Source organism: Porites lutea, chromosome 1 (assembly GCF_958299795.1).
Source record: "Porites lutea chromosome 1, jaPorLute2.1, whole genome shotgun sequence".
In the NCBI taxonomy this organism is placed as follows: Eukaryota; Metazoa; Cnidaria; class Anthozoa; order Scleractinia; family Poritidae; genus Porites; species Porites lutea.
In genome coordinates this window covers 46232728-46304816 of record NC_133201.1, presented here as the reverse complement: position 1 = coordinate 46304816, position 72089 = coordinate 46232728, and the positions used below count along the sequence as shown (strand labels likewise).

Below are 72089 nucleotides of genomic sequence, written 5' to 3'. Positions count from 1 at the left end.
AAGGATGGGAAACACTGCAGGGGCGATTAAGTGTAAAAACGTTGCTTTGACAAGCACTTTATATTAGCTACTTATCGCGTGCTAAGAAGCTCTTATTTTTCATTCCTTGACTCGGCGTTAAGTAAATAGAGCAGTGGCACGTGCTAAAAGACTTCTTTTGTAACACCAATGATTTTTCACTTTTTAAGCAAAAAGAAAAGTCAAAACGAAAGCGAAACAAAAACGTTCCTGGAAGGAACAATACATCCGTTTGATTTCCGACATCGAATGTGAGTGATTGTTCTCTAATTTCAAGTATTCATTCACGGCTTGCTTGCCGTCTGCTTAAGTGATAATTAGACCACGCGCGAAATTATTTACCATCCCTAATTGCTCTGAACTGGACAATGGAAAAACTATAAACGATTTAATTCAGGATAAAAAGTTTTCAACAAGGAAGGAAAACAGTTATGTTTATATAAACTGGTCTAGCCGCCCTGAGGGAATCGGATGTTTCTGGAAGATGGATTTAGTTTGACTTACTTTCGTTCTTAGCACGGAGAAGGTTTAAAGGGCGAGAATTACAAACGCAAATTAGAAAATATATTTTTTCCAGCGATTATTACAGTGCTCGTGCCAGGTGCAAACAAGAGACAAAGGCAGGTGCCATAAAACGAAATTGTTGGATTGACAGGTGGGTGGAATGTGGGAGAAAAGGAAGAATAGAAAACGCGTCAATCTATAGGCATCAACCACCCATTTTTTTTGTTCGATTCTTCACGTGTCATTCAAAACCGGGCTGCGAATCCGATTGGCTTGGTGAAGTGTCACAACTCTTTGAAATGGAGTTATTCCTGTCAGTTTTAGAAAGCTGACTAGTTCCTTTTCTTTCTGGTTTGCTTCTTAGCACCGTTCCTTGAAGGAGTCAATAATTTGCCATCGCAATCTTCTAAAAAAGTTTTTCAACCCGCTGACAAAATTGTTTTAATCGCTCTCCGTCTGTAGGTTATCTCTGATTAAATTCTTAATGATTGAAAGATTGATATTTTTGGGTGATATTTTTAAATAATTTAGTTAGTATTCACCCGTTAAATATTTTATCAACACATCAAACAATATTTTGAAAGTCATCCGAAAGTTAAGTATGCGTAGAAGAATAGGATTTGGAAGCGCTTATAAAAACAAATTTTGCGAGAGATAGCGAATGGAAACATTGAGAAAAATTGGTTCACGCAAGAATGTTTTCCTGCTGTATATAAAATAAACGGTTCGGCGTTTATGAGCTTGATTTACTTGGCATATATCAGTAACCGCCGTCTAACAATGCTTTTAAGTGTGTGAGCGAATCAAACGCCTTAATCAAATTGTTTGTTGTTTCGCGAGAAATAGAAAGTGAGACAGTAATGGCCCTGGTTCGTCCAATCACGACAGCCGTGTTCTTAAGCCTTCCTGACATTTGCTATTAATCTGGCCTCTCGTAGCACGGCGCACAATACCCGTAAAACGTTGTTAACTCGCGCAAGTCGGTAAAATTGGATGTGGACCTTGACTACAGCAATACTTCCATCCAGAATGAATTCTGATCATCGAGAAGACGAAATGGATTTCGATAAGAGTGATAAATCCAAGCCTAACGGTAAATATAGTTAAACGAACTTTATACTACATAGATAGTAAACCAGGAAGTTTTTTACAGGCCTTTTACTGACTCACCTAACTTCTGCTAAACCGAAGTGAGTTACTCTATCTTTCTTTTTCGAATTTGTCAAGGTCGTCTGTTGGATATTCCCTGCAAAGTCTGCGGAGACAGATCGTCCGGTAAGCATTATGGAATATATGCCTGTGATGGCTGTAGTGGCTTTTTCAAAAGAAGCATACGTAGGAACCGTTCATACACTTGCAGAGCTACGAATGGTAAGGGAAACTGCCCCGTGGATAAAATCCATAGAAACCAGTGCCGCTCCTGCCGACTGAAAAAATGCTTCGAAGTGACCATGAACAAGGATGGTAAGAGGATAGAAGTAATGTAGTACTTTTCTTTAATTGCTTTAAGGCTGTGACTCGTGTAGCGAGAGGAACTCTACTCGCCCGTTAAGCCCTTTCACCGCGCAAAAAAAATTGCCATTCTAGACGTTTTGTAGATATTTCGCTTACTATTAACGGTCGTATTTATTGATAGCGCAAACGTGATTATGACATAGAATTTTTAAAATCAACAGAGTTTTTAATGTGAATATTTACATTTCTCCTATTAACACCCTATAAAACAACCACTGGGTTTTTCCGACCGTTTAAATGATAATCGGATTCTTCGAAGGAAGCGTTAAAACTGTTTGACTTTCGTCCGCTTAAAGAAAGAACATCTGAACGATCTCACTATTCTTCAAATTCCCACCAACCTTACATTACTAAGGTATTCAACGATTAGATAATATACCTCACTCAATGTGTCGAACTAAATTTGATGTTTTCAGACTAGATTTTATACAGCAGTCGTAGTTTTAATGGTTAAAAATTAAGAGAATTTCCACGATAATTCCCAGCGAGGAATAGCAAGAAACTTTTTCGCATGTGATCGTTTTGTCTCCATTTTCCCTTCCCTATAAAATCAATTTCGCCAAAGCATTATTTTTGGTAATGGAAGCGCGCGCCTTTGTCTCCGAGCAAACGGTGAAACGAACCATTATAATGAAATTACATTAAAAGACTTTTCCGATATTAAACATAAAGAAAAAGTGATTGATTTTCGAACCAAACTTTTAACTCTTTCGTGCAGTTGCCTGTGTATAGAGAAAAAGTCATTTAAAAGTCATTTTCTTGTCGGGTCTCTTTAACGTTTTATTTTTAACTACCGAAAAGCTTTTGGTGTTAAGATTCTCTGGAATCATTATTTAACAATCGTGTACAAAGTGAGTGTGATAAGCTTCGTTCAAAACGCAGGAAAGGTCTTCCAAGCTAGACATAAAAATTTAAAATTAAGTGAACTGACAGATGAATTAAATTCGCGAGAAAATGACTCGAATTTCAATAGTCCTCCAGGTTGATTTGTTTGGCCATGCGAGCCCTTTTCATGGTAGCCTCACTAAATTGGAAGGGAAATTAACAGAACTACAGACAAATACCTGAAAATTAATACGAATTTATCATCACAAACCATTAAAAGAGCTTTCTAGTGTGTTGTTCAGAGATTTGTTTTAATCCTAGGCCACGTCCCGGTTTTGTATGGAATATTATTATTTTTAATTCTACATTATTTTTATCCCTCATCTGTCCCCTGTTAACAGTGAATAATGAATTTAATATTTCTTTCTCTCTATGAAAAGGTTTCACAGAATTTCCTGCTTGCAGGAAAAAACGAATTAATCGGCTTCAATATGTTCATTAGCTGGCAAAATCTAAAAAGGACATGTAATTAAGGGTAAAAAGGCCCAGGAAATTACTCGCTTTTCAGCTTCTGAACTTTTTTTCTTCGGAACAAAAAAGGTGTGAAGATAAAATGAGGCTTCGGGCGTATTTAATAAATTTGCTTTTAAGCACAAAATTCATCTGGCTTAAAACGTCTCCACTTATGGCTATAGAATTGATTTATTAATCCTCAGGCAAGTAAATTCGAGGCATTTTGAAGCATCTGAATTTTGAAGCCAGAATGATGAAAGGTTTTCTTTGAAGTCATGCTAATTCAGTTTAAAGCGTTTAAGACGTCGGACTGGAAGAGCAAAGTTTTGCTCTTCCGCTGACGGTTTCGCTGCATTTAGCTTTGTTTATTGGTTGTTTCTAATAGAACAGATGGGTTCTACTTAAAGAAAATCTTGTACAGCAAATTAACAACGCAGCGCTACCCGTACAGTATATAGTAACCCTGCCGGAGGTTCATATCTGGCTCGCGTCACTATTCAGAAGTGAGAACTGAAAAACGATCGCCAAATATTTTTCAGCATTTACTACAGTATGTTTGCCTCTTTAAAATAAATAAGATTGGTTGGAGGGACTGGTTATTTTCCTGATTTCAGTTGAAATCGGTTTTAATCATTTCAGGGAAGGTAAACAAACTCATCAGCAACTTGACCAAGTTTCATCAAAATCGATTCTTTTAAATATCATTTGAAACATTTGTTCGTGCTACTTTCCTAGTTTACTTTATCCACGCACAAACAACAACAACAACAACAGCAACATCAACAAAAAACATTAAGAATAATAAAATAAATATGGACACTCCCCATGGCTTCTAAAATAAGCTGAGATAGCAAATATCTATTTCATACATTTGGCAATATGGCTATTTGTCAAGCATTACCAAAAAATTGCTGTATTTTTCAAAAATATTATGTTATGGGGAAATAAGTACAAGTAGCGAAACTGCCAAATTTTCTTCTTTACTCAGGAATCAAATTCTGTAAAATACTAAAATGCTAAATTTTTCTTTTTGGGGCATTTTTAAGGTGGGAAAACGCGACAAAGAGATTGGTTGAAGTGAATTTTCTTCTCTCCAAATCTAAAAGATTAGTGCACAAGTACTAAACGACTCTATTAGAATTCAATTTTAATAGGTGTATTTTTGTTTTATTTTATTGTTTTCACCGAACGATGCCCCACGGTGAGTATCTCAAGAATTCCTTTCCAGCACGAAAGATAATTCACACCAAGGTAGCTGGCCGGGGGATCAAATAGACCGAATAATTAGTTGAGGGAGGTCGCTCGCAGCAAGCGTATAAATGTGTTCAGAATGAGAGTGTTGAAGCTTCCAGGATTTTGGCTTACAAAGAAGATCAAAAAGTTAATGTATAGTAGTCATGCTGAAGAGCTAGTAAAGAGTCGAGATCTCCGTAATGTTGTCGAAAATTGTCAGTTATGGCTGTTGAGAGATACTGTAAAATGGAAAGGCAGCGGCTATTGGAGTATAATAGGCCCCCAAATTTTCGGATGGTGGTACTTGGTTTCGGTTTTAAGAAATAAGAGAAAAATTATTCCTCCATTTCTGTTTACAGAGAAGAACGTTACTGTCGAATTTTGTGTACTTAAGATTAAAACTTACTGATGTAGAAGTAGTTTCGTAATTAAATGGTGATTTGTTACATAAAGGGAGAACAAATGTTTATGGGCGGAACAAAGCGATAACGAAATTTGTCATCACACAAAATATTTTCATTATCACTTCGTATAATGAGCTTTAAATCTAATTGACACTTCGACTAAGTAAAAGTCGAAGACCACCGATTTTCAAGTCTCTAAGTATTTGCCAATAATTATAAAATCTGATTGTATACTGAATGAACTTCGAAATAACAGAAAAACCACTTGCAAATGAATTTCAATTGCCAGGATTACTTGAAAATCCGACATTCAACCTGCAAATAGCTAATTTCTTTGGGGAGCATCAACAAGATTTTACCTTAAAAAATTGCTTTAAAACTTATAGATTTCTACGTGAACGTTAGCTGTTTTTAAGCAAGCTGACACTAATTAAGTGTATCGGCCTGTACCGACTGAAATACTCACTGAGATTCGCGTAGCTTCCCTGTAAGTTTTCGGCTTGTTAACTCTCATTTTATTTGCTCTCTACTAATTGAACTTTGGTCTCAGAGAAGTATTACATTTTATTAACACATCTTGTACACTATATTAAGTTTGGATACAGTCTGATTACGTTATCCTCAAATATATACAGAAGGTTTTTGTGTTCGTAAGAGGTCTGTATTTTTTTCATTTCCAAACTGAATATTGCTGCATCAGCAAACCGTTTTCTCTATCAAAATAAAACAAGACTTTTTGCCATAAACACTACAAACACACTGGAACGTACAAAGGCCTAGTTTAACAGAGCAAAACTCATTCTAGTTTCTGGCTGTAGCACTTCATCCTGATGTATTTTTTAAATCCACTATCAGAAATATCAGCTTCCAACGTTATCAAATGCTCGAATAGGTGATAATTTAAGTAACACTTTTCAGAGATTTTACAGTAGGGAGTCAAAACCATGTAAATTTTTAATGTTGTTTCAACTTTTTTCACAGCAGTGGGCTTCGCCGCAAGCTGAAGATCAAATATTCACCACAAATTAAAACATGTTTCGAAACACCTGTGTCACTTGGAAAGAATGCGTACATTATGTTCTTAAGTGAAATATCATTTTGTCAAAAATTCTTTGAGCTAAAAAGCCACCCAGTTACAGTTTGAATCGCTTTGCTACGTCTGCTTTTAGTATTCCGTGTCTTCAAACAGATTTGAACCAATGATATATACATACCCAGAATTTGTCTTTTAAACACTTTGCTTTTTCATTTTCAAGCCCGAAACTAAATCGCCATTAACGAACTTTTGTTTTACTGATGTAGCCAGATCCTATAGATTATATAATCAGCGCAAAATTTTACAAAGATGAAATCATTTAAATTTGTTTGCAAGTTTTAAAGCCCTTTATTGCGTTTTGCAGATAAACTATAATTGCTAATTGAATGTTACCGCGATTAAAAAGAGATCCTTTTCTATTTATAAAAGTTTTGCCATATTTTTCTCTACCGAAGCTCCTTTGAAGTTAAACGATCTGTTATAATTGGATTTAACAAGACACGCATTGTGTTCAGTGTTCAAACATTTCCCCAATTTTTTTAGATTATCGGCTTAAATTTGATTTATCGCGTCGATATGACATTCCTAATTGACAAAAATTAATATTTCACGATAATTTCAAGGGCACGTGTATAGATCAAAAGATTTGACAACGCTACCCGCTGATTTTGGCTCGTGTGATACTTATTTGTGTATGAATGGCCCTTTGTCTATCGCTCTGTTTTTGGTGTAAGCGGTTGATTATAAATCACTTTCACGACACAGAACGCCAACGACAAGCATTTTTTAATGCTAAAAATACGCATACAACGAACCCACGAATTTTCGTCAGTTGCATTGAATTCATTTTATCAAGAATTTTGGGCGTTTTGTTATTGTCTAAATTTTTTTTATTACTTTACAAGTTTACAAAACATTCCTTTATCTTGGCACAAAGAAAACAACACTAAAGAATGTTCGCCGCAGTAGTTGAATAGTATGGCCAATGATTTCAAAATAGCAGAACTTTCACAGTTCGACAAACTGCAGCCAACTATCAAATTCTTATTTGTATTTACGAAACTTTTCTTTTTAAATTTATCAAAGTTGTTGGCGAATAACAGAATAAATTTTCTCTGAAACTATGCGAAATCTAGGAATGATAACTGAGAATATTTCGACGTCATTGATATGATTGCGCAATTGCAAAACAAACTGCAAATTGCAAGTTGAAAAACCGCCTTTAATTTATTACCCTCTAACCTAGGAACGTCAGTTCTTAAATTTCTTTTTTTCTTCGAATAAGTTCTTTCGACATCTTTTAATTACGTCTGTTTTTCAATAAAATTTGATGTAGTCTAATTTTGCAACTGTAATTTCTTTAGTTTCTGTATTGACCTCAGGTAACCTGCAAAAGATAAAAAAAATCCCCTTTTAGGCGCCCTCTATATAAGAACCTGCTTGGCCTAAAATTTGAAACAGTTTCTTCTTTTCTAAAATCTCTAAAAGAATTCTGTACACTTGGGCAAGTAAGATAAGTCAACATTCAGGATCCTCTTAGGAGACATATAGGTGCCTTCAGTCACTCCAATTGCAACGTAAATTGGAATACAGATTTATATACGGAATAAGTTGAATAGCACTAAATACTCTTAGCTACAATGCATTTTTTTCTTCAGTAAATAAAAACCTGTTTAAGAACCCAAACAGACTAAATTTGTGCTGATTACCATTCATTATAAGTAATGACCTTTTTGGGCTAACTTAGGAGAATAGAGCCTCGAGGTTCTTGCTCGCTGGTTTTTACAGTTTCCCATGAACAAACGTTGCCGTCCCGTTTCCCAGGTCCAGTCTGGAAAGGTCATTGGTTGCCTACTTTTTTTCTTACTTATGTTTCCCAATAGAGTGGTTTTCGTTTGAGTGTCGTAAAACCAAAACCAAAGTAATTACTCTGGCCAATCACATAGGACACAGACAATACATTGAACCAATCAAAACTCGAAGTAATTACATGTGGCTGACGCAAAGCGCGGGAAAATGCATGCGAGCGCGTCACAATTGGCTTTGGTTTTACTTCTGATTGGATGAAAAGGTGGCGCGAATCTTTTAAGCCAATCGCATCGTGTAGAAAGTGCAAAACCAATTACTTTTCGACACTCAAATGAAAACCGCTCTAATCTCGTGAAACGGATGTTACTGAGTATAAAACGGGGAACGGGGTCCAGCGGAGAAAAAGTACGGGGAACGGGGAAATGAAAAGTGGGAACAAAAGAGATAATTGGAAATGAAGTTACTGACAGGGCTAGGGTTCAAGCTCTCATTTTTCATTTCCCGTTCCCCGTTCCCCTTTAAACTAACGTCCAGCTCGTGAAAGAGACCATAGAGTGATAATGCCTTAACAGTGTAGTATCGGCAATCTGAATGTTTTTGGTGTAGACGGGGTGGAAGGAAATGGACAAGCAATGGAATTGAAGAAAGTCGCGTCGGCGTTTTTTAAAATGTATTTTTAAAGCAAAAAAAGTAAAAGAAATTACATTATTTTTAATCTTTCTTCATTCGCAGATGAGACCTACACATGAGATTAGAATTACAACAAAATTTATTCATGGAGTTTTGGATTGTCTGCATATTCCCAAGAGCATTTGAAACAGTGATTTGTGCAAAATTCGGGGGTCAGACAGAGTGTATTCAATTAGGTCCTCTTTCTTATGTTAATACATCATGTTAAATGCATTCTTGATACACTTTAATAACCCTACTTAAAGTACCTACCTTGATTATTTTTCAGCTGTTCAACATGAACGCGGGCCCCGAAGCTCTACTCTTCGAAAGCAGAAGATGCTCAAGGAAGCTCAAGATAGAATGGAGATTGGTAGCACTGCGCATGTACCGCACAATACAAGTGGTTTCATCAATACTTTGCTGGCAGCTGAAACATGTATGGATGGATGCCAGTTACCGCCAAACGACTTTGACCTTGGGCTGGAGTATAAGCCAATCAGATTTCAATCTGACATATCAGTTTCTATGTATTATTCGAATCCAGAGGCTGTGTGTGAAGCGGCCGCGAAGCTGTTGTTTATGTCAGTAAAATGGGCCAGGAATATTCCCTCATTTATGAGTTTGCCTTTCAGAGATCAGGTTAGACTAGACACCATCAACAGGTCTGATATTATAGTTTATATGACAAATTTCATCTTTGTCAAGTTCTTGCCCTTTAGAGATCAGGGGCGGGTTGTTCAAAGCTGGGTTAACCCAGGGTTGATGGGAAATCTGAATTCAGATAATCATGAAAGCTTAACAGCAAACTTAGTTCAAGACGGAATCCATCAGCCGGAAGTTGAGTAATTTTAATTTTCAGTGGACAAAAGCCTTGTACCAGAATAATAAATAATAAAGAATATTGCATTCTTTGTTACATTTTTCAAGAGCTATAGATGTAATTAGTTATCTGTAATAACACCAAAGAATAACAAAGAATATTTCTTATGAGAGCCCGAGAAAACAAATGTCAAATTTCACAAAGTGATATCCCAGCTTACACATGAAATTTTCAGAATTTTACCTGTGTTTTCACAATCCTTGTGAAATTTGACATTTATTTTCTCGGGCTACCATGAAAAATAGTCTTTGGTGTTATTACAGATAACTAATTATATCTAGAGCCCTTGAAAAATGTAAAAAAGAATGTAGTATTGTTAAAATTATTCTGATACAAGGGTTTCGGCTACTGAAAATTGAAATTACTTAATTTCCTGATGGATTCTGTCTTAATTACTATTGTTATTTACACTTTGCTGATTGGATGCTCTTAAAAAAGTAGAGAAAATTATCCGAGAAAATGCTTTTAAACAAAAGAAAAAGAAACCTGGGCCCAGTTGTTCGAAGGCCGATTAGCGCTTAACCCGGGTCTCTTTCTCTTGTTTTCAAAAGCTTTTCCTCGGATAATTTCCTCTGTTGTTTTTAGAGCTTTCAATCATCAACTTGTAGACAAAAAGAATTAAAACTAAAATGATTTTTAAGCTTTCAAATCTGAATTCAAATCTTGCACTAACCCTGGGTTATCTTAACCCAGCTTCGAACAACTCGGCCCTGGATTAAAAATTCAACCCCTAGTTAGCCCTAATAGACCTTCGAACAACTGGGCCTATATAAAAAAAGTCGAGACACTCTACGAGTATCGTTAGCTGATGCTGATGTTAATTTTACGACCAAAACTTGCCTCCTGAGACCATTTATAACCTTAGCCAACCTAATCTGTCAAATAACGAAGAAGAAAAACACCTTTTAACGAAAGAAGGCCAATAAGGTTCAGCGTTTAGCCCCGGAGAGTGGGGTAGTCCCTTTAAAGGCTTATTGGGAATGGCTCCCGCCAAAAGTGGTACCTTTTTACTGGCCATACCGTGGAGTTGGTACGTGTGCATAAGTGCTGAAACTGGTACTGATTACCTTTTTCAGACTTCAGGTATATGAAAGTGTAGGGATGTCACTAGTTGAATTATATGAAAGGGAAGGGAAATCTGTCATTTGGGTCTGTAAAAAGGCCCAGAAGGGCCAAATGATTCATTTTATGCTTGTGAAAGAGTCGAGAAAACGTCAGTGGTGCTGCTTTAAAAGACAGGTAAAGGGTTGGATCTCGGGGCGGAGCCTCCCCGTATAAAATTTTCTTGAGTACGCCCCTGGCGTTTAACTAGCATGATATGATGGCTTTGATAGTACAGCACAGTTATCGTCTTTCCTTCCGTCCGTAATTCTTTTTTCTACTAGAACGAGATTTATCATCTTGTTCTCATGTAGGTGACTACATTGTGAATACAAGGGCCGTTCACCTTTCTTGAGGTGAAAGCAAAAGGAGCAAATGAAAAAGAAACTCATTTTAAATGACTTTATCTATGTGCCAATAGGTAATTCTGCTAGAGGAAGGTTGGAGGGAACTATTTTTGCTTGGTGCCAGCCAGTGGTCCATGCCACTTGAAATCGCACCAATTTTGTCAGCTGCCGGTTTACACGTGGACAGCACGCCACCAGAGAAAATTGTCGACGTCATGGCAACGGTGCGCTTGATTCAAGAAACAGTCAACAAGTTCAAGGCTGCTAATGTTGATTCTACCGAATACGCTTGTCTCAAGGCGATAGTGCTCTTCAAGCCAAGTAAGTGTAGCGTCATGTCATTTCATCGTTCATTATGTAGTGGTTTACACCCACAGGAAGGGGTTTACTCGACCGATATTTGGGTATAGGTGAGCCGCTGAGAGTTTGAAACCCTGAATTTTGTTTAAAACAAAAAAAGTCTAAAATACCTACCCTGTTTAGGACACCACACTCAATTTTATCACCCTCTTTAGGACAACAGAAAAAATGCACGTCGTCTTGGTTTAAAGCCATTATTGGCAATTACAATAGAGCAAATTCGCGTTATAGTTGGAGTACAAACAAATTCCCTCAAGCAAATCAAATCAATCGTTCAGCTGATACCCTGTTTATAATTTAGACAGTCTCCTAAAAACAGGCTCGCGCGTAATTAAACACCCTGTCTAGGACAGAGAGGACAAAAACCTTACCCTGTATAGCGGCACATCCCCGTATAGGCCATATAAGGAGGTACACTCCTCGGGGTACATACATGTTTGTTGCTGTCAGTTTTGTTCTGTACCTCTTACGAATCTTTACGCAGGCGACGCAATTAGGTAGACAAAAAATAATACGGAAAAACGAACTTATATTATACGGTATTAGTTTAGGTTCTCTTTGCTCACCCATGCAAGCATTCTGTTACGTCGTAACTCTAAAAGCAACAACGACATAACTAATGATAAAACAATAAAGCTGAGGATGCTTTTTTTGCAGTGGTGTATTGTGCGTTACAATCAATATTTTCATTTGTACAATTTTTTTTAGCTGCGTGCGGGCTCAAGGATCCAGAGCAAGTGGAATCCACCCAGGACCAGGCCCAACTCATGCTAGGGGAGTATGTTCGCGCCCAGTGCCCCACTCAGCTCGCGCGGTTTGGACGCCTGCTTCTTTTGTTACCAGCCTTACGACGAATCAGCGCCAAGGAGATCGAGGATCTTTTCTTCAAGAAGACAATCGGAACTGTTCCTATAGAGAGACTTCTGAGTGACATGTTTAAGAATGAGTAATGCTTGTTACTTAGGCAGGTTTGCTTTGGTATTTGCGTGTGATTTGTTGTCTTTTAACATGCAAAGAAAGCTTCTTTTCAAAGCTATTATCGAATTCAGGATTGTGGTGTGTAATTTCTTGTAATCTAGACCTACCCAGATTTTGGTTGAAACTAACATGGAACTCGCTTGATAAGGTGGCTTAGTTTTCTGGTTGAGGGTTTATTTATTTTATTTTATTTGCCACACAATAATTACAAAAATATAGGAAAAGAAGAAAAAAAGAAGTGGCGAGGAGACCTAACAGAAACTATAGGAGCTTATGAGAGGTTCGGCCTCCTCGAAAGTTTCATTTGCAACGTGGCGTTTTTATCGCCAGTTCCAAACCTTAAAAGCTGTTAAAAAAAACCACCTCAGTACAATGGGTAGGAAAATGGAAATGTATTTCCTGAAAATTACCAACCTAAGTCTCAGGAATTCTTTTATAATTGGTGCAACAACCCATAAGTTTTAGGGTAAAATTTAATGACGTTTTTTAGTATTTTAGCAGACCCTCTCTTTCCATGTATTTTGAATGTGGAGGACTGCCTCTCCACTGGTCATGAAACTCATGATAATTCGTTTTTTTAGCTTTGCATGTTCTAGTGAAAAAATTTTCACGAATCAATGCAAATATTCAACTACAAAATTCAATGTTTGACTGCAGGAAGGATTTCGTCGAATATGGGTCGGATCGGACATCGTCCGATGACTGACTATTATTTACGGTTCTACAAATGCGATATTGAGGCGTATAAAGCGAGGCATGACAACCGGAAGTGAGGCCTTTTCCCTTTTAACATGCGTTGCTGCAACCAAATTTGGGCGACACCACTGCACATGAATGTAAATAGTTTACTTCCGGTTGACGTACATCCCTTAAAACGCCGGACAAATTAAGGTTTGGGGAAAACTGGCCACCTACCCCTCCCCTAAGCCATAATTTTGCCCTAAATGAGAAGTAAGTGTTAATGTTAACTTAGGAGAGGGGTAGGTTAGCAGTTTTTCGAGAAACCTAAATTGATCCGAAACGCCTTCCCAAACTGTCGTATTTTCAGAATTCCCCAGCCTGACGGTAGTTAAGTCTTTACAGAGAGTTTAGATCCTGCGACAGAATTTGAAGGAACCCTTATCCCTTATATAACTTTTGGAAAAAAACAACAATACAAAAAAACCCTATTTAAGAATTGAGCACTTGAAACTCCCTCAATTCCGTGTAACACACTTAGGGTATACGTGACAGTCAACCTCCCCCCCTTCGCCCCCTCCCCCCCCCCAAAAAAAGGTGTAGCTCAACAACGGCTCTTGTGGTTCGTCATTTTCGTCAGTATCCTTCTGTTCCTGTGGAATGGGTTAACCTTTGAGAATCTCAAGTAACATGTCATTTTATATTCGTGAATTATAAGTGGCATGAAAAGCCACTTAAGTTGCAATAAATATATATATATGTATATACTGTATTTATCTCATTTTATTATCATTCATAATTCATCCTATACTAGCTCACATCTTATGTAATAATCTTATTCTTACCTTATCCTATATTATCCCTCTTTTTTATCTCTTCTATCTTACCGTTATCATTGTTCTTCATAACGCCGTATCTTTGTCTCTTCCTTTATTATCGTATTCTACTTCCACTTATTTATTAATCATAACATACTTTTTTCACTCTTATCATATCCCCGGATCACAGTTTTGCCGTCTTATCCAACCTTATAAGATACCACAATCCCTCCAATACACCCCCCTCAAGAAAATGACTGGAAAAATAATAATAATCTCCTAAGTTCTCCGAGAGATTACTGTATCTTATCTCTTTTTTAAACAAAGCTGATGATATCTTTTCATTATACGATATAAATCACATAAAATCCTTTCTTGTTTTATCCTAACATATCTTAAATTCTTCTAATTTATCCATATCTTATCTTATCTTATCTAATCCCTTACCATGTTTTAACTCATCATATCCTATCCCATTACCTTTTCCGTGATATCTTAAGCTATCTATGGGATAGGCATAGGCATAGTAAATATGGCGTAACAGGACACATGTCCACCTGAGCGATGCCAATAGCAGATACATTCATAATAAGCTTTTCGTCAAAATCTTTTTAAACACCAGCAGTTTATAGCTGACAAGAACCCACTCTCCATCTCTCAACATTTACGACTATTCCCCAGTCCTTCTATACGCAGTGCACAATGAGGAGACAGATAAGGCTGACAAGTGAAATGTCGATAAATGACTCACTTCTCTGAGAGTTCCTTCTCAGACCTCTATGAAAATCTTTTGGCTGCTCGCTATCGTTTTCTATTGAGGTCTTTTATACTCTAAATTACAGCTTCTGATTAGAAAATAACTAAGGGTGCATTTGCTGTTTTCAGAAAGAAGCTGAACATTAACAAAACGCTACTTGATATAAAAAGAGAGACAGTGTTACTTTCTGAGAGCGTTTTTACAAAATGTTATGGGTTAAAGGTACACTTAGACCATCTTTTGTACCCTAACTCCTCATTCCACCCTTTATCCAGATACACCTTCTTCCCTTCAGGTGCAAATGCTGTACCATTACGACAACGAAAACGTTTTAAAAAGTGAATTTAGGCATTCCCATTCTTCAAAAGGTTATCACTATTGTTTTCCAAGTCGCTAAGTTTGTCAAAGGTTTGGATATTTTTCTGAAGTTTTATCTTCGTCTGCTCACGTACTCAAGAAAAACTCGAATTAGGGGATTTCACGCCGTAGTCGTGACCGCAAAGACTGTGCTAAGTTCTAATGTTTTCGTTGACGTTGACGTTGTCCTAATTGCATACGCCCCGTTATACTACTGCATGAAAAATTTCTGCAATCTGATTGGCTTAGGGCAGTGGTATTTTAGCTTAATTTGAAATACCTACATGTGAAAATTACAAACCTTTTGCGAGTAGTAGTATAAACAAATAATAGCATGATATGTATGTGATATTTGGCATAAATACCACTCGTGATATTTCAAAATTGTCCCAAATTTCACTCGCCTAACGGCTCGTGAAATTACGTATAAAAATTTCGAAATATTACTCCTGGTATTTATGCCAAATATCAATACAAATCATGCAATTTCCTATACTAATATAACTTGAGAACCTTTTGCAAAATCTCAGCTTCGAATTTCCTATAAGGATTAACTTTGTTGTAGTTCACAAAAGAGTGTACATGTAATTCATGGAGCCGCGCAATACCGAATCTTAGTTATTTTGCTACGCGAATGGTATTTAAAAATAATAAGCCTTAGTTAATATAAATCATAAATCAAAGCAAAAATTAAGCTAAATTAATAAAGCATTCAAAAGCAAAGAGAGCTATAGTTTTATTGCTAATGCTAATTTTGTTACCTCTGTAAAGCTTAAGAGAAAAGAGAAAAGTCTAATGCTAGTGGTTATGCAATATGAGGTTCTAGCTGAGCATGTGTACATTCTGTGAAATCAAATGAAACCTTTTGTAAGCAAGATCCAAACCATTTGGAATACTTTCAGCAATTCTTTCTACAGCTGTAGTTATCGTATTTAAAGCAAAATAAACTCTGCGCTATTGTAATCACCTTTGGCATTTACTTTGTTGTTATGTTAAATTAGTCAGAGCAGAGAATAACGGAAGGCTCTGACTTCACTGCTGTCGTTTCAAGTAGATGATAAATCCTGGACAAAGTTACCACGAGATGAGTTTCATGGCCACGTGCACACGAATCTGGATAGGCTTAGATCGTATACTTAATAGTTAATTCAACACGAAATCGCTGTGTTTTATCAAGGGCACCCAACGACTGTTTTCCGTAAAATATCTGTTCTGAGAAGCAAATATTGGCTAGAGTTTTCTATTACTTTAGGACTGCTAAAATTTCTTGATGACCGTTCCATTCTTGAACAATTTTCGAAGCTTATCAAATAAATTCCCTACGATTTTCTGAAGATTAATTTTTCACATTTCATCCCGCAGGTTAGGCTGTTTTCTTAGAAAAAAGGAAACCTAAAATTTTCGGAATTTAAAAATGCGATCGACAGAGAAAACAGAAAAATTCTCACTTTCGTAATACGTTCTGTATGTTTGAATTCAACTAAAACGAAAATATATTTCAAACCTTAAATTTTCAATAGCCGTGATAGATTATTAAGTAAAGACGTTATAAACAACTCAAATTATTCTTAAGTAGCGTCAGAATGCTGCTTAATATCTTATTTCCATGCCAGGAAATTTAAGTGTATTTTCGTTCTTGTGATCTTAAAAAGTAACCCGTTTTCTCACCACCTGTCTAAGTGCAACTTCTTTCAAAATTTGGACTTTTAGCGCTTTTTTGTATATATCTGAAACGACTCGAACGAATTTCTCATCTTAACAATGTCTCAATCAGAAATGTCAAAGAGAAATAAGAAGGCAAACTGGCCGATACATTCGTCTGACACGACGATGAAGCCGAACTTTCTTTTCTTAAAACTTATAAATAGCCAGCGACTACAAGATATCAAAGCCAATCGAAAACTTCGACTGGCAATCGCTTCAATCCAAATATTCTGATATACTGGAACTTTTCACAGTACAATATCCAAGCAAACAGTAGTTTGTTGTCCGCCATTTTGAATTTGCAAGTTTTCGTTTAAGCCTGGACCCGAAATTCGCCAAATCCGTCGGATCCAAAGAAATCCACTTTAGTCGCGGGTGGGGTTTTAAGAAGGAGGCAGTTTCACTGTTCGGATTCACTAGTTTCGTGAGGACGGAAGGCCGATTCATATAAAAAAATATGTATTTAAACTGAATGTCCAGATTCGTGTAGACAGCGTCTAAAAGCCTTGGCCATGTCACTCAATTCGTTTCAAATATCACGTAAGGGCAAACAGATATGTACCTAAGAACACCCATTAACTTTCTACATGTGTGATGTAAAAGGGAAATAAGGGCTAACATTTTTCACATCAGTCTTCCCCTGCAGACTGATCACGTGGGTAGTATCGCACGGGATCGATGTAGCCGATCATCGATTATTCTCCGGCCTTGATATTTTCTATTGCCATAATCTACCAATGACTACACGATACAAAAAAATGCAAATTATTGCTAAAATTGGTGCTCTCAGCTGCCGCTAAATAATTGGTTATTCATTAGCGTTATTTGTGCTGGCATAAAGTGATTTCTCCTTCAAATGCTGTAAAAGGGAAAAATCCCTTCATCAGTGCATTGAAACGAATTTCCAGTCAGCCAGTTTCTTTTCGATTCGTTAAGTGGATTTGTTAGTTACGCTAAAAAGCATGTCTTGGTTTTCCGTTTGTGGAGCTGACCAAACAATGCTTTAGATCTCCGAGACAATATTTGTACAGTAGGTATGTATTTTCTCCAAAGAAAATGAATTTCACTTCCAAACTACAAATTTTAAGGGGCCCTAGATTAGCGATAAATTTTTAAACGATCTCATGAATAGTCCTAACCACGACACTTCCTTGGCGGTCACTGGGTACTTCCGATTACCGCTGCCACCGAGCCCATCCAATTTTTGTATTTTATGGCGACACGATCTATGAAATTAAAATTAACCGAATGCACGGATTTTGACAACTTGGTTGACTGTGTGCTAGCCTACGAATACAGCCGCATTGCCTACTGCCCTGCAACAAGACTGTTTTTTTTTGCTTCACTTGTAATAGGTTTTCGGAATTGTTCTGTAGCGTAAACAAGGGGAATCGAAGTTTTACGCAGACCATGGTAAAATGCCACCTGGCCCTGATAATAAGAAACGAACCAATTTTGTAGTGAAAACATTTATTTGCATGGAAAACAATTGGACAGTGCGCAATTACCTGTATCCCAAATAAAACCTCTATTCAAAATCGAATTTAGCACTTTCTAACTAATGACACTGGAAATTATCCTTAATAATATTTTTAGCCGTAAATCGAAGCGAAAGAAATTATTGAAATCTGCTGCAACAAATTGTGAAACCAATTCATCATCTACCTTTGACAATTTTAATTCGGGCTTTTGAGATCTGAGTCATGCGACAGAAAATCGAGTGCGCGGTGTTATTCAATTTCGTCTCAGTTTCATTCACAGGGTTTATTTCACTTTTCACTCCAGAAAAATTAAATATTAATACCTATTCGTTGTTAACATACTGACGTTTGACACTCACCTGGCCGGTGAGATCGTCAGGGACGTCAGAATTGGTTATTTTCCTTCGCACTGCTCTCAATATAACTTTACTTATCAAAGGTTTTACATAGACATTGTGAAGTTCTAGTGTTTGTCGATAGAAAGACGACATTTTGTGAAGATTGAATCGCTAAATGAAACTTCTTGATCCGAGCAACAAAAGAACATCATAAACAATGACAACAGAAAGTGATCCACGTTCATTGGCGACGATTTGCTTCCAAGGAACGATTTTGGGCTTTATTATCTTGGCGGCCATAATGGGGAATACTCTTATTTTAACATCGCTGTACCGTTTCACCTGCCTTCAGACTAAAACGAACGCCTTTGTTCTGAATCTGGCGATCGCCGATTTATTTCTTGCAGTTTCCGCAATGCCTTTTACCCTGGCCACGTCCATTAAATACGACTGGATCTTTGGGAATGTCATGTGCCAGGTTACCGCCGTATTGAACTCCATTTTCTGTGAAGCTTCTATAATGACCCTTGCATTTGTAAGTCTGGAGCGGTTTCTCGCGATAGTTTATCCTCTGGAATATGAAAGGATGGTCACATCGAAACGCGTAAAATTTGTCATTGGTTTCATCTGGTCCGAGGCGATTTTCTGCGCGAGTTCCACCTTTGTCTTTTCCAGATTTACCTTCTTAAAGTTTGAGTCAATATGCACCGTTGACTGGGGTTATAATATGGCGTACACTCTTTTATTCGCGATTCTATTTTTTTATGTGCCTTTTCTTGTCACAGCTGTTTTGTATTGTGTTATTTTACACACAGCGATTAAACAACATAAGCGAGTCGCCGCCATAAAAGTTGGGGAGATAGTTCTTGATCGCCAATCGCAAAAGCGCGATAAAGCGGAACAAGACAGAGGGGGAGCAAAATGGACTAAGAAGGAACACAAGGCGACTATCATGATAGCGATAGTGGTGGGGACGTTCTGCGTATGTTGGATCCCTCACTCAGTCAGCGTTTTTTGCCTTCTAGATTCAAATTGTCAATGGGATGACTCCTTTTTTATAGTCACAACTTGGTTGGCCATGCTCAACAGTGCCATGAACTCGATAATTTACGGTTTGATGAACCGAAGCTTTCGCCGCGCGTTTAAGAGTATCTTGTTTTGTGAACGGTACGTAGGTAACGCGGATCTGGTGACAAATATTCTGCAAGAAAGAAAAGAGAAAAAGAGCTACCGGAATGTGTCAAGTCTTTGTTATAATACTGAGAGGTAAAACAGAACGTTTTCGAAGACCTTCGAAGACCTTGTATCAGCAAGTTTAATAATTTTAAAGGAAAACAATTTAATTTAAGATTATGGCCAGCTAAACAGCTTCCAAATGATGTTTATTACTCTAAGAGACTTTTTAAATGCAACAGGCAAAACATTTCAAGAATCAGGCAATAAAAGGTTGTTTTACACCTAGCTTTAAAGCGTTATAGATTAGTACGCCCGATATTCAGGATTGGTCAGTGGACTCTTAGTATTTCTCCATACGTTGGTGCACTTATAACACCACTAGCCATTGGCAAAATAATTTGCATTACACCGGATCAGAAGAATACTGAAAACACCCAAGAAAGTGTTTATTAACCCCTGAAGGTATCTTTTACTTAACTTTCATTTGGTCATTTAGCTAACGGTTGGAAGTGGGACCCTCGGCCGGCATAGGGCTGCCATCCTACTTTTTGCACCAAGTTCGCTTATCTTAAAGGCAACAAGTTTTTGCCGAGAATTTCCCGCGTTTTCCATAGGTACCTATTCTCTAAGTTAAAAAAAAGCCACCGAAAGACCTTGCTTGATTAGTGTGCTTAAGCAAACTTAACACTTTTAACTCTTTCAATTATCTTCCCCTATCTGTTTACATCTTCATTTCCGAATTAGTATGATGACAGTAGTTTGTCCTTTCTTGGGTCGATTCTCAGTACGTTACGCACGCAAACACGCAATTATAAAATATTTGTTTTGTGCAGCTGCTGGCTCAGTAAGCTTTGCCTACATCATCGACGTCTCAGCTCTATTTTCATTATTTAGATTCTAGCCTTGATCTTTTTTGAGCCTCGAGGTAATTTCCTTACCTCTAATGGGGTGCAAATTATGACCATGCCAGCAGCAGGATCCCATCAAATTGAAAGACTGTCTTAGAAGGGAAACGAAAACCTTAAGTACACAAAACTTTCTGTATTTTACAACTGCTAATGAAAACGGATGCCACCTTAGAGGAACTTGAACCTTACTGTTTGTCACGTACGCGATGACTCAGAGATACGGCACAAGCACAGGGCTTTTTTCCCTTTAATGTATCTTTAATTTTTTTCATCTAATCCCCTTGTTATACTTACCCTGCGAGCAGAAGTTTCTCTCTTGCATGGCTTTTAGCGTTAACGAAGTCGTTCGCGTGGCTTGTCTGTCTCGTAGTTGGTTTGTTTTATACGTACCAGACTACGCCAAACCAAACCAACAAACCAGCGCGACAGACAATCCACGGGAACGACTTTGTAAACGTTAAAAGCCATGCAAGAGAGAAACCTCTGCTCGAAGGGTAGAGTATACTTTGATGTCCACGTGATTTTATAATCCTGCTTAAGTCGTTAAATATTCTTATCATTATTAGATATAAGATCTACTAGTGAAATTGCGAGTGATTTTCTCTCTCAACATCCCAGTCCAAACCGTGGACTTTGGGAGGCAAAGAGGGTTTCTACTTGATGGAGAGGACCCGCCTGAGAAGGTGGGCTGTAGAAAGGAGAGTTATTTTCTCGAGTTCATGTATGTTGATGTTACCAGGGAATTTGTCGGTGTAGTTTTCCATGTCCTTCTTGATGGTGCCAAGGGGACCCATAACCACAGGGACTGTTGTTGTTTTGAGCCTCCACATTTGCTAAAACCTCGATTTCCAATTCTTAGTATTTCTTAAGCTTTTCCGTGGTTTTGACTGAGGTGTTGGTGTCGACGGGTATAGTCATGTCAATGGGAAGGCAGGTTGTGTCCTTCTCGTTCTTTAGCACAATGTCCGACCTATTACCTGCGATGGTGCTGTCAGTGTGGATGGGTAAGTCCCAAAGAATGGTGACGCTGTCCTTCTCGGTGACAGTCTTGATGTTTGCCTCATAATAATAATAATAATAATAATAATAATAATAATAATAATAATAACAACAATAACAATAATAACAATAACAACGATTTATTGACAGTATTTCTACATGGTGTTTCTACATCCGTCATACTACCTAAAAACTAACAACTTACATGATGTTATTCAAAAATCATTCATTATTTACATAATGCCCTTAAAAACTGTTAAAACTATATAATCTAAAATACTATAAATACTATGAGTGACCATAACTAAGAAACCTTATCAAGACAACTTATGAGGTTAAACTTAGGCGCGTGTTGGCCTCATCCTCTGCGGGTGGTATTGCAGGCACTCCCAGTTCCCGACCGAACTTCACTGACTGTCTGCCGATGGAGTACAAGGATTTCCTGTCGTTATGGTTTTTGACAAAGTGGAGGAGGGTGTCCTGCGTCTTCTGGATATTTATTTTTCAAGACCGATAGTGCTCGTTTTGTAGGAAAGCTCCATGTGTATGAGCCCTCTACATCCTTCGGTTCGGGGCAGGTACAGTCTGTCCACGTCAGATTTGGGGTTGTGCATCTTGTACATAGTCAGGAACTTCCTAGTCTTTGTATCAAGTTTGGTCAGCTCTTGTAACGTCCAGTTTATGATGTTAAAACTGTAAGTTACCAAATAGCACTGCCAAGGTGTTGATTGCTTCCAGCTCATACTTGAGTACCATCCGGATCCTGCGGTAGTACTCTATAAATCCTGATCTTGTCTTTCATCTGAGAGTGCTGGATTCCGTCTCCCTCGCTGAATCCGAGGTACTTTTAGGTACCTTCCTGTTCTAGGTCCTGGATGACAGTGTTGACGTCGAGCTCGATGTTACTGGAGTCAGCTAGTCGTCCTCTCTTGAAGGTGGCCTTGGCGCAATTGTCCAATCCGAACTACATGCCTATATCGCCACTGAAAGATTCGATGGTTCTCAGCAAGCCCGTTTGCTTCTCGTCATCTTTCGCGTAGGTCTTCAGGTCATCCATGTAGAAGACGTGGCCAATCTTTCCACGCGGGGTGTTGTACCCGTAGCCCCTCTTATTCAGAAGGGAGCTTAGAGGAGCAAGAGCAAGACAAAAGACTGGAGGTGATAGAGAGTCTCCCTGATAGATGCCACTTTAGATTTCGATAGGTCTGGATGTCATCATGCCCTTATTGTGGTTTAGGTGGAAGATTGTCCTCCAAGGCTTCATCTTTTCCCACATGAATAGGGTCACAGTGGGGCAGATCTTGTAGAGTTCGTGGCTCTCGACGATCCAGATGTGTGTGGCCTTCTTGTAGTCGATTCACGTCGTGGAGAGGTTACTGCGCATGGATCTCACCTCCTCAAGGATGGCTTTGTTGATGAGGAGCTGGTCTTTGCAGCCATAGCTCCTCCGGCGGCATCCTTTTTGCACTTTGGGGAGCAGGTTTTTGCTTTCGACAAAGATGTAGGCCCTTTCTGTAATGATGGAGGTCAGGACCTTGTAAATAGTTGGCAGTCATGTGATAGACCTTTAATTTTTAGGGTTCTCTGTGTCTTCGGACTTTGGTATCAGGAAAGTCACACCCTCAGTCTGCAACTCTGGGGACTTTTCTGGGTTCTTGAGGATTTTGTTGAAGGCGTTGGCTAATTCGGGGTGTAAGCTGGTCAGTTGTTTGAGCCAGAAGTTAGCCACGCCGTCACATTCTGCGGCTTCCCAGTTGCTGGTCTTGTGGTTGGTTTTGATGGTCTCCTCTGTGGCGACGTCTGACCAATCATGAGTTGGTGCACGCTGGTTTTTCTTGGCTTGGTCTTGGATCCACTGGAGACCATCGTTATGGGTCTTGTTGTTGTCCCATATTTTGCTCAGAATGCCTCGACCTCTTCGAGTGAGGGAGGGTTCTGGATATTGATGGCTTTCTTTCCCAGCTCTCTGAAGAGCTTTTTGGCATTGTTCCTATAGGTGTTGTCTTGCCGAAAGACGTTCGCCCTTTTGGTGTATCGCCTGAGTCTCTGTGCTTTGGCCTGGAGTTGTTTTTTAAGAGAATCTTTTGTTTTGGCCATGTCGTCTTGGTTTTTTAATGCCAAATTTCTTCCTGATTTTGTCAGCTTCGGTATATCTTACATTAGATTCCTTTTGTAGTTCTGCGATGATGGAGATGTTTGTAGTGAGCTTTGTTATTTCCAGTTCAATTTTGTCCCTCCATGTTTTCTTGGGTTGGAGACCTGAGCGCTTTTTAGGCGCTCAGTCTACCATGTCAGTGATGGCCCATGCTGTTGCATATAGTAGGTTGTTGATCTCGGTGATGTTGAGATCTTGCCCTTGTTTGATGTTGTTTAGAGCTAAGTTTGCCCGTTTCAGCCGGATTTCTCCCACATTGCTGTTGATTTTTACTTTTGGGACTGGTTTTCTTTTCTTCATGGCCATCTCTTTAATAATAGCTCTTTTTTTCTGACAAGGTTTACCACTTCTGCAATTTTCTCGTCCTCTGGGGGGCTGCCCCATTTTCCTACTAGTTTCGTCTTTCGGTATATTTTCCAGGTTTGGCGGAGGTTGTATTGGTTCTAATAGGGGATCTAGCGAGGCGTGGACGTTGTTTGTCCACCTAATCCTGTCTAGGATTTCCTGGAGCTCTGTTGAAGTGAGCTTTTGCTGTCTTTCTATACCGCCGTTGGCTGGCCAAGTTTTTAGCGTCCATGTCGGGTTTGGAATCTCGGTTCTTATTGCGGCAAATTTTGTAAGTTTGGGTGGTTTTGTCTTTACCTGGTAATAGCTTTGCGGTGTAGTAAGCTTTCATGACTCCAATATACTCTTCCCGAGCTCATTTGTATTTTTCCCTTCTGGTTCTTGTTGACAAAATGGTGGTAGCTCGTCGAGGGCCACTGCGACGAGTATCTTCAGCGCGAAGTTCCTCTAGTACTTACTGGGGAGAGTTTGTTCTTGTAGCATACTTTTCGATCTCAGCATGGTTCCAAACTGAGGATCGCGGCCCTTGTTTATCCGCGCGACGACCGTAGCGGCATGAAAATCTATTATCTCTACTTGTCATGTCATGATACTTTGTCATAACCCTGACGGGGTTGGCTTCGGGATTACAAACACTTGCCAAAGGTGTCACCCTAAACTCTGGTGGGCGGGGTCGTCGTCCATGTCCCCGTAGTGGGCTGAGGTCCAACCTGTCCTACTCCAGTGCCCATTTATTAATTATTATTATCATAGTTCCTGCTTAGCCAGTTAAAAGAACAGCTGCAAGTAGCCATTTGTTGATAACTCTTCAAACTTTAACTTTATTACATATCACACACTCGTAAAAAATTACATAAGAACAACCAAAGCCGGGGACTTAAATGGCCTAAGGTCACCTAAAAAATGTGAAGAATTTGCATGAATAAAAGAAAGCTTTAACTAAAATAATTACAATACTATTAAATAAAAAGAAAGAAAACGACAGTGGAAACTTACAACATAAATAAAATACAATACTTAACAACTAATTTACAACACTTAAACAACTAATCATTATGACTACTAAATTTACAAGCACTGGATAAACATTGCAAGTTGTGACTGGTCTCATAATCATGAAGCTAAATTTGGCAATTGGCCGAATTCGTGCTGAAAAATGGCCATCGTGTACTTGCATGAGTCTTGGGAGGCCTGTGGTGACTCGCTAAAGAAAGAAATCAAGATGAGTGACAATTTGCTGTTTGTATGTTTAATTTTTTTAAAAATTTTTCTCTCGACCTCAACGGCAAACAATGGCGACGGAAGAACTGTGAGATGATAAATAGGAAAAAAAGAAAAGCCCGTGATAAAATCCGTAAAACAACGCAAAACTCAATAAAGCATTCAAAGTAAAAAGAGCTAGTTTTATCGCTAGTTTTGTTGCCTTTGTATAGCTTAATAGAAAAGAGAAAAGTCTATGTTAATGATCTTGCGATTTGAGGTTCTAACTGAGCATGACAAATTGTGTGTGAGATCAATTATTAAAGCCTTTTAAGATGTTTCGATACAGTTTCTCGGAGACCATACCGATCTTTTGCAATTGCGTTAAAAGTCGATCGCGCGATATTCGGATTTAGTCGATTTTAAAGGTTTTTGTTTATTGTTGTCATAGTGATACCGTTTTCTTCGAAAAACTGCATTTTGACAAACTTCAACTCATAGTCAATCACTGGTGAAAATTTTGTGGCGATCGGACAAGGATAACATCTCTTTTAAGGCGATTGAAAAACATCAGTATGGTCTGCGAAAAACTGTATCGAAACACCTTGAAAGTGAGAACTAAACAGGTCGAATACTTTCAAAACCACTGTATAAACAACCGTAGCTGTTGCATATAAGGCAAAATATACGTGCTACTGTAATAACTTTCGATATTTACTTTAATTTGTTGTCATGTCAAATTAGTCATAGAATGAGGGAAGTGTCTTTGTTGCTGTCGATTATTATAGATGACAAGTTGTATTTTTAAGCTGTGACCATGCCACTCGACTAGTTTGGAGTATCACGTTAGAAAACCTGTTAACATTGTAAATGTGCGATGTTGAGGGACAATAAGGAGTAATATTTTTCTGAGCAGTCTACTCGTGCAGAATGGTCTTGTGAGCAGTATCGAACGGTATCGCTACCACAGGTTTGAAAACGCAGAAGTCTACGACTAATATATAAGTGCAGTTTTGTAAAGATAGGCGTTTTGAGGCTTACTACCCATCAGATATAGGATCGAAACGGACCAATAATAAATTTCGATTTTTAAATTGATTTTAAATTTTCAAAAAGACCTTTTTATTTAGTCGTTCGTTTTAGATCTTTCTTACCTCAGATTTGTTTCTAAATTTTAGTAATTTTGTTAAGCGCCATTGGTAGAAATAGTGCTATAGAAATTAATTATTTACAGTTTTTTACTTGTGTAGACTTGTTATCCGTGGGTAGTTATGGTAACGCACGCACTAGCAGAATATGTTTAGAGCTATTGTAAGACTTGTAACGTCGTTTCCTATGTTAAGTAAAACAAACTTTTAAAAAGAAGCAGTTAACCACCAATCAGACCAGATAAAGGGCTCGAAGGGGGAGGGGGAGAAACTCAAGTCTGTGTAGAGCTTTGCCGCCCCGAATCCTTCAGACCCCGACCCTGCTGTTTAAGACAAAAATCGTTCATTTCGCTACCCTGTTTAAGACAGGAGACAATTTTGACCATGATTTGTTTTGTTTTGCATACCGAATTGAGGAGTTCTTTACACTCTCATCACGGTAATGGATATTTTGGAAAAAATTAACTGGTATTGCAAGGGTAGACCGTTTATCGCAAGCTTTTTTCCAAAAAGGCACCCAGTTCAAGACGCTTAATAGTAAAATTGTATACCCTGTTTAAGACAAGAGAGAGTGCCCCCCCCACCCCCCCAGAACGCGCTCCAGAGCTTGCTCGCCAACTAACACTCGCGTTTGGAAAATATGACATAAACATATATTTACAGGTACTGCATTTGCTGCCGAAATATCATAAGCTGAAAAACGGTTCCTACGCACGAGTTGCAGAAGGGGTTTTACAACACGTTTTCCCGTCAAGAGATATCTAAACGCTCTATCGAACCCGAAGAAAGACACAACAAAACAGGTAACAAAAGTTATAACTATCTACTGCTCTCCACCTGTAGACGTACTTATTTGTTTCAATTCTCCACATTCTCAGAGTCGCAGATTCATTATAGTTTATGATTTCTTGTACATAAAGGATAGTACTTTCAGGAGTCAGGACCCCTTCTGGAACCGGCCAAGGTACAAGCTGCACAAAAGGCACGACGTTATTTTTAGTATTTTTATCAGCTGATGAATCGTAAAATGTGCGCGTAGGATACATCTAGAAATCCGCTTTAATCTTGCCCAGTGTTTCATTAGACCTTCGATCTTTTACTAAACACCTGTTTTGGAGTTTTCTGAGTAGTATGACTTTAGGGTCTATAAGCACTATTTTGAGTCCAAAAGGTTTGCTTACATAATCCAAAGGATGGGCTTCTCAATTTCTGTTTCACGTGCGTATCTCGTGATATGCGAACCAGCTAAGAAATGGTATCTTATGCGCACGTGCATCAGCTGACTTGTCTTGGAATGTGGATTCCAAAGCCCAGGATTACAAATCTCCTGAATATTTACTTCCGTCTTTGTGGGTTCCAGTCCTTGCTCATTCACATATATTTCCTCTACAGCGACAAAGCTCGATGGTTCGAAATGGATGTTTGTTCTCCCTCTTAGTTCATAGAGACAAGGACAATTATCCAAATGTTATGAAATTTGGCATTAATAGTTTTTGTTTCACAGTTGTGATTGACATTGTGACGTCATAAATGGCTTTCAAATTGGGCGCCAAAATTGAAAATTGAGTAATGTTTTCAAAAATTACACAGAAGTGTTCTGTGATCAAAACACCCTGGTAAAATACATTAAAAAGGACAAAGTTACAAGTGATTAAGATAGTGATAGTGAAAGAAGGAATCTGAAGAATTTAATTGTTCTATTACCTCATAAAGTCAAACTTAAGGGGGTCTTAATAGATGAATACGATGAAAAAAATTAAGTGGATAACAAACTAGAGTAAATTTGTAGACCAACACTCAGAGTCTTAATATAAATGAGGAGAATGTGCTGCCTTTGTTTGACATCTACAAATGGTTAGACATTCTAGCCTTTTCGGATAAGGACAAAAAATCGTAGGCCCCGTCTCCCAGCTCCTTCACTGTTCTGATTCTTGTGGAACGGAAAAGAACCCACACTGCTGTTCGTAAAGAGTAGGGGGCGTAGGCCCTGGTGGTGTGGTACAACATTTCATGGGCTGAGTGGGTAATGAAGGGGTTGATATCAATTGGGACTTAAGTCCTGTTTCATCCCCTATCTCAGGGGCAAACTCAACAAAAAGAAAAAAAAGAGAGCTGAGATCATTGCAAGTGGATTTTCCCAAACTATAGCCCTGTCCACACTTATGCGTTTTCATTGTCATCATAAACGCATCGATCAATTCGCGTCCACACTACCGTTTTGGTGCGGTTCGACTGTCCACACTAAAAGGTTCGAAAATGATAGAATTGCACTTCGTTACGTAAGCTGAACTCTATGCGAGGCTACAAACACACGAGCCTGTGATATTTCCGGTCATCGTTTTAATTTTAATGCGATTTGGACCGTCTTCGACCGTCCACGCTAGAACGATATGTATGCGTTTTCGTTTTGATCCACCATCAGGCCCCGTCCGACCGAATAGGAAATTTCATTTGAAAACGCATACATTTCGTTACGTTTTATAGGCATCCCGTCCACACTAATACGCTGAGCGTTTTCATCCAAAACGCATTGACTTCAAAACAATGTTGAAAGTGGATCAACACGAAAACGCAAAGACATCATATTGGTGTGGACGGTCGAAAACGCATCAAAATGAAATCGATGACGTCATATGTGCCACGTTGGTTGTAAAATATCGCGGGCGCGTGTTTTGTAGAATGCGCATAGAGTTCAACTAACGTCCCAACGTGCCATTCTATCGTTTTCGAACGTTTTTGTGTGGACAGTCGAAAACACATCAAAACGGTAGTGTAGACGCGAATCGATCGATGCGTTTTCGATGACAACGGCAAAGCATACTTTTGAAAACGCATTAGTGTGGACAGGGCCTCCGCGTATTAGTGAGGTCGGAAGGTCTAAACTCATCGAAATGTATTCGTTTTCAAACGAAAACGCATTGGTGTGGAAGGGGCCTACGTTTCTGCCAAGTTTCGTTTTATTCGGCATATTCTATCGAATTCTATATGTTCCTAATGAACCACGTGGGAGAAAAACCACCGACTCTGACAATCGTGAGTGGCCGTATTCACACTAGAGACGGATTATCCGTTGGATAATTCGCGTAAGACAGATAATACGTCTCAATCTGAAAATGGAACAGTCTTTATTTTGGATAGACGATCCGCCTGACTTTATCCATCTGTTTTTTTCCGTCAATTTTGACGGCATTTGAAGATGGATTATCCGTCTCATACGGATAAGTGTGAAAACGGTCAGTGGCCGAAACCTATCCGTTTAAGACCGGCGCGGCGCACCTTACAGAAATCGCGCCGAAATCTCCGTTCTTAGATGTGTAAACAGAAGCCCAATCCCGTATGGTTTTCGTGCCAGCGCAAAAGCGGTATAGCGTGTAAGTATAGCCTCTGATAGGATTTGATGTTCTGTAGGGAATTTGTGCCTTTTGTCTTTTTATTGGTTATGCACCCATATGGACGTAAAAAGAGTTACAACTGAAAGAAACAGTTCTCTGGGCATCACGTGGTCTACAGTGTGAAAGCAAAACATATAAGCCAAAACGCTCTTAGCTTGTCAGTAATGAATGTCAATTATGTAAATATTTTAAAGCTGGAAGACACGCATTCGCGCATTATGCAAATTCAATTTAGGCCCCGTTTCAGGCGCGAATCCGAATATTTTCTATGTTTTTTCACACAAATAGGCCGCGGATGAATCAGCAGATTCACTGCCGTTTCGTGTAGACGAAAGGACGATTAGTTTGAAAATATGCGAATTCAAAAAAAAAAACCAGCTTCGTATTGACATGGGCTTATACACCCACGCCGGACGTTTCAGCTTTATTGTGGATGAATGTAAATATACACGTGGCACGGGAAATCTTTCATACTCCGCAAAATTTCCTAGTAGAGCTGCAATGTCACACATTCCAAGCCCATAAGTGGTATTATTGACTAAGTTGTGCGTACTCAATGTTTTTGCTCTTTCAAAACGTGCTATGTTTAGGGACGGACCATTGAAGGTATTGTGTCCGTCCCTAATCGATTTTGCTTATCACTCGCTTTCAGGTATTTGATTCCAAAGGCAAAAAAACGAGAGCTTCCCATAAAAATTATTATTAAGTATTATAATATAATCACTACTAATATTATTATCATTTTTAGATCATAATCTTGAACTTGGTGTGAGATGTCGAAAAATGGCAAAAAACTGTAGTAGTACAGATTGGTGGGTCTGCAAGCGGGTTTTAAACCCTACAGTCGACTCTTGGATAACTCGAATCCTCGTTTGCATTCCTTCCTCATCCCATTTGCTTATTTTCGATTATTTGCTTCGAACTTGGCGAAATTAGCGATTTTGGCGTAAATCTCCAGGGGGCTGGCGATATCCAGAATGTGGCAAATATTCAAATAAGACGCCAAAAGTGGCCCCTTCAAATTAGATAACTAAAGAGGTCCCTATTACTGTGAGGAAACAGTACTAAAAAAAAAAGTTCAAATTACATACCTAATAAGTGAGGCCCCAATAACTGTGAGGCAACAGTTATCAAATACAACTGGATCAAATATATCAAAAAACGGCTTTACTTAACTGTGAAGCAACATTTATCAAATACAACTGAATCGAACATATCTGAGCCAACCTCGTGAGCCTGGGAACGAGGTTGACAGATGAGGAAGTCTAGAAATGGTGTCACACGCCCGTCACACGGCTGTACGTGACGTTTCGCAATTTATTGCTCGCCCAGGTTTCAAAGACCAGTGGATTTACATCTGTAGACCTCTATTATACATGTGACTCAAGATGTCTAAACGCCTAATTCAACGGCGCTGGTGCAACCTACTGCTTCCTAGAAAATATGTTCGTTTTCAGAATTTAGTGGTTGTTCTTATAGGCGTTATTACCATGTTATCGTTCGTCCTTTTGTATGAGGCAACACGGCCACACTCGAATCTTCGCACGATGTTAACCGCGAGAGCCCGCAGACATAAGTTATTTAAGAAAAATTTTGGAAATAATAGTGCTGCATGCAGGCTTCCAAACTTAGATCCATTTCACTCCAGTGTAGCACAGTTTATGAAAGATCTTGGCAGGCTAAACTGCGATGGCGTGAGTTATTCAAGCTTTGAGAACAACGTGCTTGTGGTCGAAGGCGAAGGTATCGCTTCCGCTCAGTACAGAAAGATCGCGAGAACACCTGGCGATGACTTTGCTGTTGTCTTGTCGGATCCATTAGAGGTTCGAAATGACAGTTGGAGTCCAAGGGACGAGGATGGCAGTCAGAAAGGTAAAAAATTTGCATTCACGCCTATCCCCTATTTTCTGGGCTACTTAATGAAAGGATACTGTTGTTGCCGGTAAATAAACTAACGTTGTAAGTAAGTAAGTAAGTAATTTTATTTAACCACATATCGCAAATGAGCGATAGCTCGTTTAAACGTAAATGTGCCAAATGTTGACTAATTGAACTAAACCTATTTGTAGATACCAGAGGTCTTCTCGCTTACCAGCGTCAAGAAGCGTGAAGAAGCTTAAGAGCTGGTCGGCGAGATACGTCTGGCTCAGGCCGTGAAGTGTTTTATAGCACGCCGCTTCGCTCCTCAGCTGGCTGGCTTGGCCGCTCCGAGAGCAAAAAACCTCTGGCACCGAGGGTAAATTGAATGGAACGGTTATCATGAAAGTTTTAGCTTTTCTCAAGCTTTAAAAATTTCTACGCAATATTTGACTCCTTTGAACAGTTATTTTACAGAAAAAAGTCGTGAGGTACCCCTCTGCAGCTGCATTAGCCTAATTCCAGACATGTCGACTATACGAAAGCAGGGGGTCATGTTTGCGATAACAATTTCGAAATATTGGTTTTAAGAATGACTTATAAATGTTTTTTCTTCGGGTCTGCAAAGCAGATCATACGATTTGTCCCCCAACACTCCGATTCTTGATTTCGATTCTAAAACTCGTAATTTTCGTTTTAATTTTAAGAAATTACCGCAAGATCCGGCGGCTCAGAAGCCCCACGTTCTCGACGCCTTGAATAAATTACTAATTAATTTATAATTTATCAGAGACATCTTGATTAAAAAGGTTGTCAAGACTGCCAATGGTTTTCATGAGCGGTATTATGCTATTGTATTAACTCAGCGTGTCAGAGGTCAGGCTTTTCAATTTCGCTTTAACTTCTTAAATCGAAACTTTGTCGGTAACGCAGTAAATGAGTCGCTCTTCTTCAATGGTGAGTATCTGGGGATCACCCTACATCGAACCCGCGGGGTTATTTCTTATCTGAATTGCCTAAACGGGGAAAGTCCGCCGGGAGGTCCGCCTGAAAGGGGTACCTTTTTTTCAGGCTACAGGTATATAAAAGGGAGGAGATTACATTAGTTGAAATATGTCATAAGGTAGGGAAATCTGTCATTTCAGCCTCTAAAATGGCTTGAAATGGCTAACAGATACATTTTATGGTTGAAAAGAAGTCGAGAAAATGTTCTGGTTTTGTGATTTATTTATATCTGAAAGAACGTGCGTTTACACAATAGTTAAAAGGGACTAGGTAAACATGCGAAAAGGGTACCACGTAAGGGATGCCTTACAAAATGGTATATAAATGTTAATGACCTTAACGCCTTCCCGAATTAAACTTTGTTGAAGACCCCTGGGTTAACGAACATATTATCATAGGGGTTTGTCGACGACCAGCTACCTTAACGGTTACAGCAATGTTTTTTGCTAGTGGAAGGAAAATTACCATGCAAGCACAGCCTTTTTTAAGAATTGTGGTAGGAGGTTAGAATGACGGGACGGATGAAATCTAAATTTCGTGAGGGCAGTAAATGCATCTTTTCACAGAACATTAGGCTTGCTATGTTTTTTAGTGATGCTCTTGGTGTTAGATTGCGAAATATTTTGGTTGCTTAATTTAAAACTGCTGTGTAACTCGTGAGGTCGACTTGTGTCACGTCTAATGTTGGTGTCACCTGGAACAATGTAGAGCTCGATCAAAACCAAGTTTTAAACGACTGATCGGTACAGAACTGAAAAATCGTGTCACACAAAGCATACATCATGTTCATTGCAACTAGCATCTAAGATTAGGGGCACCCAACAAACGTTTTCTGTAAACTATCTGTTTGGAGAAGCAAAAATTGCCTAGAATTTTCTAAAAATTTCTAGTGATGACGGTTCCATTCGTGTACAGTCGAACCTCTCCTTACGGACACCTCTCTAATACGGACAGTTCACTTGGTCCCGGGAAAATGCCCATACATTCTTTGTAAAAATAACCTCTATAATACGGACAACGGACACGAAATCTCGGCCCCAGAGAGAAAATTCATACAAACTGAACCTCTTTATTACGGACACTCCAATGATGACGGTTCTTATTCAACACGATTTCCTGTTTGTCGTTACATATCAGAGTGTAATCAATTGTCTCATTGTTCATACGATAACAGTGGCTGTGGTCACACTTGGGCTTTTTTTACTATAGTAAAGTCGAGTTTACTACTGTAAACACGTTTTCTAATGTGACCGGCTTTTCTCATTTTACTATGGTAAACACAGATCTAGTCAGTTGCGGTGGCAACGGCGGTAGAATGAAAGCAAAGTTTACTATAGTAAACTTTCCTAAAACGATATGGTTTATCGCTGGTATATCTAAACTTTGTTTATTCAGTTGACATCTAGTCGCATTATTTTAGATGCGTTCCCTGAGTGTCACGTTGCTGAATACTTAAACATGTATTTTCAGCGCCGCCAGCCTATTCTTTTCCTTTTTTCGTGCCAAACAGTACAGTAGAGATGTCACAGTGACTCAGACAATTTTCGCTTTCATTCGAGGCAAGTCCGCAGTAAATTCTGGATTTCAAGGAATCATACGCCTACATCTAATGTTCGTGTTTCATTTCTGAGTCGAGCATAAATTTAGAAGTAAATCATTCAATTCAAGTGTTTTTTTATTCCGTGTAGCCACACTTTTTCTATCTATTGTCTGAATATGGATTTTGGTTGGCACGCTTTTTTTTAACAAACCTTCACGTTCTTTTCACTTTAGAGTTCCACCGTTCCTCAATAGTTTCGTAATTCCACCAGGCGGTTTTTCAGACGAACACGGCCGCGAAGTAATTCAGCATGGACCGCTTATATTTGGCCGAGAAAATAATAGGATAGAAACAGTATAAGCAGCGGCACAATTTTCAGTGAATGTATGATGTACAGACAACTGGATAAAAAATAAAACATTCATGGAATGTCGTAGAAATTATCACCTGTCCTCAGGCTCATCATTTGAGTGACATATTTCTGTTGGGAAACCATCTGGAACGTGTTAAGTCAACTAATGAGTTTTACTATAGTAAAGTTTTTTTACATTCTTTTTACCACGGTTAAAGCCTTTTACCAACGTCAAATCCCAAGTGTGACCACAGCCAATTATCATGTTAATCGGTAAAAATTATACTATCGACATGTAAGAAATAAGCGTTGACAGGCCAAACACGACTCACAAGCTCGTGATAATGTGAAACGTGACCTTGAGAGTCTGCTTGAACAGTGGTTCCCTTTCTTTTTCTCTCTCAAAGGAGGTTACTAGCACTACACATTGCATGACTTGTAGCATTCTAAACTTTGACTGAGTAAATCTTGTTTTTGCCGCACTAAGTCTTATGTCCATTAAACAATTCAAATGCACCTCAAAGCCCTTTTTGGGCCAATTTCGACTTAAAGAACACTTAATACCATCAATGGAGCCTTTAAAGTGACGTAATATTCATGACCTCTATACAACGGACACCTCTCTAATACGGACACTTTGCTCTGTCCCTTCGGTGTCCGTATTAGAGAGGTTCGACTGTACAAGTTTCGAAGCTTATAACAAATTCCCTACGATTTTCTAAAGTTTAATTTTCCGCATTTCACTTTTACTTTCGTAGAAAAATGAACCCTAAAATTTTCGGATTCGAAAATGCGATGAAGAGAGGAATGAAAAAATTCTTACTTTCTTTATACTTTAAAATGCGTCTAAAATATTCGGGAAAATAATTCTGAAGCCCTTGTAATTTCGAAAAGACTCAAGTTGCCCTAGGATGACCGAACAGATAGACATTTTTAGTGCCACTTAAAATGCTTTTAGAACTCTGGATATCCTAAAAAGTGTTTTTAATGTATTTAGGAAGAAACCGATAATGTAACTTCAAGTGTTTCTGTTTCGAAATAAACTATAGGGGGCGGGTTGTATATGGGCAACGTTATCATAGAAACATACAGTAAATAAGCAATTCGGTTTCGAGTACGTGTTTTGTTTTGCAAACATGCTAGCCGCGAGCCACATGTCTCGTTCAATGCTGTCGTCAGTTGTGGGTTGATAGCATGCACCAGCATATTAACATAATGGAAAATTTCTGGCCAACGGCAGCTGTTTCAAGTCTACCAGGTCTACGTTTTACTCCGTCGTGGGTCTTTGCATTTCAATAACAAAAGCATGGTAAACAGTGAGCACTGCTATCTTGTTTCAAACAAAGCATCTTTTGTGTACATGTCGTGACTTGCTTCATACGTCTGACCTTCTATCAACACTATTGTGCAACTCCGTTGTCACTCAACTTTGTATTAAAGCTTTGAACAAGTCCTTCCTCCGGAAATGAATAAATTAGTACAGTACAATCAAACCCCGTTAACACGGTGTCCATATTAACGGGGTGTCCGCTGAATTGAATTTACGGAAAATCTAAGGGCTTTCTTTTCACAGGCACAAAGCAAACTGTCCGTAATAATGACGTGTCGGTATTAAGCGGGTGTCCGTAGGGTTGGGTTTGACTCAGTATTTTGAAAATCGTGTCTGGTGCTTAATGCACTACCATATGTAGCGAATTTCTTGAGTTACGGTACTTCATTATTAAGTTTTCAATTTCCTAATGCACAACGTGACCTAGTAGACTTGTCATTCAAACATTTGAGTACAGGCGGACCATCCGAACTGTTCGAGACATTGTGATATCTCGCGCCCTGATCTTAGGACATTCTCGTTTTCTATAAATATATTTGTGGTGGGTGTAAGCTTCAAGGGACTGAAAAAAGGCCACGTAAACGTAGAAATAAAATTACTATTATTATTAGAAGACGGCTCTGAAAAACATACGTTGAGTTATCTTTATTCATCTTTCTTACATTTGGGCAAAAAACCCAGCCAAAAGGTGCAAAATTCTGTGTTTTATGAAGTCATGTTGAATCAAGCCGAGAGCGGCCGTTACGAAATACAACTAAAGTATGGGTCAGATCACACGTCGCGCGTGACATCACTACAGTATGTGGTCCTTGGTCCGCGTGTAAAAGTCATTAACTTGAATATCTTACCCGAATCTACATGTAACGAGCTGAAATACTCCCTGAAGATAGCTTTTATGTTCCTGTCGATAATCCTGAAGTTTCAAGTTCCAGACATAAATATTTTGCTTGGAATTCGCAAAAAGGCGACCGTTTTCGATGGTCCTTGGTCCGCGTCTCAGGTAAGCAGCACGATAAAAACGTAAAAATGTTATAGTTTCCACACGAAAACGTGATTTTCACAGTATTTCTTGTTTTTTTTTCTTTTCTTGATGCAATTAAGCTAAAGTTTTTTTCGGAAGATGTTGTGAGCATAAAATAATCTGCTTTTCTTTTAAAGACTTCAGACAACAGTCTCCTTGAGTCTCCCACGCGAGCGTCGACGAGCGGTTTTCAGCGCGGTCGAAAATAATTACCAAAAACTCTGTATGTACTCGAGGTTTTAAAAAAGAGAACTGGTAGACATGTATAGGGACGAATTTCAAAACATTCTTCGAAAACAAAGGCCGTCGCTTTTTACTTTGGAAAGTTTTATTCAACCAAGGTCATAGGACGCGGACCAAGGACCGCTAAGCGAAATTTGGTGATATTTTTCAAGAGTCGCTAAAACAAAAAATTCAGCGTCTACAGCAATATGCTTCCAACAGCAGAAATAAGTTGATCTGAAAACCTGTTCTGCAAAAAGGCAAGTCTTCCCGTTGCGTTTTAGTTATTCGCAAGCTAAGTAAACATGACCACGTAATTTACGGTGCCGCAAAAATCCAAACTTCAAGAAAGACAAATTAACCTACCTGTCAACAAACTTTAATTTCACGTCTTCACCAGCAGCAAGAAGGCTGAAACTTCGTCATATGAAAGAATACTAATCAGTAAATCACGATATCTTTCATTATTCAACGTATTTTTTTTCTTGACGAAATATTTTATCATTTTCGGAAAAGACGCGGACCAAGGGCATCGGGGACTTCCGCGGACCAAGGACCACATACTGTATACCTTGAACAGTTCGCTTGTGATTTCGCGTTCCCAGCATTGTAAATACCAGATAAATGACTCAAAGACTTATTTTAAAAATCTCTTCGCAAAGAAAACTTAAAATTAAAAGGAGAGACAGCAACAGTAAAAAGTGACCTTGGAAAAGGTGAAATCCATCGTCAACAGCACTGACACCGACACCGAAAACTGAGCGACAGAGATATGGTAGTTTGCCATAGAGTTATTAATGTACTGACTAAGGGACAGACCGTTCAATTTTAAGCGGGGGCTAGGGTTCGGCAATTTCCGCTGAAAAAGAATTTTTATCACTAGTATTTGCAGAATTTTTTTCGCAGCCCTTTCCATAATTTTTTTAAACATCCATGGTCGTAAGTGAAAATATCCCAGATTGTTTAGTTACAACAATAAATATTTTGTTTAGTGGTTGAGTTTATTAAAGAAATTATTGTAGCACCCAATTGTTTTGTTTTGAAATGATTGGGTGAAGGCCCAGTTCAAACGTCGAATTCACATGTGCCGAAAATAATTCCTATTTTAGTGGACTAGAATAGTTGAATCAAACGTCGGATTTAACTCTCTGAACTCTGTCAAATTTAACTCTGCTCGCTGTCAATATTCCCAGTATTATAATAATAATTTACTAAACTTGATGCATTACGTTCGGCACATGTGAAATGCGACGTTTGAGTCAAAAGTCAAACCTAAGTCGAACCTTTGACTGTTTCAGTCGCAGACACGGCAAACGTCGCATTTAATTTAAAAAGTCGAATTTAATTGATTTAAACGTCGCACTTCACATGTATTTAACTCTGGCGTTAAGTTCGGCACATGTGAAATTCGACGTTTGAACCAGGCCTAACTTGAAAAAAATAATTCTTATGTTAAAAAAGTTGTTCGTTAAATTCCGACATATCTGACCATATGAGTTTCTCTTATAAAACACATAAATTCTTCTCTTGAGGACATAAATAATGGCGACAATGACTGCAAAAAGACGAGGCAGTGGAGATTGCCCTACCCCTAAATTTTTTAAACGTTATTATTATCATTATTATTATCATGAAATTATTAATGATGATGATGATGATGATGTTTCTCTCCCCCTTATTATTATTATTATTATTATTATTATTATTATTATTATTATTATTATTATTATTATTATTATTATTTAAGGTAAAAATAAATGGTAAAAGTTTACAACGACGTTTGCGTGCTTCGGCCATTCTCAAGTTCAGTGTGAGAATGAAAATTTAGCATATATCTCTGACTGGATTGGCAAAAGCATGGTTATAGCAATCTCCCTCACATACCTTCTGACTGAGTCTTATAGTGGAGCATGTTTTTTTTGTTTTTGTTTTTCATAGTTACGTTTTATTCATTTAATTTGTACCGAATATTTACTGAATAGGCTGCAGTAAGACTTTGATGAGTTTCTCACTGGTATCAATCTACCACCCCCCCCCCAAAGTTTTTCATATCTTCCCATAATTCTCTCTTTATGTCAGTTTGAAATCAGCGCGCGGATTAGACCGAACTCGGCTTTCATAGTGGGTTGTCTTAGAGTTTTTTTTGGCTGCCTTGAGCAAAGTCTTCCGGAAGGCATCATTAAGCCTTATGAAGGAACAATTATCACGTCTGGCAAAGTTTGCTGCGTCCAATATCTTCTCGTATTTCGCCTTATTTCGGGCTACACGGGTGAAAGACTGATCCGGGGCTTGAGACCGAAAGATTGGATATTGCGAGCTTTGTTGTTGGCAGTAACAAGTCTTCGGCCTCACAAAGTAGGTTCTAGGGTTGAAATCTGTTCGGCGAGATGGAAATTCATGCTGATTTGTGACCAGGCCAAAGACTTAGTAAAAAATTGTTTTGAAGGAGGGGGCTATATGTCTCCTTTTCAACCGCTGGTTTACAACCGGGATCTTGAATAAATCGACTGTCAGTGAGTCGAGAAAAGTTCCATGCGACGATTTATGTGGAGAAAGCGAGAGTTTTACGGAGTAATTTGACGATGTTTCGCCCGTGTTAAGTGTGGAAGTATTATATTAAAGTGGTTTTCGGAAGTGTTGTGATCAGGGAGGGGGGGGGGGGGGGAAGCTATCTCCCATACATTCTCTTAAATGAAATCTCACAACTTGCAAAGCGATGAGCAAGGGTCTCACCAGCGGATTTGTGTACTGATCATGCGCATTACGTCACAATCCATAGATCAACGGTCTTTGAGAAGAAACAAAAACATGGCAGTCGAAGGCGGGACTGTTTCTCACTCTTATATTTTGGTAATTCGCAAATTTATTGATTTTATGTCGCTTTTCAGACACAGTGTGTGGTTTTCTTTTCCTGTTAAACAATTTCCCTCCGCAGAGTTTGGAATATGCAACATATAGCTCCGTACAGCCGATAAGAACCGCCGAAGAGTTGAGCTATCGAGTAGTGTTTTGCTGCAAACCTTAGGAAAGTTAAAGTCGCTTCAAGGTACAGAGCTTTCAGTAGTAGTTGTGATTTGTTTATTAGGCTCGTTTTGAATGTTAACTTTAGATTCAAGGTGTTGACTGATCGTAATAAATGACGTGAAATGTTATGAAGTGTGACTGTTTATTCAGTTATGATTGTAGACCTGTAAGCTCATATTTATAAAGCTCTCTGAATATATTTGCTTCCGATAAATTTGACACTTTCTCCAGTAATTTTTATCAGCATCAAATTATCCTTACCCGGTGAAAAACGACGTGACCTATAAATCGATCGAGCGCATTGTTGTTGGTTAAGGTCTAGCACGGTTTTCCCCGCAATTTCAGTACCGAAAAACAAATACGATATGCAAGAAAAACAAAGATAAACGATAGTATTTTTTTCAATTCTTTTAGCATTCTGATTTCCTCTGCCGGTTCGCTTCTTGCTTCTAAAAAGTCTAAAAATATTTACTGTGAGAAAAATACTGCAATTATCCGCTGACCACCACGCAGGGTGACCGCTTTGCAAGTTGTGAAAACATCGTTTCTTGGTCCCACACCTCGTCTCTTCCCCCCCCTCCCCGACCCTGGTTGTGATTTCCCTCGAACTCATTTAATGTTGACTTTTGGTTTTGCAACGACGATTTCTGTCAAAATCCTGAAGGCAACAAACGCGATTTTTGTCGTTCTTCTGTGACCTTAAAAACGATCATTTTTGTTCTTTTCCAAATTCAAAAGGTAATATTTTGCAAAAGGCGCTGACTTTTTTGCATGTATTGGACATCTCAACTTGAAGTACATTCTACTCAATGCTCACTACTGACAGTTCAGGCCATTTTTAGGTGATTGAGGAAGTTGCAATATTTTAAAGCAGTGTAATCTTGTACGGCCGATTTTGGCCTGCACGGCCGTCAATGGTTTAATCACTAAGAAACCATTAGGCGAGCAAAGCATATTCATGAATATATTCATTGATCATATTCTTCATGTTGTGAATAGAATGTGAGAACACATCCTCTTAGCTTTCTTCGAGTACTCCTGTTATGAAGCAAGAGTGTAGCGTGATTGTGAGATGGCGTGATTTTATTCCTTTTAAATTTTGTTATTAATAGTTTCACTCGTCTGTCAGAGCGACAGAAAACTTGCCGACAGATCGGATTAAAAACTAAAGTTCATAGATTAAAGAAAGTCACGATTTTGTGTAGTGTGTGAGCGAGCCATTGTATTGTGAGGATTGAAGCTGTGAAATAAACCCCGTTTTGCTTAAAACTGTGATATCGTGAAGAACAGCCGTACTTCATTCACGACAACTCCATTCATGTCCTGTCAGAGGACCAGCTCTAACACAGTCTTGACACTTGAAAAACTTGTCTCCAAGCGTGGAAAACCGATGGAGTGTACCAAGAAATTTACTATAATGTGACGAGAAAGTAGCTCACAAATTCAGTTATCGTGCTGCCCACCCCACGTCCTCAATCATCGAGTTTCCATAGCGCACGCCAGTTTGCCCAGAAAACGAAAGCTTTCAAAACACTGATTTTCCCACCAAAAACACATAACAAGGGGAAGAGATGAGAGACTCATCTGGTCTTTGAGGTTTTGGTGCTTTTGTGACGAATGGGTGCGCTGTTCTTTGATGCAGGAGAGATTTGTCAGTTGAGACTGCACACAGTGACCTGCCTTGCTTAGTGTTATGTAGGAAAACAACACGAAACAACGAGCCGCAAAAAGGGTAGTTTCGAAAACGAAGCCCTCGAAAACGAAGACCGAAGTACGAAGCACCCAAATCTCGAAAACGAAGCACCCAAAACTCGAAAACGAAGCACCCTAAATCGAAAACGAAGCACCCTAGATCGAAAACGAAGACCCCAAAATCTCGAAAACGAAGCACCCAAAATTCGAAAACGAAGCAGTCAAAACTCGAAAACGAAGACCCCTAAATCTCGAAAACGAAGCACCCAAAACTCGAAAACACTGTAGGTTTAATAAGTGCAACTTTACGTCTTACATGACGCAATCCGAATCAGGTGGAGGCAGCGGATGCGTCCGCACCTCTAAAGGTCCACAAAATCCATCCCAAGGTTTTGTAACCAACTGTTTCACTGAACGTTTCTAGACAGGATATCCTGTATTAATTTTATTATTAGTCTCGCTATACTTGATACATCTTACCTTAATATGCATGTTTATGTAGACTTCAAAACTGTCCGTCTGCAGATTTTGGCGTATTCAAGTATGCGTGAGCAGTAACACAAAAGGTCTGAAACGAGGCTGAAAACAGAGTGTGAGGCTCGCGCGTATTACTCGTACGCCATGCTTTACCGACTTCTTTACTGATTTTGAGAAAAAAAACCCGATTAATTTGCAGTCTAACATATTGGGTATTTATGAAACTGCGTGATCAGATCAGATCAGATCCAGGCAGAATTTGTTCTAGGGTCATAGCCTGGGACCAGGCTCTATGGTGGGGAACAGGAGAATTCGATTCGTTATCGTGCTTGATTCCTGCTGTATTAGCATTGGTCTCGTGTTTATAAAGGACAGACCGGTTTCGAATTTTTGGGTGCTTCGTTTTCGATCTAGGGTGCTTCGTTTTCGAGTTTTGGGGTCTTCGTTTTCGAGATAGGGTGCTTCGTTTTCGATTTAGGGTGCTTCGTTTTCGAGTTTTGGGTGCTTCGTTTTCGAGTTTTGGGGTCTTCGTTTTCGAGATAGGGTGCTTCGTTTTCGATTTAGGGTGCTTCGTTTTCGAGTTTTGGGTGCTTCGTTTTCGAGATTTGGGTGCTTCGTGCTTCGGTCTTCGTTTTCGAGTGCTTCGTTTTCGAAACTACCCGCAAAAAGTGTGAAATGGCCATGAATAAGGCGTTGGTTTCTATCGTTGCCTACAATTTTACGTGTTAACAACTATACTCACGTTATACGTTTTTACAACCATATTCATAAAAAGTCTGTAAATCGTTCGTAATATGCAAAACAGTGTCAAAAAACACGGTAATGTGTTCGGTTATGCACCGATCTTGGCCTGCCTGTGGTGCCATCAACTGAGAGAAAGGCCTTGAACAAGAAGGCCTCAAACTGGTATAAACAGAGATGGCCTTGAAGAAATGGAACAAGAATTTCTTTTTGGAACATTTTGTCCAGACAAACAGGACTACCTTTTCAGATGGAATCAATCGGACCAAGAGAGAATCGGACCCAATTTGCTTTCAAACCGGATTTTCGGGAAACATAAAAACAGTAACCTTGGCAAACTTCATCATGAAGCAACGTGTATGCACGTGATTTGTAAAACTGACCTTCGTCCTCGCTTGATCATACGATGTGCATTGTGTAAGTTGTCACGTGGTCACGAGTACATAAACGATGTCTAGCGCCATTGACCTTTCTTTCACTTCTACACGGCATGGGAACATCATAACCGTTTCTGAGTTTGGAATAACTTGTGCAATTTTTTCGTTTTTTAGTCACCTCGTGCCGCTACGACCAAAAGCAGTTGACTTTTCCGTTGATTGGACCTCATTGTCTTTGGAGCATAAGAAGTTCCGACTTCCTGCAGAAAAACAAGAGCCTGTACTCGCCAAAGAAAGATGCATATTAACCACCGAAGTCGTTCCGGCTTCAGAGATCCGTTTTCTCTTCTCTTAGGTTTTTTGGTTTGATTATTTTATGTGCGAGACGGATATATCGCAGCGGTACTTTCGCATTGTCCTTAACTAAAGCCATCCCGTTTTAAATAAGGTATTAAAAGCATGGCGCTCAGGATCTGGTATGCAATAATTTCTGTCGGCTTCTGCCCTACCTTGGCGCTTTCGTTTCTAATTTCTCGAAGCTGGCCAAAAAGTTTGTAACTAGACAGTGACTGGATATTTCTGGCACCATTTCAGGGCTTTGTGAAGAGACTAAGGCAGATACAGCATGACGAAGCCCTGCTTGCTTTTGCCTTTGTTTGGGGCCTTGAGCTTGAATCAAAAGCGTTTAAGAAATACACTACAGAATTGCTTCGATAAAACCTGACCGAAGTATTGAATACTAATATAAGACGACAATAAAATTAAATAAAAGAATCGTAGTCTGTGGACTAAAAGCCCGAAACCCAGGCGTAAACTCTGCGCTTTTTACGCTGGCTGTTCGTTCTCTAGAATTCATATTGACTAACCTGATAATAGCTGCTTCTAATATAACAACTTCTGATGATATTTTGCTTTTGCAGTGGCGAGGGATGAATGTCACGCGGCAATTATTTTGACCATGGACCGGGAACGGACCGGTTTACCCTTGAGTACATCCACAATGTATGAAAAGAGTGAGCATTTGGCCTCATAACAAGTCGCGTTGCATTTGCGTGACGTTGTAAAGCGAATCGCGAAGTGAATGGCTGTCAAAACGCCGGTGTAACACGTGACAGTTGTGTAAAAATGTCAGATTATGTTCAACGTCAAGGTCAAGAGAAACAAGATAGAACACAAAAATCCACACACAAAATTGAGCAGCAAAAACACTTTGTAGCGGTATCCTTAGTTTCTTTCTGTCTTTTCTTGTCACTCGCTGTCGTTCACCATCACTCTGATCACTGGCCGCTTGGCAAAAGATACCGATAGAGGTGTTTGAGATTAGGTCGAGGTCAGAGGTCACAGCCTCGTTGTGTTTGTAACGGAAATCGGTCATGGTTTGCGTGCGTGTATGTGCCAGAACAGCGAGGTACGAAAACAGGGGCACCCAGCGACTGTTTTCTGTAAAATATCTGTTCGGAGAAGCAAATATTGCCTAGAATTTTCCATGGCTTGAAGCCTAAAATTTCTTGAAGACCGTTCGTTCATGTTCAATTTTCAAAGGTTATCCTAAGGTTATCCTATCAATTCCCTACGATTTTGTGAACTTAAATTTTTCACATTTTACATCCCAGGTTAGGTTATTTTTCGTAGAAAAGAGGAACCCTAAAATTATTGGAGTCAAATATGTGATGGAGAGTAGAATCTGAAAAATTTTCGGCTTTCGTAATACGTTAAATTGCATCTAAAATTTTCGGGCAAATAATACTGATCCGAAGCCCTCGTAATTTCGAAAAGAGTCGAGTTCCAAATTTTATAGCGCCCCTTAGAATGCATTTCTAGAGATCTAAAAGTACTCTGGGTATACTAAATAAAAGAAAAAGAAAAGAAAAGAAAAAAAAGAAAAGAAAAATAATCCGTACGCGAAAAGAATCAATATCAGGGGCAGCCAACGTCAATTTTCGGAAAATATCTGTCGGGAAGACGATTTGAGATCTAGAATGTTGGGAACGTTTGTTGTAAAATTTCTTGCTTGCCTGCCTCTCCTAGGATTTTCGAACATCTAAAAAATGGAATAATTGCTCATTTTTAACGGATTTTTACCCTAAATAAGTCACCTAGAATTTTCGGGAACCTTTTTTCTGGCTGAAATTTTCGAAAAGGTAAGTTTTGATCCCTATAATTTTCGGATCACTAGACTTTCAGCAAGGAAATCCTAACAGATGAAAAATTTTTAGGGAATAAAAATATGCCTATATCTACCGTTTAAATACTAAAACACGTTTTACAATGCTATGTTTAAGTGGTTTTGAACTATATTCTCGTTGGGTTCCCCTGCCATATGGGATCATTGAAACATATAAATTTTGATCGATTCAGAAAAAAAGAATTGTAAATCAAGCAAAAAACAACTATCATGACTAAACTAAACAGATGAATATTTTGTACTTTCCCTTACATTTTTTTCTTAATGTTGAATCGGGATGTCGTTGGGTGTCTGCCGGCCCCTGGTGTCCGTTACGAGGCTGGCGCTCGATAATAAAATCATGCTGTCGTGACCTAAAAATAGGCCGTGACAACGAGAAAACCCCAGGGGTACTCCCCTTTAGTAAAATCCAACTAGAGGTCTATTATCAATGCTGCGTTCTGACTGGCTGAGCTCCCAAGTTATTTTTCCCGCTTCCTCCCAAACCGCCCCCGCCCCGTAAGTAGTTTTGACACTCATGCAAGAAGGCAGCCCGCAACACAAAGCGCTTGATCTCGATGGTCTTACGGAAAAATAGAGGACTGTGAACAGCCAATTTTTTTTTTTTAAAGCGGTACAATCTTATGGCTATTCGTCCATTTGATTCCCACCCTGCATTCCGGCGCCCTTAACCATAAGAGCAACCGGGCTTTCTTAGGGCTCTCTTTGCTTGATTATCTGTTATAATAACTGTAGAGCTACTACTAAGGTATATGTTATAGCCCACTAGTAGCGAAAAGCCCCGGCTTTAACTAGATAAAGTTTTTTTGTCTCGATATTTTTTGACCAACTAGTTGGATTTTACTAAAACAATTATTCCTCTCGCCCTGGACTTTGCCCACTTTTGGTCTGGAATCGGGTATGGTTTTCGAGGGAACTACGGGACTGTATGAACGTGTGGTTTCAATTCCACATGAATAAGAAAGATAGAAAAATATGCAAATTCGAAATGGATTTTAAGAAATCTTTTTTGTTGATGTTCTAATCTAAGTAATGATGACATAATTTCTTAAAGGCCAGGTCTGAAAACGGGTGTGAAAAATAACATTTTTGGTCTGAAATAGAGTCAGGATTTGGCGAACCGGGCGGCACACCCCTACCAAGAATTATTAGAAGTACCCCTCCCCGGGGGGGAGTTATCACGAGATGTTGCTGAAAAAAAAATTACACATGTACACCACCCTCTGATTGCGTGGCCGTTTTTGTTATTGAAATCTGAGCATCGATCTTTTGTACTTTATCGGAAAAAATACAGTTGAACATCAAAACGTAAATGTTTAAATAACTGTTCATAAGCCGGTTTCTCTTGGGATCAATTGCAATCTCCTGCCAGCATCCTACTTTTTGGCTGGCTCTTTTGAATTTTTTGCATGCTTTCTGATACATGATGTTTTCAATAATATATGTTAGTGATCTATTGCTATGGTTACAAGATATGACATCAAAAGAGAGACAAGTTCAATCAACTCCCTCTTCCCCAGGGGTTTCCTTAGAAAATGAGATAAATAAGCCCAGAGACCTGGGGACGGAAAGGGACGGCGAGGTTGGTCAAAGGATTGTTAAGCAAACACAGTATTATAGAATGATATGTTTCGAGAGAAGAAGCGCAGATAAAATCTTTGAGTTCTTGGTGTGAGTTGTCACATTGATGGGAATCATTCACATGCCATTGGCCTTTTTTCTTTTGTTTTTTCTTCTACCTCTAGGTCTTTTTAAGGGAAGTGCATCGATAGACGCTGACTTCATCCGAGTAGACGTCGTAACCAACTCGGGAGAAAGAAAGACCGACGTACACATGCACGTGTTTCCAAAACAGGAGGTTCTCGAAAGACCACAAAAGCCTGTTGGTATTCCATTGAATGTAGCACTTGTTATGTTCGACTCGACTTCAGCAGCAAACTTTGTACGGAAAATGCCGAGTAGTCTTGAATACTTGAACAAATCATTGGGCTCTGTCTTTATGCAAGGTAAGGTAACGTGCATTTGGGTTTGCTGGGCCGTAGCCAGACGTTTCGCGCATAGAGGACATGCAGGCGGCAAGATCTGTGATCGTCTAGGCCGGGGGGGTCTGTCGACATTCTCCCGGAGAGAAATCTAAATGAGCTAAAACGCTAGCGTGTTTTATTAAGTATTTCCTCAGAAAAATCAATGTCCTTCAACTGAATATTATCATTTCCCAACTAAGCATTTTGCTTCTTTGTATTTCTTAATTATAGACGCGTTTTGTACTCAATTTATTTGCCTTTCCGTGTGTGAAAGCCAAGTAGTGTGGGCAAGAGTTTGCCGGTTTGCAAGTTGAGGGCGCTTTCCATTTGTCAGAACTGACCGGCAAGGCCATTCCCGCCGTAATGAGAACTTCACTTTTAATTAAAGCTATCCAGCCAGATCAGTCAAATCCTAGATGGCATGCACGAAGGAAATCGTTTTTCATAAAAAACCCTTGGAAAAAGGCCATTTCATTTTCAAAATGACAGGTCCGGCCGGCCAGTTCTGACTTTTGGAAAGCGTCCGGAGTTTCAGTTTGTTGCGCGACAGTTATGGTTGCACTTATTACAACTTACTCAGGCAACAACCCATAACTGTCAGTTTCTCGCTTGATCTTCTTAGTGGACCGTTTTATTGGGCCGCCTCGGTCATGAATTTACTTGTCACGGAAAGTTGCAAAGGAATATGGAGGAGAAACCGCTGCTTTTAATCTCTTGCTATTTTTTTTCCAGTATTCCGCAATGAATTGTACACTTGAGCTTGCGTACAGACAATTTCAACTGGTCAGCGGATACTCTTTTTTGACAGGATTAAATTAACTGCAAAAACCGTGGACGAAGATCCTGCTAGTTGTAAACGTTGGATCTCTAGAAAAGAGATCTAATCAGCCAAAATATAAAGAACCAAAAACGAGAAGTCCAAAGACTCCTGCAAAGCTGATTCAGAACAACGTTTATTGTTCTTTCATAACAATATTTCGGCTTCTTCAGGTTTACAGATGTTACTGAACTTATGTAGGAATCACAATATTATATAGATGGAGAATGTCGCAATAAAAATTGTTTAAAAGGGAGAGGCGAAAATGACGTACAACACCAAAACTGGAAAGTAAAAATACTAAGGATACGGATTACAATAATTCGTCACGGCGGTTTAGGCCATGAGGTTCAAGAGTCATGGCCTTATCTATCAAATGCGACTCCCTGGCCTTACGAACTGAGTCACGTGAAGAACGAATTTTGTCTAGTGGGATTAACGGCATGTCAGTATGAGTGTGGTTAGAGTGAGATAGAAAGTGTTCAGAAACAGTAGTGGGTTAGATTTAGCGTTAGTTTTGTCGACTGCACGTCTGTGTTCGTTAAATCTGTCCTTGAGACGTCGCTTAGTTTCACCTATATATTGTAAATTACAACGGTTACATTGAACCATGTACATCGCGTTTTTAGTGTTACACCTGTAGCGTAAAAGGTATAACTTGTGAGGCCGTTAGTAATGTATGGACAAGTGGCACAATTTTGTCCACAGCGAAAGAAGCCTGGCGGAAAATGATTGTTGGAGATAACGGGTAATTGTGCTTTAACTAAAAGGTGGCGAAGATTAGGGCTACGTCTGTAAGAAACAAAAGGCGGTTTTTAAAGACGTCTTTGCAACGTTTAAAGGAGTGTAAGATGTTAAAATGTTTGCGTAGGATATTAGAAATGCGTGCAACTGCTGAGTTGTATGTGACGAGTGTTACAACATCGTTAGAATCTCTAGGTTTAGTCTGTAACGGTTTAGTACGAGAAATATTGGCAGTACGTAGAAACTGATCTTCTAAACCTGAAGAAGGCTAGGGCTGGTATGGCCAGCCGAAATATTGTTATGAAGAAACGATACACGTTGTTCTGAATCAGCTTTGCAGTAGTCTTTGGACTTCTCATTTTTTGGTTCTTTCTTGACAGCTGTCTATTTACCATAACATGGATGTCCACTATCAAGTTAAACACAGATTGTATATGTCTTGGACAGCTACATGTAGTTAATAATGCCCGGTCATTACAAGGAAATTTTGCCCGCTCGGCAGCTAATCAGAACGCGCGTACTGTTGTAACCATATAATGAAGTTGTTTACGTTGGCTTCGTCGACCAGGAAAAAGCACTGAAAAGCAAAAACTTTGGTTTTTTCGAGAGGATTATGGGGTTAGGTAATTTAGGTTTTGGATCACCAAAAGTATGGTGTTCCAGGGCTGTTAGAAAAGTTGAAATATGCCGATGGATCGATTGAGCGACGTACCTCAGTCATGGCAGCCACCAAGCGACCGTGATAAATCTGCAAAACCGTAGCTAATAAAGCACTTTTATCTTAAGGCATTTTTTCGATAAGAAGGACGCTGAAAACTTTGCGTGACCAAGAGCTCTGCGTGGCGGTGCACTTGTTTGCTGAGGAGGTAAACACAGGGTCGGATTTGGTTTTGATTTTGCATGGAAAAGCGCGCTTAAGAACAATATCGTCCGGAACGCCCTAAATTCTGATTGGCTGGGAATAAGATAGGCTTGGAACCTGCCGCCTTACCCTGCAAACCATTTTCAAATGCCTTGCCATAAAATCCCATTGTGATGTCGTCATAACGGTGTCTTTTAAGGCAGGATTTTCATTTTTACTGTTCAAAGTTTGATACCTTCTCATATAGGCTTTTATTTCCCTGACATTTTTGGAAGTTTGCTAGGTCTCCCTGCTTTAAGAGGCTGTTTTTCAAAGTGTTTTTGTTCGAAAAAGAAGTGTTACCGACGAAACGTAATCCGTTATTTACATCAGCTGACTATAACTTTACACATGCTTGCCTGTGTTTTCATTTCATAGTGAATAAATACAGTCCAACTCCACCATATGGACTGAACCCCGTTAATACTACCAAATTTCTCAAGGTCGGACTGTGACCTTTAAACGGTTACGCTTTACCCCTGAATAGAAAATAAACGCTCTAGAAGTTTAAGCGCCGTGAGCCAAAAGAGAAAAAAAAAATACAGCAACATCAACAAAATCGTTGAGCCGAATATGGGGAATAGTAATCTCCGATATCCAGATCTTGCCCTTTAGTGACTGCTAGCACGTAGCGGAAAGACCGCATTTGTCATATATTCTTCTTTTTTGAATTATTTTTTTGGCCAATTAGCATGGGAATGGCGGGTCCAAACGTTTTTTATTTTTTAGTAAATTTTGCAGATTTTGAATGGCTGTATTTCTGTCCATTTTGCCACGATAGACACAAACTTGAGGATTTTTAAAGCTTGATGTACTCTTTCCGACTATGTGAGTCTTGTGTTAATAATCCTATAAAACAAAGCGTCGAATCAAGTCCCCGTCGGCTTAAAGTTGGCACAAGAGCCATAGTGGCTCTTGGTTGGCAATCGAAAATCTTAGTGCGGAATAAGCCTGTGTAGTAGGCTTCGAAACGGGTAGGGGATCGGGAGGGAGGGAAAATGGGAGTTCTTGCTCTCCCCCTCCCCCTCTCCGTTTTTCGCCTGCCACAAAGTCTATGCGGGATAACGCGGATGGTTGAGTGTTTGTGCAGGTTTGTTTTTGGTGTGATTTACAGGTGAAACGATTGTGGGGGATGGTACCACCGCACAACTTTCCGCAATGCTTACTGGAGTGGAAGAAAAACGTCAAGTGGAAGCGCGGAGAAGAATAACAAACTCTCAACCAATTGACAGCTGGCGCTGGATTTTTAAAGACTACAAAGACAAGGGATACGCGACGATGTTCTCCGAAGATTCACCTTACTTTGCGTCGTTCAATTATCGTTTACATGGTTTTAAAGATCCACCCACTGACCATTACGCAAGACCCTTCTGGATGGAAGCTGACAATCACATCAATGGGTATTGTATTAATAACCGAGCGTCCCACGACGTTTCGTTGAAGTATCTGTTGAGTCTCTTTCGCAGGTACAGAGACACACCAAAGTTTGGATTCTCTTCCCATGCAGTTATTTCTCATGATGACCCGAACACGGTTGGTTACGCAGATGCAGATCTGAAATCGTTTCTGGAAACTTTTGAGAAAGAGACATTCCGAAATAACACCTTGTTGATCATCTTTGCGGACCACGGAGCACGGTTTTCAGACTTGAGGAAAACAATCCAAGGAAAACTAGAAGAAAGGTTTCCATTCCTGGCGATCACTACACCTAAATGGTTTCCTGAAAAGTACCCTGACCTCTACAACAGTCTCGTCCATAATTCTCGTGTCCTCACGTCACCATTTGATGTGTACGCCACCTTACGCCATATTTTGTCGTACCCAGAATATCCGACGGGAATCTTAATTGGCCAAAGTCTGTTTACTAAAATTGACGGAAGAAATCGCACATGCGCAAGTGCCGGTGTTGAGGATCATTGGTGTCCCTGTCTGAATTTGGAAGAAATTTCCACTGATGAGCAAGTAGTTTTTCAGGCAGCGACGTTCGTGCTCAACCATATCAATTACCTGACCTCACAGACTGCAGAACTGTCCGACTTTTGTCAGCGGCTGACTTTGAAGGAGATAACAAGCGCTTTTCGTGACATGCCAAGCGAAGCTATGCAGAGATTTCGTGACAGTAAGCATCGTTCGGATGATGCCTGTGACTATTGTGAAGCCGTGATGGGCGATAAAGCTGAAAACACTCTTGTTAAAGACACTTTGTATCAATTACAGCTGTTAACAGCTCCAAATAATGGATTTTATGAGGCTTCTGTGAGAATAACACGAGGTGTTCTTTCCATTGTAGGAGATATCAGTCGTATTGATGCTTACAAAGACCAGCCATACTGTATACAAGATAGATTCCCCCTTCTACGTAAATTTTGCTACTGTTATCCAACAGCGTCTCTGAAAGCGTAGGTTTTTTTTAGTTTATTGAGTGTGCAGGAATGTAGAAAATTCCTGCTCCTTTTTTATTTTCTAAAGAGATCAAAATTCATTCGCATGAAAAAATAACACGTCAAGTAAATGTCAATGTTACCAGGCAACGTGGACACTGTTTTTACGTCTCCTCTCATTGAGGAGTTCACGCTCATAGTTGCACCATGGGTAATCGGGGCAAGATGGCCGGAAATTCGAAGATTTGCATTGGAATTCAAAGCCAGCTTATTCTTCCTGAATTCATATATTTGATGCTTTCTCTTTGAAAAGAGTAACTTACGAGTTCAAAGAAACAGTACACTATTTCTGCAGTGCAAAGAACTTCGTGATCAGTTCTTAGACTGAAACCTTGATTTTCTCATACATTTTCTGTAATTCGACAGTATCAAAATTACAGAAAATGTATCGAAAAATTGATGCAACCATGAGCGTGAACTGCTCTATTGAGACGGGACTGCCATTTCCACATGGTCGCGCGAGCCTCGCGAGTTCCCAGCTGTTTGCAGCGCAAAGGTAGCACCTTCTCGAGAAATAAACACGCGACCAACCGATATACAAGCCAGCACGTACTTTACCGCACTCTTTCTTCTTCTTCTTTTTTTTGATAGCGTTTATTTGAACACGATAAAACAACACAATGACAGACAGAGAGAGAACACAAAAACAAAAGACCAAAAAAATTAAAAAGTTAAATGAAGAAAAAAGAAGAAAAAAAAAAAGAAAGAAAGAGGGGAAAGGAAGGGTACTTAAGTATAAGAAAAAATACACATTACAACTTACTAATCAAAAATGAAGAGTAACAACAACTGAGTTGACTTGGATTATAAGCGACTAATGGCTCAAGGACTCGAAAGGCGATAGGGGCTCTACTGATATTTTTTCCCTGAAAAGCTTAGAAATTGCACTGTTCGCTTTTGTTGGCTGCAGTGTTGAGTGAACTTCTCCCAGATATAAGTTTTAAAAATAAATTGCACGGTTTTTCCTGACTTCGCCATACGCGAAAGCCGTAACTACCTAGTCCAAGACACCAAGAGAGATGATTACTGACAAGAAAACGGAGAATAAATCAAGTGACAGGACAGGGGGTAGTACCTCTGGAGAAATCTGAGCCACGCCCCTGGTATGTGCTTCTATAACGGTGCATTGTCTTTTCTTTGACTCGAAACTTAAAGGGGCTGTGACGTCACGGCTGTCCGGCTCATTTTATTAATATTGCTAATTACATGTCCTTATTCGCAATGGAACTTGTCCTTAGCAAAGAAATTACCTGCAAATGACAAGATCGCTGCTTCATGTGAAACAAATATGTCTCCAAAATATATCAAACGCTACAGACGAAACGAATGAACTTTGAAAAACTGTTAGGCTAACAAGTTTTCAAAAACGATCATTGCAATCCGTTTCAATCTTCTATGAAATTGCCCATTCAGGCCTTCTTTTGTATAGGCTGTGATATCTTTTTCTAATGTCCAGAGCAGTCATTTTTATGTTTCGCTCAATTTGGTGGTAGTCCTAACTGTTTGAATTTTGAGAAATTTCGTGACACAGCCCCTTTCAGTGATTTTCCATAACGGTTCGCTTTATAGGGAGTCAACTGTATAATATTTAGCCATATCTAATTTTTTAAACCGTAAATTTTGCAGCGTAGAAATAACGACACTAATTAAAAAGAGTAACTTAAGTGACGTGCCCACCAAGGTTACCTCCCGGGGGGGAGGAGTGGGGAGGGTGTACTTGGGTTAATTTTTGCTGGGTATGTGCCGCTGGCCTTTCAGTGCCCCTACCCTGTTATAGTCTATTCTGTGGTCAATTATAGACTCCATCCTAGTCACTTTTGGTCAAATACGTAATTTTCACGATCCCAACTTAGTCACTTTGTATTTATGTATATACCTTATATTGAATGAAGAACACTTTACTTCACCTATACAGTAAAAACCCACGAGTAAGAACCTGAAAATTAAGAACATTTTAGCCTAAAATTTGCCATTTATAACCCCTATAAACAAGAACCTGTTCAGCCTAGAAAATGAAAAACAGGTTCTTATTTTTCTAAGTCATATTAGTGAAATGCAGCTGCACAAGCTGTGCAAGAATCCTGTTTGGAGAATTAGGAGCTTGGTATTGCGGTATTGCTGTGCAAATAAAAGTGCTAATTTACTGATGTAAAAAAAAAATAAAGTGCAAGACGTTAATATTGTTGTATCGCATTTTGAAATTGAAAAACACGCAGATTACCATCTCGTTTTGTAGCTTGTTTTTTATTTTTTGTTTTTTTTACAGAAATAAGAACCTAAATAGCCTGAAATTGTGTTAACTACTATTTAAATAAGAACCTGTTTAGGCTAAGTCCAGAAAATGTAGGTTCTTACTTGCGGGTTTTTACTGTAGTACAAACATTCTGGTACGCTTGCTAACCGTAAACATTAAAAACTCTCTGACCCCCCAAATCAGAAAATTTGCGACCCATTATAGTCAATCCAGTCGTGTAAATGCGACCCCATCCAGCGGCTCATCCCCATTAGCCCCTTATAAGGAAGTGCCCCCCCGGGTTACCTCAGTCTGTTCCTTTTGGGAAGGTCTCAAACCAGAAACTTTGGAGGAATAGGTCACGAGGTTGTTTGGAGTACCAGTAATCTACAAAAGTGTTTTGGCCAGTGTTTGACAGCAAGTACCATAACAAAACATTCTATCAAATAAAGTAACGATTTTTTTGGCTACGTTCAGTTCCAAATATCAGTATAAGCAGATTAAAACACTTTGTGTATAATTACAAACAACACACTAGTTAGAAAAACCCTGGGTCCTTTGAAGCTCAGGGTCACGTGACCTTTCTAGTGCCAAATCATATTAAGATACTTACCTAAAATTACTGAAGATTGAATGAGCATAAAATAATGAGTGGGTCTGTCAATTTTTAGGCTTCAGACTCTTGACTGTATGATTTTTATGGGGTTTGAGCAAGTGTAACAATTGAGCAAGTCTCTGGACCGCTAGGCTTGCGGTTGAAGCCACTTTTTTGCATACAAACCCTAATAACGTTGCAGACATTTCAACAATCATAACATTTTATTCCTATTAGTCACCGAAGAATTGACTTCCGGACGAATTTTCCTCGCTCGTTCTATCTCTTTCAATCTCTTGTATTGCTTAAGTTGTATACTATAATGTTGCCTTAGAGTGGTTTTCGTTTGAGTGTCGTAAAACCAAAACCAAAGTAATTACTCTGGCCAATCACATAGGACACAGACAATACATTGAACCAATCAAAACTCGAAGTAATTACATGTGGCTGACGCAAAGCGCGGGAAAATGCATGCGAGCGCGTCACAATTGGCTTTGGTTTTACTTCTGATTGGATGAAAAGGTGGCGCGAATCTTTTAAGCCAATCGCATCGTGTAGAAAGTGCAAAACCAATTACTTTTCGACACTCAAATGAAAACCGCTCTAAGCAGTCACATTAATGCTAGCTGCAAAGGGCCTATCTCTTTTTTCTTTAATGTAGACAATGGTTCTAAAGCCATATATTTTTTTTCTTTTGGAAACAAGTGTACTTTTTTATATTTTTATAATTATTTATTAATTTAGTGTTTGTGGGTGTTTATTGTAAATGTATGTTAATATTTTCAATATAATTATAGAAATTTGCATAAAATGTATTAATCTTTTACATTAATTAAATAAAAAATAAATAGAGATATAAGTAAATTAAATTGACAACTTGTGGATTGTGTATGTTGAGCATTAATTCTGGTATTATTGTCTGTAAACAGAGGAATCGTACTTAGGAAGTTTTTGCCCAAGAGAATTATAATTATTTATTAATTTAGTGTTTGAGGGTGTTCATTTTTGTAAATGTATGTTGATATTTTCAAGATAATTATTTACAGGAATTTACGTAAAATGTATTATTTAATCTTTTACATTAGATAAATAAATGAATAGAGAAATAAATAAATAGATTAACATGTTGTGAATTGTGTATGTTGAGTAGTAATTTGTGGTATTATTGTCTGTAAACAGAGGAATCGTATTTAGGAATTTTTTGCCCAAGGGAAGTTGATGTCTTTAGCCTCGGGCTCATTTGTTATTTAACAATTAATGAATGAGGCTGAGTATCTTATGATCGAGGAGGGTGTTATCCATCGCGGCCGTAGGCCGAGGCGGATAACGCTCTCCGAGATTGCAATAATTCTTCATATGATACGAAAGCCGAATTCAATAATTGTTTCATTATTCATTCAATTTAATTCCTAGTTCAAAACATGGATAAAAAAGGGTAACCTCCATCGATCCATCGAAGGTAAGTTCATCTTCGACAGTGCACGTGTAGGGTTGTTCAGCTCCGCAAATATTCTCCAAATAGCAGATGTCGTCCTTCGAGTTGTCTTCTTGCTGTTCTTGCCATGTTTTTAGCTATTTTTTCGCCTAGTTCTTATTCTTGAAACGAGTGAAATGTACGCCATTTTTCAACTTCACAACCCAAACAACTCAACCTCGTCCCAGGTCTTCTCGGTTAACGGTGCATTAACCTGCAAGAACGCTGCTTTCAGTTTTTATGTCATTTCCTCGCTAAACACAAAATTCTTCCAAATTTGGTCATCAGTAACTGGTTATGATGAATTAAACGTGTACTTTTAGCCAATCAGAATCGGGGAAATATTTTGAATGAATAATAATAGTAGTGTGAGCGTGTGAAAGCGTTGCTTACATATTGCCCAGTGAAATTATTACCCTCACTTTTGTTGTACAAGGTGATGGTTCTAAGTTTCAGAGTTTTTGGTCATTCAAAAAGACGCTCTTTACCGGCAAAGTCGGGCTCTTTAAGTGTTCGATTAGTTTCGAGCATTAAATCGTAGTCATTGTTATTACAACTGTCAAACCATTTTTTATTTCTTTACTTTAACTTCTCTTTAAGGTGATTATCTAGCGACCTTTAACTTCTAGAGATGATTTACATTTAAATTATATGAAGTTGCCTTAAATATTTTTTCTCTGATAATTTATCTGTTGTTTCTTCTTGTTTCAATCCTCCGAAAAATTCATTTACGTTGTTACGTAAAAGGATCGATTTTTATTATTGTGAGCTTTCATAAGATAAAATTTTTGGGTATTATGCTAACGTTCTATTTCCTCTTTAGAGTTTAAAGCAGAACAATGGGTTCAATCCGTTCAGTAACAGGAGACTTGTTCCCGGATTTATAACACATTATTATTGCTATAAAATCTAGTCGGGAGGATCAAAATGTGGACCGACCCTACACTTATAATCGTTTGACTATGATACAAGTCCAGAAGAATAGTTCCCTGTCTATCATTAACACGTTTGTATATTTGTGGACCAACAAACTTAGTCGACCAGTCGAAAATCAAATCAGTCCGGCGAGCTGCCCATGTCACGCCCGGTCAAAGAATATCTGGACACAGGTCACGATCTTGAAGGCAAGACATCCTGTAACACTGTGTTGAAACATCAGTGGGTATGTTCTTATTTCATTCCCCAGGATAGGTTTCCGTGTGTGCGCCGACTTTGAACTGAATACTTAAGATCATCAACTGGACTTGAACATGTCACACAGGAGACTCTCAATCGCCACGCTACCAATGGTCTGACGAAAAAACAGTTCTTCGATCGTCTTAGGGTTCACCATTCTCAGAGATGGTAACATAAGCAGCAGTTTTCCAAAACGAACTTGCTGACCAGGAAAATGCCTTCTGATGTAATCCCCCAACATGATTTGTGCTTGGTCCTGGTAGCATTCTACTTGCTGAGGATCCCGTAAGCCTCTGAGCTCTAAAAGTTTCAAGGAAAAAATATATTAAGCTGCAGCAAAACGTTTTTATTCTAGGTGAATAGGTGTGTTCCGCGTACGTTCTCGAGGACTGACACTATTGAAATGAAATATTGGAAACTTATCCCCCTTTTAAGGCTCAAACCAGGGAAATGACATTAGAGACCTTACTATTCGAGGAAGAGGGCGACTATGAAGACGAGATTTGACTTTAATAGACAACCCGAAAAGCTTCATTGTACTTGTTTTAACCAGAAAAGTTATCACGGTTATTTTTATTGAACGAGGTTAAGAAGCCCTCTCCGTATAGGAAAATGATAGAACTTCTAACATTTGATAACTTGTTTCCACCACTACGACAATGTCGCTAAATCTAGTAGTAGAATGACGACAGCTATCTTGTTTTCCCGCCAAAAGGCCGCTTTTTCCCGCGCGCGCACTACTTAGTATTGAGAAAATCTCGTTCTCGTACACGTCCTCGTCTTAAAAAATACAGGTCTCTACTTACAAGAAGCGGACCCGATGAATGAATTGTCATGTGCGCGCTATATATTAAGGCGTGTTCAAATTATTTACTATGAAAAGACTTTTCTCATACATAATTTCCGCTCGCTCAGTGTGGGTTATGTACATTCCGCTTACTTCGCAAAGTGTGAAGTAAAATGAATAACTAAGGTCGCATAAAGTGTTGACGCATGCGGCTATATAAAGCATGCACTAGCTATCGTCAGTAAATTGCTCTAGACCCGTTAAGGTACATTTCATGATTAATTTTATTCCTTTTTTTTTTGGGCATCCTTACTTGCCTATAATTTCACGCGTGATTAGCATGCGCACATTAAAACACGGCGGATTTGCCTTAAAGCTGGAGTTCGCCTGTGAGGTAGATTTTCATTTTCTCAAATGTAGACGAGTGTGGTGCCGTTGCATTTTTTTTTCTCTTTTGAGTAGTAAATTTCTTTCTCTAGAATAGAACAAAATAGAGACTAATTTTCAGTGCAGAAAAAGAAGCAATCGTAGGAAAATAATCATATCGGTATTTTTAGGAATCATTTCACATGTATACATACCTTCCCCCACCCCGCCCCCCCCCCCCTCCCCCCAAAAAATAATAATAAATACCAATGTAAGTTTCTACGACATAAACAACCAATCGGTAAATTTTGACAAAAATCTCATTGGTCATATTTTTCATAAATGACCTTGAAGGACTTTGGCTTCACTCACCATCCTAGCGGAGGGAGTCAATCCTGGCCATTTCCGGAAATATTTTTCTGATTTTGATCGCCGAATTTAACCTCGTAAAACTGTACTGATTGCCCTATGTGTTGCATTGTTTACATCGCGATACAAGGTTTTTAAGCAATCGTGCAGCATTCTCTTGAATCATTAATTGCGTATAAAGAAGTGCATTTTGATTGGTTCTCCAGAAAAAACCCAGCTTTGGAACAGAGTTTTACGCTTGAGGGTTTTTACGCTTCTGTTTCAAATGTTTTTAACTTTCACTACGAATTAACAATTATCAAGGCTGTGGCGGTTTAAAACCATGTATAGTTATCTAACCTGTTACGAATTTTCAAAGACTCGGATGTCGTGAGTCGACTCTAGCTTGAGAGAAATTACAGTTAGGGTTGTTTGCTAAATTGTAAATAATTCAGTATTTAGTCCGTAGATATTCATTTTTGTATTCAAAGGTTTCCTCATTATTATGTCTTTAAGAAATTCCCTAAAATAGATTTCATGTCTACAAACAAACTACCCAAACCGTCTTCTTTTGCCACCAGTCTTATCTGTTGCTTTAAAGATACAATGAAGAAAGATTTAAAACTCTTATTTTTTTCAGAACTTTACTTTAACCATCTAGTTAATTCAGTGACGCTTGTCTATCAAAATAAGTTTTCTGTTAGGGCAGCCCTATTCGAACGAAAAAAGGCTTTTGACGCGCGTGGTAAAGAAGAATCGAGTGTGGAAAGTCGCCTCTTGAATCTGCATTTGAATGAAATGCAAGATATTAATTATCTTGACTTTTTTGTATCCAGCGCGGGAAGTTAGGTCTGTCAACTGATGTAATTTGGATGTTATTGAGTATAACTTGACATCCGAGTCAAGGCGGGTGGTAGAATAATTCAGGATGATTTTTATTATATTATTTTTTACTTTGAAAACACCTGTTACATAAACCACAGTGTAGAATAATCCAACACGTTTATTTTTACAAACATTGTGAAAAAGGAAGGTACTCGACTGGCTCCTCTTTTCTTCTTGCTTTTTGTCCTAATTCTTGTTAAAAACTCACTTCGTTTAAGCTCGGAGGAACTAGTAGATAAAGTTTCTTTTTTTCTATACTTTTTGGACAGACACAATAAATTGAATAAAGCAATTCAAGGCTTGCTTTGTTTCGAGATAGGGAGGTATCAATTTAAGGCAAGACTCGGTTTGATGTGCAATGTAGTTATGTCTATTTGTTTAAATGAAACAGATAAATTGCTTTATGAACCAAAGATCCAGTTCGAATAATACTTTAGTAGTCTGGAAGGTTTAAGCTATCTTTTGGAATAAAGTTGTTTCCATTCAACAGTTTTGGCGTAAACAGACATACCAGCGCTTTTCAACATCAGTTTATTTTCGGCTATAGTTTGTGATGACCATCTTTGAGTACTCTAGAACTAGAAGCAATTTATCTCTTTGTGGTATCGTCCATTAGGTCGTTTTATCGTTATCTCCACACTGATCAAACCAATGTCAACTTGAACTTTCTTGAAGAAACTACGAACTCCGACAGAGGAATAACAAAACTCTAAACTCTTTGGCAAATAAAACAAACTTCATGTTTTCGCATCTTCTTCCAAAAACCTCCATTGTTTCTTTATTTTGGAAGAGAAAAAAATGCTCATTACAAGTGCTGGTAAATGATTTTGAACAAATTCTTGAAGCCCTTACTTTTTATAATTACGAAGCACAGATAACAAGTTTGACGATTCTTTTGCCAGATCATTAATATGAAAGAGTGTAAGTTTCAGATTTGATTAAAGTTAATATGAGAAACTTAGAATCGCCATAATTAGGAACATTTCAATAACCGAAGCATACAAGCTTATTAAGGAATTCAATCATAGAGAAATGGTTTTTAATTATAGATGAGCGAAAGTGTGGACTCAAAGCGGGAACTAAATTACAGAAAATTAAGCGGCTTTGATTTAGCTATGATATGGTTATTGATACGACCGGCTAATAAAGCAGAACTAAAAAACACACTTGAGCTTATTAATACACGCTAATATCTGAGGTCCTTTACATGTGCGCCTGTAGAGCGACAAATGGATTATTCTCTTCTAGAATAAATTTTACTTTCAAAATACAAGACTTTCAATTTTAGTTGATTAATGCCTTTTACGAACTTGGTTAGTCTATTACGATTTTATACGTCGCCCATCAGATATGAGATAAGTTTCCAATATTCAATTTAACAGTGAAAACGCGTGAAACTATAGCGAAAAAAAAATTACATAAATAAAAAAAAAAACTAGTCCTATAAAATTGGCTTCAAAAGTATTCCTGTGCCGGGATTTTTGAGCATTTTGCCGACATTACGATAACTAAAAAATTAAAAATCTCAACAATGATTCTAAAAGATAACTTCTGAAAGCAGCGGCGTACTTTAAATTCATTTTGTGGTAAAGTCGCAAAATTCCGTTCAACTCTACACTTTATGGGGGAATTTAATTCAAATACAAACATATTAATGCCGATGCAGCCGACTTTTGAAGAAAAATACCGAAGGTTTACATTCGACTTTGACAATAACACAACACTTTCTGTCAATGGTGAGCGCGCATGGAGAAAACGTAAGTTTTCAGTCCCCTTTTTATCCGCGGTAAATTCCTGTTTAGTTTAAAGTTTGGAAATAAATTTGTGATCCCGTACGGCTGACTTTCTATGATTTTGGCTCGATGGTGGATTTTTATTTTAACTTAAAGCTGCGGAAGACAACCATTTACAAAAGAGAACATAAATGAAAAAAAAAAAAAAAGAAAGAAAAGAAAAGAAAAGAAAAGAAAAGAAATACACCGTAGAAGTTATTCACGCTATACCAGAATATCGGATGGCTATCGAAAGCAATCCGATATTTTATGAACACCTAACCGATATGTGACTCTCCACGTTAGAGACAGGCGGGTGCAGCGTAGATTTGCTTCGTTACATAAAATGGCATTGAAATAACCATTCTTCATGTGAACTGAAACCCTATCTTACATGGCTTTTGTGCCTGCGCAAAATCTATCCGGTATAGTTTGAACATAGCTTAAGATATACTCGATGATTATTATTCCCGACTTTTAATTTCTGACTTACCGGATTTGAAGAGCACCACTGCCTTTAGACAAGCAAACTCAGCTTCGCCGACTTGCAGACTTCGAAAGCGTGCGCTTATTTCTTGGAGCATGCGGATGTCAGCCATGGTTGCGACTATTTTTTCGGCTGGCGTGTTGTCGACGTGCATGCCCGCCGCGGCCAGTAGCGGTGCCACTTCCAAAGGCATATTCCATTGAACAGCGCCCATAATGAAGAGTTCCCTCCAACCTTCCTCTAACAAAATCACCTGATCTCGGAAAGGTAAATTCACAAACGATGGAATGTTCCTGGCCCATTTCACAGAAATAAACAGCAGACGAGCAGCCGATTCGCAGATTGCATCTGGTGTGGAAGAGTATAGTGAGGTCGTTATTTCTTGTTGTGGGGTGTAAGGGATACCGGGGTTTTGATGTGCGAACCTGTGCACTGCTTCACGGCAAGGTTCCGCCACAATCAAACTCGTCAGAAAATCGCTGTTCATGATTTTGCTGGCATATTCTTCTCCTAGTGAAGGCTTAAGGAGTCTAGTCGAGTTTGGTTGTCTCTCTTGTTGAACGGCTATAATTGAAAAGAAATTTAAAAGATGAGACTTCTTGACACAAAATAAAGCAATATTTGGCTTGTATTACCAGGTGGAGTCGTGTGTGCTATGTGCATGTTCCTAAATAATTCTGGCTTGAAATGGAATCGCACATTTTGGTATGTCGACCAAGCAGCCAGAGACAGGGCTTTTACTATTCCGAGGCATTTTTCTGGACCCTTCCTGTTCTTCGTTCCTTCCTTGTCTATCATACTTTTCAAATCAGATTTTAAATAAGTGGACGAGGTAGAAAAAATATTTTTATTTACAAAGTAATCGACCCAAGCTCGCTTTTTAAGATCTTACAAGTAAAACCTACGTATACTTGCTTGGTTAAAAAAATTGTCATTTCAATCAATTTAAGTTTACCCTGTGCCATGAAGGCCAATATTTCATTAAGCACGCGTGTGGATCACCGTTTATATAATTGATAAAGGCATTCGAAGGACAGTGATACTTTAGAGTTAACATCAATGACCTCTGTTTGTGGTATTATTTTTTGGAATCAAATTTAGCTTTTTTCTCAAGCTGAATATGTATCCAGTACCAGCTGAACAGTTTTAGACAAAAAGCTAAGGCAGAAAGCTCTCTTTAATGATAAAACTTTATTCAGAGGGCGTTATCAAATGCTGATTATGTTAGTGACAAGCGAGAACCGAACAACACTAGGTCTAAATAAAATTAAAGTGTTGTTATCGCAATGAAACTGTTTCAGGACTGTTAACCCTATTCGAAGGAGCCGGTAGCAATGAGAAAACCACTATTTCAAAAGTAGAATGTCTTTCAATATTGGACGGCCCTATTAAGGCTATTTCAAAACGCGATTTCTAAATTATTGAATAGAATATTTAGAATACCTAGGAGTAAAATTTTGTCTACGAAGGCGGGTACGTAATGTTTTATTAATGCTTCAGTTTCACTGATAGTACTTTTAGGTGATTGCATTTCACCATTGTTTCTTACAAAAGATCCCTTGGAGAACTAAGGAGGTTTCTTCCTGGATTACTTTCGAATTTAAATATAAAAGTTATCGATTAGATGCAATACAGATTGCATACTTTACTGAACAAAGCTAAATGCAATAGTTAGAAAGCGAGATGCAAAGAGGGAACAATTTTGTTCCTTGATAAACTGAAAGGAAAGAGAAACCTCAGACTGTCTGTTTTTTCCCACACGCAGTTTAAGGACAAAGCAATTAAAATTTATTACACAATGAATCGAAAATCCGTCTTTTCTCCTACATTTGATCTTGAATTCTTTGTTTTCTACATTAATACGATTGGATAAACAGAATCTTTAGTTAGAAACTTCACTGCTTACTTCGTAAGACGGTTTAAATGCGAAAGAGAAGTGATTCAGCTATCAGTTAGACTTTTTGAGTATTTAGGGTCGGTTTAGGTTGTGCTTGTCTATGGCCCTGTAAAATTCAATTTTCGTTTTCACTTGTCAAGTTCCGTTACTGCTGAAACATTCCGACCTTTTCTTTTCTGGGGTACAAGCTATGAAACGCAAGACGAACGCTGCAAACCCAAACCTGCTACATGAATTCAATTCTCGCCCTTTTTATTCAATCATAATACAAACTCTCTGTAAAATAATTCCGTTGACTTCTTTTCTCTATAAAATAATTTCAAATACCCTGTCATACAAAGCCTATAAGTCGTCACCTTGGCAAAAATGCCTTTTATATATAAAAAAACAAAAGCCAGTCTTAGAGTCTTACAAAAAACCTATTTTACCACACAGTAGTCGCTTCTTGTTTTCAAACGGACTTTTTTCCTTCACTTTTTTTCGATAAATTTGACTGCAAAACTTTTTAACCACTTCATCATTACTTTTAGTTGAAGTGCAACATTGCATGTAATAACGCTTCCCCTAACTTACTGTTTTCTGCTTGATTATAACTTTCTTCATATCACTGCTGAATCTAAAAACCACTCTTCTGTATTGCCGTTACAATCCAAAAGATGTCCTGGGACTTTTAGAGACTGTTCGCCCGAAAAAATGTTTTGGTCAACATTTGTTTGCTAATTAGATCTTCTCGCTTTTCGACAACAGCTCTTCAGAGTATTTAAGTTTATAAGGCTTGTTCGAAATGCAGTGGAAATGTAGGCTTCCTGGATAAAATCCAAATTAAATCAACCGGCCTCTTTTTTTAATTCTTATTTTTTTTTATTTTCATGAAAAGTTTCACCCCAATGGTCGATATAAAAGGGTTGTAGCAAAATCATAACACGGAAGATTCCTAACATTTTTAATTCATTAAACTTGAAAAATTTTTGAAATCATTTTTCTCACTGTAATCTATCTGTGGCTTTTAAAGATAATTTTAGCAGAGTGGCCTCCTGCTTGCTTTAAATCAGTGAAATTTATCCATATGAGATGAAAATATTTCTTCATTTAGCGGTTACTGGTCAAATAATTCCTTATTGACTTTACTCAAGACAAGTTTGTGGCAAGTTTTCACAATAATTTGAAAATTATTTTACGAGTTCTGTAGGATCCCGTTACATAACAATCCAACCTGTTTATAATAAAGCTTTTTTTGGCATGGCCTAATTCAAGACAACGAAAGAATACTGCCCAGAAATGTAATATCATTGTTTAAAAGAAATGCTAAGATACCACAAAAGATGTGTCTTAAACACAGGTCTGGCTTTCCCATTTCATAAACAGTCCTTTTGTTGAACAAAGCTCTATTTTTTCTCCCTGAGAAACACTGAAAAACATAAAAATATTTGTATGTAGAAAACGCAAGGTAAAGGAAGGATTATAATAAAAAACTGTGGTTTCTTAAGCTCTTTAAATGAGAATAACGTCAAAAGAAAGGCGTTTTAATGTTTAGCGAAGGCCACGCGTTTTTGTTTATTTTATCATCCAGTTCTCACTGCTGCCCCCAGTATTACAATAGCGTATCACTATCTATATTAATCTATTCAAAACAGCGGCGTGGAGCTACTAAATTGCCTGTATTTCAAATAAACCATAATCGTGTTAACACCGGTGTTTTCCTCTACCTTAGGAAAAGTAATTTCCTTTGGTTCTTTGCGCCAATGTCAAACAAGGATCCTTTTTTAAGCTTAAAGTAGTGATGTCCTCCATGTAGTCCGTCAATTTAGCAGAAAGTTTTCAGTGAGATATTGTATATAGCTCATACAATAGATGCATTTGTTTCCTTGCAGAAAACTTATTTTATTGTTTAGGGAAGAATGAAGGCGAGTTACATTTCAAAAGAAGAATACAGCACAGATTTTCTAATGAATAGAAAAATTTCCTCCCGACTAATCCCTTTACATCACCTGCGGAAAGCTGTTTCAGTTAGTATCACAATGTACCCAGTCTCGTGCCTTTCCTTTAGAAGCCAAAATGTAAGTTGTTGTTCATCAAATGTTGCTAAAACTCCAAATAATTTCATTTTACAGGATGTAAACTTTTCCTCAAAGCTGCCGCCAAATGTTTTTTTTTTCAGCAGTTGAAAAGGTTTTTTCACCTGTACTCATTAGGACGACATATGCTGTTTTCGGTCATGGTTCACTGATTATCACTTCGGACAATTTACTGTTTTTCTAATCTTCCCGCGATATCATGCTAGCTTTTCATTAGGACACATTTATTTACCATTTTGTCGGGAAACTCTAATTTCTTAGAGCATTGCGCGGGCACAGCACTGAATAAATAAAGTTTAATTGCGAAAGTTCTACGACCGCAGCTTGCGAAAATACACAGTGATTTGTTGTCCCTGAAAAATTGGACGAAAGTTTGACGTTTCCTTTTTATTATAAAGATTAATTGGAACTAATTGCTGTCTTCGAAATTCAATGTATTTAGGGAACAATGTCCCTCCACCAGAGTATCAAAATATCATTTTCAAAATACGTATCATGTCGTCAAATTAAAGAGAATTCCAAAATACCAAACATCGTATAAATTGTGATAAGGATTTGCGTCGCTCAAGAGTTTCAACTTTAAACTATTCAGGGGCAGTCCTCAAACTCGACTTTTAGGACTTTTCAACGAAATTCTTCAATTTTAACGTTTTGGATGATGCGAAGTAAACATTCTGTCACCGAATTAAATTTTAATTTTTTTTTTTTTACTCAGGAGCAGGACATTTTGCTTTACCTCTCATACCAAGAAAAGAATTCTTCTTTCTAAATGGCTCCAGTGAAAAGGGTGTCATATTTTAAAAGAATTCCGCCCTCTTTTTAGTCATAATACATGGGTTTGAAAATTGAGGACAAAAAGCTTGGCAAAGCGTTGTGTTCATCGATTATTCAACAATGTTACCCCGGAATTAGGTTAAGCTTCTCTGTTAAGATATGTGACAAAAACCAAAACAAAATCTATGATCAGGGTCGTTTTTTAATTACATTTTCCCGGCGAGTCAGTCGCGGGGTGTGAGGAAGAGCGTACGCCTGTCGATGATCGAAAAGTAACTTTAAGACTAACTTTCTCACTTACCGAATCGGTTCATCTTGACATCAAGACATTTTTGAAAGCGGCATGCTTGGCACTGATTTCGTCTCTTTTTATCTACGACACAATTTCCATTTCCCTTGCAGGAATAGACCATATCTCTCCTTACGCTACGCATGAAAAAACCGCTACATCCATCACACGTGTAGACTCCATAATGACGACCAGAAGAAATATCTCCGCAAACTTTACAAAGAACTTCGGGCTTGCGTTCCACTGCTTCCAGTTTCTTCGGCGACGGGTTTTCACGATCCATTTCGTGGTCTTCTAACGAATGTAATAGTCAAGACAAAAACAATGAAAAAAGTCATAAGAAGTAACTCACGGGACACGAGTTTGTAAAATAAGAGAAACCATTTTTGGTTGGCGACGTACGAAGTAATTCCAGGTTTACTAAATGACAGAAATAATCTGTTTAAAGAAATCTTTGCTTCCGTGGAAATCGTTGAGAAAAAAAAATTAGTTTCTCCACTGACGTATTTAAAAATACTAAAATCAAGCGGGCTACCACCATGAAAAAATAAAGATAAAGTCTACATTTTTGAAGAGAAAACATAGGTATACCTTAGTATCGTCTTCCAGCTAATGGGATTTTAATTAAAAGTAAAACCCTTTAAGGACTCCAAACTTTTAAACTCACTACGTAGAAAAACTTCCGTAGCCTGTCAGTTTAAAATTCTTACGAATGAGCGCACTTTAAAGTCCAATCACCTCACCTACTATCGATGTTTGATGCTCCACGTCCATAACAAAGCTACGAATAAAACGGCTCGTTAAAATTTTTGGATTCTTCCTCTCGCGGTTCTGGCGTTTTATAGTCTCTTGCACACGTTGAAGGGGCTTTTGGACTTGTACATTGCCACCGCACCTTGTAGTTTGACTAGTCCAGCTGCCGCGCTAATCACGTGACTTAAGAGATCTGTCATTGGTTAAAAGAGCTAATTAAAGTTGGTGGCCCAAATGAAAGCCCATGCATATCAGTAGCATTTTTGTAATTTAATCTGCTCATCAATGACTTTTGTTTGGGCGGTAAAGTGTTTTCGCAGCTTTTTTACACTTTTATTCGCCATCAAAACAATTAGCAATCCATTGCTTTGAAATGTTGATTCTATGCATATAGAATCTGAAGATAATATGCTCCACACGTGCTATCCAAATAAGTGACCTATATTACCTTCATAGCAAAAAATACCTCGTTTGCAAAGGTATAACAGCGGATCTCAGATGCTTAGAAATGATTTTCCTTTAACGCATATTTTTTTAAAGCCCTTGACAAGAAACTATTGTTATGCTTTAATTACAGTATCATCGCATTCAAAACTGCTTGTTTTCTTACAAACGGCTCATATCACACCATGAAATTTAATTATCGGTCCGTATTATGTGTTTAGTGCGTTCAGTGTGAATACACGTAATTTATGGCACGCGCCCCTCCATTTGAGTGCAGCCACGGATGGCTTTCACCCAATTGTAGTGGCTGACGCAGCTTGAACTTTTTTTCTGGCCATAATGCGTCTCTGTTTGACAATCAAACAATTTTGAGGTAGTTTAAAATTTTGGACGAACCCAAGGTTAGTGACTTGGTTATATTGTTTTGAGGCACCTGCATCGCTTACCGCGTCAAGTTAAGATTAAATAATAATAGACAAGTGATTTTTTTTCACACTGTTGTCATAAGAATAGTTCTAATTGTGATTTGATTTAGAAACCTAGTTTCCGACAGTCAACAAAAACTGTGATGTTAATGAAGAATGCACAGACTTTAGCCCTGTGCTTCTATTGTGGCAAGGTACAAATCTTTAAAAACTTTGAATTGCGTTGTTGGTTATCACCGTCAAATTCGGCAACACTACAGGGCTGCGTATTCGTCAGAAAAGTTGCCCACAGAGCGAATTTGGCGCTGTTGTCAACATGAAAAAGATACTTTATCTATTACAAACTTAAATGCATTATTGATAACTGAGGAAATTTCGATACGGCTTCTAACAGGAAGAGAACGTTTTTAATCAATGCTTGCCGGGAAAATTAACGCGTTTTGCCACACAGAAAACATACTATGTTCCTTTAGTTCCGTTACCAGAGCTGACCTTCTTGGGTATTTTTATCAATACAATTTTTTTTCAGAAATGAGATTAAGGCTGGGAATCTAGCTTCGGAATAGCACTGAGTGTTTTCCTGAGATTGTTTTAACCGTACGCCACACCGATAAGATACTCATTTGTATCAGACCAATCAAACAAAACATAATTTTTTCGAACGAGGAATTAGAGGAGGTTTTAAGCTAGTAAATACAATGAAACCTACACTGAGTGTTAAGAGGTCAGAATATGATTTGTCATTTCCAGATAAATAGTAAGGAATTATGAGCCGCCTAAATTAGACTTCAATGTTTTGACGATCGCCTTTGCTGAAGCAGATGGCAGAAAAGAATTGGCGTTTGTTCTTGAAAAAGTAAATTCAAATTTCCTAAAATTCGTCACTGTTTACTTTTCCACTCTTAGCCGGTCTTAGCTGAGATAATATGTTTCCTGTGGAGTGATTTCTTTGTTTTCTCTGGACAAGAGCACGTTTTTTAATGCGATTTTAATAAACGAACATAGCATAAATGTCATTCAGAACAACATACGCGAGATGAGGCAATCAAAAACTTTTTTAATCCAAAGTTTGTGATTATTTACAAAGAGTTAAATAGCTGTCTTCAATTCAGTCTTTGTGGATAGCTTCTGATCTTTCATTTAGATTTTTGCACATTGTTTTCTGTCGCACCGGGAAAAGAATTTTTGTGTCCTTTTGAACAGAGCTCGGATTGAGTGTATCGATATTGAAAAGTGGAGTATAAAAATTGTATCATTAACTTCCTTTAAACAACTTTTAATCATTAAGCGGGTCGCTAAATATCTATTAAAACACGAGTACACCCTTCATTTCTTAAACGTACTGAATACTTCGCTGAACTGAGCTAAGAAGGAAAATAAATTTTCGATACTAGCCCGGCGGGGCTTTCCATTTTACGAAAGAGAAAATTGGAATATCTTCTTTTAAAAGGCCCAACACTTTAGCCAGGAAAATGTTAATTGGCCAATTAATTTTTGGAAACATAGAATGGCAATTTAGGTAAATATAAATCTAAAGGTGATTGCTTTTTTGGGATGTTATTCTCACAAATTAAACTTGCCAAAAGCGCAATTTGATTATGCTGAAATTGCTACATAAATTGGCATTTTAATTTTGAAACTTCAGTCATTTCAGCCCGTTTTACTACAGACTGTAAACTCTTCGTACCCGTAAGAATTTTCTTGAAAGATCTCGGGTATCATAAGAATCGCTGCGAGTTACATGTCAATCAGGATCTGCCTTGTGATTTGACCAGTGCAGTTGGAGTTGCAACACAATGTGGCAGGATTTTCAGCTGCCGTAGTTCCTCTTTTATTTCACCTTGTTTTCATTTTGTTAATTATCTTGCGTATTTAAAAGTGCTTTCCCTTTGTCTTTCGTTTTCTCCAAACACAGAACAAGTAAGATATTAAGTATTAAGACCTAATCTAATTTCAAGCGACTTTTTTTTCCAAGTATGCCCTAATCTTTTACCTTAAGGTATTACAGGTACAGTGTATAAGATGAATAGGTCGTGTTTGTGGGAAAAATAAAACTGCGAGAAGAGAAAAGCCATCTTTTATCTCAAATATGATAAACGAAATAATTCGTTTAATAATTCGTATTTATTCACCTTTTTCACTTTGGTCATATAACCTCGTTTACCTCCCAAGATTTGCTTTTCAATTTCCCTTGGAAAGACTGTAATGCCCAAAAGGAAATGGAAGGAATAGTTAAGCGAAATTTTGGTTGGTAAACAATGTGCACTCTTGGGCGAATGTGAAAATCGTGAATCCACACAATATAACACAATTCTCAGTGTAAATTTTGCACTGAAAAAAGTAGACAAGAGATAAAGAAAAATGAAAAGAAACAACAGTGATATGAAATGAAGCTGGAGTCAAGCCATGCAATAAGAAATAAGTTTATAGATAACGATATCACAGTACACGACGGAAGCATAAATGATATCCCAGTATAAGTAACTTCAGTGCAAACACATACGTAGGTTGACTCGGTACACTGGTCATGTTTCATGCATAGACGTAATCAAGATAGGATATTACTGAGTCAAGTTTGGTTTCATCAACAGTCTCCTTAACTTTGGGACGAGATTTAAAGAAAAAGTAACGAAGAGGAAAAATAGAGCCTACAAACACCACTGACTAAATAACTCACATGTACAACGAACATTTGCTGATCAGATGAGACATCAGAAGTCAAGTTTCGCTCTCCGCCTTCCAAAACAAAATAAGAATAGAAGTGTTGGTGTAACTACTACCACTGTATAGTGGCGATGAATATTCAATTTCTCCGTAGGCGATTGCGCCGTATTTGAATTTGGTGTCTTGCAAACAGGTGAAGAGTGTACGAAACTATACTATCACAAAAATAAATCGTAGAAGAAGT

At 38.4% G+C, this 72089-nt stretch overlaps 4 protein-coding genes across 5 annotated transcripts; 3 read left to right on the top strand and 1 right to left on the bottom strand.

Annotated features, from left to right (window-relative positions):
• The first annotated feature begins 1551 nt into the window (after positions 1-1551).
• Positions 1552-12167, top strand: LOC140939056 (nuclear receptor subfamily 2 group E member 1-like). Its single transcript, XM_073388615.1, has 5 exons — positions 1552-1615; positions 1750-1986; positions 8816-9168; positions 10932-11178; positions 11926-12167. The coding sequence occupies exons 1-5, from the start codon at positions 1552-1554 to the stop codon at positions 12165-12167; spliced, it is 1143 nt and encodes a 380-aa protein (XP_073244716.1).
• A 6364-nt stretch (positions 12168-18531) lies between these two features.
• On the top strand, positions 18532-19915 carry LOC140939045 (octopamine receptor beta-1R-like). The gene has a single exon (XM_073388606.1). It carries the CDS (start codon positions 18546-18548, stop codon positions 19596-19598), a length of 1053 nt encoding a protein of 350 aa, XP_073244707.1. The 5' UTR covers positions 18532-18545; the 3' UTR covers positions 19599-19915.
• An 11026-nt stretch (positions 19916-30941) lies between these two features.
• Positions 30942-53029, top strand: LOC140952785 (uncharacterized). The gene is made up of 3 exons (XM_073402235.1): positions 30942-31523; positions 47220-47480; positions 51075-53029. The coding sequence occupies exons 1-3, from the start codon at positions 31040-31042 to the stop codon at positions 52361-52363; spliced, it is 2034 nt and encodes a 677-aa protein (XP_073258336.1). The 5' UTR covers positions 30942-31039; the 3' UTR covers positions 52364-53029.
• A 4248-nt stretch (positions 53030-57277) lies between these two features.
• Positions 57278-68417, bottom strand: LOC140939030 (photoreceptor-specific nuclear receptor-like). Of its 2 annotated transcripts, none has more exons than XM_073388590.1 (4): positions 68303-68417; positions 67572-67853; positions 62531-63088; positions 57278-58179 (listed from the first exon to the last, which is right to left on the bottom strand). In XM_073388590.1, exons 1-4 carry the CDS (start codon positions 68331-68333, stop codon positions 57938-57940), a joined length of 1113 nt encoding a protein of 370 aa, XP_073244691.1. In that variant the 5' UTR covers positions 68334-68417; the 3' UTR covers positions 57278-57937. The 2 variants fall into 2 exon arrangements, with proteins under 2 accessions (XP_073244691.1, XP_073244698.1); XM_073388597.1 differs by having other exon boundaries at positions 67572-67850; positions 68303-68404.
• Positions 68418-72089: the final 3672 nt, after the last annotated feature.

Coding starts and splice junctions, on each gene's coding strand:
- LOC140939045 (XM_073388606.1), top strand. CDS start 18,546: ATGACAACAGAAAGTGATCCACGTTCATTGGCGACGATTTGCTTCCAA.
- LOC140939030 (XM_073388590.1), bottom strand. CDS start 68,333: ATGGACGTGGAGCATCAAACATCGATAGTAG. Junction 63,089..67,571: donor TGTCAAGATGAACCGATTCG/GTAAGTGAGAAA, acceptor TTTCAATTATAG/CCGTTCAACAAGAGAGACAA. Junction 58,180..62,530: donor AGTGGTGCTCTTCAAATCCG/GTAAGTCAGAAA, acceptor TGAAACTTTTAG/AGCTCAGAGGCTTACGGGAT.
- LOC140952785 (XM_073402235.1), top strand. CDS start 31,040: ATGTCTAAACGCCTAATTCAACGGCGCTGGTGCAACCTACTGCTTCCT. Junction 31,524..47,219: donor CGAGGATGGCAGTCAGAAAG/GTAAAAAATTTG, acceptor TTCTACCTCTAG/GTCTTTTTAAGGGAAGTGCA. Junction 47,481..51,074: donor GGGCTCTGTCTTTATGCAAG/GTAAGGTAACGT, acceptor TGTGATTTACAG/GTGAAACGATTGTGGGGGAT.
- LOC140939056 (XM_073388615.1), top strand. CDS start 1,552: ATGAATTCTGATCATCGAGAAGACGAAATGGATTTCGATAAGAGTGAT. Junction 1,987..8,815: donor AGTGACCATGAACAAGGATG/GTAAGAGGATAG, acceptor ATTATTTTTCAG/CTGTTCAACATGAACGCGGG. Junction 9,169..10,931: donor GTTTGCCTTTCAGAGATCAG/GTTAGACTAGAC, acceptor ATGTGCCAATAG/GTAATTCTGCTAGAGGAAGG.